This window comes from Helianthus annuus, chromosome 13 (genome assembly GCF_002127325.2).
Source record: "Helianthus annuus cultivar XRQ/B chromosome 13, HanXRQr2.0-SUNRISE, whole genome shotgun sequence".
Classification (NCBI taxonomy): domain Eukaryota; kingdom Viridiplantae; phylum Streptophyta; class Magnoliopsida; order Asterales; family Asteraceae; genus Helianthus; species Helianthus annuus.
In genome coordinates, this window is record NC_035445.2 from 130,254,656 (window position 1) to 130,326,744 (window position 72,089).

At 38.8% G+C, this 72,089-nt stretch overlaps 1 protein-coding gene, 1 long non-coding RNA gene and 1 other non-coding gene across 4 annotated transcripts; 1 reads left to right on the forward strand and 2 right to left on the reverse strand.

Moving 5' to 3' along the window:
* Window positions 1-763: 763 nt before the first annotated feature.
* Window positions 764-1,804, reverse strand: LOC110903263. Its single transcript, XR_002571795.1, has 3 exons — window positions 1,740-1,804; window positions 1,135-1,191; window positions 764-836 (listed from the first exon to the last, which is right to left on the reverse strand). It is a non-coding gene; the product is annotated as an uncharacterized LOC110903263 (long non-coding RNA).
* Window positions 1,805-22,228: 20,424 nt separating this feature from the next.
* Window positions 22,229-31,099, forward strand: LOC110899396 (cyclin-T1-3). Of its 2 annotated transcripts, none has more exons than XM_022146279.2 (7): window positions 22,229-22,408; window positions 25,458-25,742; window positions 26,455-26,536; window positions 27,498-27,632; window positions 28,468-28,643; window positions 29,995-30,146; window positions 30,221-31,099. In XM_022146279.2, the coding sequence occupies exons 2-7, from the start codon at window positions 25,510-25,512 to the stop codon at window positions 30,871-30,873; spliced, it is 1,431 nt and encodes a 476-aa protein (XP_022001971.1). In that variant the 5' UTR covers window positions 22,229-22,408; window positions 25,458-25,509; the 3' UTR covers window positions 30,874-31,099. The 2 variants fall into 2 exon arrangements, with proteins under 2 accessions (XP_022001971.1, XP_022001970.1); XM_022146278.2 differs by having other exon boundaries at window positions 22,230-22,408; window positions 25,421-25,742.
* A 12,528-nt stretch (window positions 31,100-43,627) lies between these two features.
* Window positions 43,628-43,733, reverse strand: LOC118486139. Its single transcript, XR_004877996.1, has one exon. It is a non-coding gene; the product is annotated as a small nucleolar RNA R71 (small nucleolar RNA).
* Between the last annotated feature and the right edge of the window lie 28,356 nt (window positions 43,734-72,089).

Below are 72,089 nucleotides of genomic sequence, written 5' to 3' on the forward strand. Positions count from 1 at the left end.
TATGAATAAAACAATAAACAGAACAATATACTTCAAAAAGGCTGAAAATGGCCTCCACCGTAAGCTACGGTGGCTACCGTAGCTTACGGTGGCCCCTTTTCCTTTACGGTCCTGGGCTACTGTCTTACGGTGGCCATTTTCTCCCAGGTGCTACCGTAAGCTACGGTACCACCGTAACTTACGGTAACGCCCAACGTACTATTATTGATTTTTCATGTTTTTCCACCCATTTTTGACCCGTATTACCCCCAAACTGACCCGATTCACCCCATATCTTCCCACAACATCTCGTAACCATTTCATAATGTTTCGTAGCTAATTATGTTGTAATGAAAATATTTCAACTTTTAAAACACTTACTTGCTTTGCGCCGCGGATCGAACACACACTTCTCACGAGCTTTTAGTTTGAGTTCAAGCACTTGATGCTTAAATCCCTCAAACCTAGGCTCTGATACCAACTTGTGAGGCCCATATTTTTCTCATTCGACCAACAACATAAATTCTTACAATTTTACAAAATTTTGACATGACCCGTTCGTAGTAAGTACTTTTCTCCCTGTTTTTAACAATACCATTACTATTAATACTACGACACTTTCCAACATAACATAGGTTAAGACCATATATGGTTCGCCATGAACGTTTTGTACAAACAACACAAAAGTTTAGTATCCAAACTTCTTACTAACGAACTAGACACTTACTAAATAACATTTACTAGACAAAATGGTAAGTTAACCCATCAAAACAAACAACTTGAACCGGAAGCGCATAAGGTCGACATTACGTGTGTGTGTTCGGTCCGGGTGCGCCGCAATCAAGCAAGGGATTTACCTAGCATTCATAACAAAAACATTATTAGTTCATAACACATAGTACTTTAAAATCCTTTAATTATCTATCATTGTTCGACCCGTTAACATGACTTGTTACCTTATTAGCATCCTTACTTCCATTCGGAAACATCCAACATATCACTTTCCGACTCATTCGCAATGAATCGTTACATACCATACTTTTCAATATACTTACATCATTTGACCCATTATGAACATTTACAACAAATCCATAGTACCAAATACTACTATTCATAAAACTACATTTAAAGTAAATAAAGCTCATATGAACTTACCGCGATCTTGAGATGCTTGTGCCTTCGAGTGACTTGCGCCTTCTTCCTTCTTTGTGCCTATATGTCATAATCTCATACTTTAGCTTTCTTAAACATTACTTTCACAATCCTTATAGTACGTTATGGCGTTTACTAATCACATACATCATTATCATAATAAAATTGCATCATTTTAACAAGTATACATGCAAAAGCCATAACTAAACTCACTTAGGCATTTTGTCAAACACATTGTGTGCGTATCACTAGTTTAGCATAATGTACAAGCATTTTAAGCACAACTTCCATAGTTCACTCTTTGAGTAACTAGAACATCCCTAACTTAGAAATTTATCATTCTAATCATGACCACATAATTCTAAATCAATTACATCTAGCCTTTTCACCAACATTCATCAAATTAACATATAGAGCTTCACAATTTCTTGATCATCTTTTATCATATGAATGGGTTTTACCCTAATCTATCATCATAGAGAAATTAAAGCATGATTTCAACTCTTACAAGTTCATATCATCTTGCATTCATGTTTGATTCCATAAAACATCACAAATTTCACATATCAAATTAATCAAACGTCACCAAATCATGAAATTAGACTTACTTGATGTTAATTTCACTTAGGGATGAACATTCCTAACTCATGCATTGATAAACCTTCAATTTTTTCCTTTCAATTTGAGAGATTTGTGATGTTAGGGTTTTGACTCCCTTGGCTCCCTCCTCTCTCTCGATCGAACACACTGCCAGACCAAACTGGCTTTCTTTTTTTATCTAATTTTATTCTACATTTACACATTTAGCCCCTAACTTTTATGGTATGTTCATATTAGTGATTTTTCACACTAACTTTGTTACTTTTCTTTAGTTAACTTTATTCACATACAAAGGGTTTTTAACTTACCATTATTTATAAGACTTTCATAATGGTAAAAATCTATATTTACCATTCTTTGTCATTAAATCATCACTATTAGTTTATTATATTACGACATACGAAAACTGGGGTGTTACAAATACAAAGTTAAAATACTTGAGAAGTATTAATACGAAATATTGATTAAACAATTATTCCAAAACTAAATATAATTCAAAGTTAAAATAATTATTATTTTAACGAATAATTATAACTTGGAATAACTCAAGAATGCAACTCAAGAACGTTAAACTCTAAGCAAAGGCACTAACCCATTCGTCTAATAGACGTTAGTACACTGCAGGTAGTCGTGATTAGCTGCGGAGATTTGAGTTGACGATACAGAAGACGCACTACAGTGAGTTCATGTCCCCCTTTCTTTAAACTATTTTGTTTATTAACTTCGGGGGTGAAATATATGTTACAAAAGGGATTACATACGAATACTATTGGTATGCTTAGCCTAGGAAAGAACCATAGATCATGTGATAGGGTAGGCGGATACTTGGGACCATTAATCCTCGTATCAGGACTGAGGGGCATGAGTGATAGATCTATTTGGGTGTAGTGAGCCCACACCCATGAGGCCGGGGCGGCCCGTAGTGGTGACTATGTCTTCCAGCCGGAAGCCCTGTACAACTTTGCTAGGTTTGAGTCTTCCTACAACGTCACGCATATCAGTGGCCTTGCAAACCATTGGTGATCTTTTCCTTGTTTGCAATCATACCGGGACATACATACATTCATTGTTTACAAAGGTTTATACATACTCACATACACATGAACTCGCTCAACTTTTGTTGATTTTTCAAACTACATCTATTTCAGGAAACTAGTGGATCTGGAAGGGTATGCATGTGTCGTCAAGCTGCGGTTGAATAAAAGATGTTATCCATGGTTGTCGAGTTTAGGGGGTGTATCTTAATCCTGGACGGGATACACGTCTCTAAACTCAGGTTTTATTTAAGTACTTTTGTTGAGTCTTTGTGAACTCGTTTGAACATGTCATGGTTTGTAACTTAATTTGGTATTGATGTTTTCAGACAAAGGTATTGTGGTATTTTCTAAACTTTATTAATGGATAAACATCTTGTGTTTTATCATATAGCATTGTTATGATTGTTGCTATGGTATTAAGAGGTCACACCAAACAACCACGCGTCCGCAAAAGTCAGGGTGTGACCGCTTGGTATCAGAGCCTCGATCATAGCGAACTAGGATTCTTTCTCGAGTCTAGACTATGATCATCAGGGCTCTCACGAAAACATTTTTACAGTGCATACACAAAATGTCTAGATCCAGGGAACAAAACTTTTTTTTACAAACAAAATGGCACAAATACACATTTCAAAAGGTTATATTTGGTTCAGTCTTAGAGAGTGAGGGAGGTTCAGTCTTAGAGACTGGGGAGGTTCAGAATTAGAGGCTGGGGAAATTGAGTCTTAGAGACCGGGGAATTCAGTCTTAGAGACTGGTGTAACAACCCGCACCTTCGTGCGTTGTTACTACACGATACACTCGTTACGCCTAGCACCAGGGATTCGGATCATAATGTGACTATATCAGATATATCTCTAAATTGAAGTATGATCGAATAATTACGCATATTCTACCGTTATTTCAAATCTATTTTCATGAATTATAACACTCACGATAATGTTGAGTGAGGACTCAATCTACCTTCCTATATATAAGTGTTTTAATCATATTAACAAACTTTCTTGGGAAAGTGCCACGTGGGGCTCGATGTAAATTATTTTTACGTACTGTTAAAGAAAACCCGTTTTTATAAAATTTTGTTAAAACCGTTGAACAAGTGAAATTTCCTTACAACATGGAGAAAACATCGAATCAGTTTAGCTCCGTGCCCAATGGAAGTTTCATAAGTCCAGTTTTCCTTAAAACTTTTTCAATATCAAAAAGAAATCTTTCCGAAAACGATGGTTCGGCAACCGAGTTTCAGCTCGAACCTACGTATAGGAGAGTTTCTTCTCCCAAAACTACTTTTACCACCAAATTCTCTTAAACTGTGTAACTCAAAATCTTTTATTAAACTAACAAAAAGCCTTTTTTACAACATTAAATGTGGACATCAACACCGTTAACGCTACGGTGCGAAGAGATTTTCATGAACATGTTCTCCTACTTCATCAACTTTTCAATGGTTTAAAACGTTATGGAATCGCTTTTGTGTGTGTCATCGCTTTTGGTTATTCGAATCGTATCTTCTCACCGCACTCGCTTGTTTAATCTTAATCGATCGCTCGCTTAATCTAGACGTTTTTAATCGTTACTCTCATTCGCATCAACTCTTACGACCCTACTAATGGATTAATTTCGGGACAAAATTTCCTAAAGCAGGGGAGACTGTAACAACCCGCACCTTCGTGCGTTGTTACTACACGATACACTCGTTACGCCTAGCACCAGGGATTCGGATCATAATGTGACTATATCAGATATATCGCTAAATCGAAGTATGATCGAATAATTACGCATATTCTATCGTTATTTCAAATCTATTTTCATGAATTATAACACTCACGATAATGTTGAGTGAGGACTCAATCTACCCTCCTCGATAACCGTGAGGAGTCGAAATATAAGCAAGCAACGCTAACAAAGACTATCGGGAGAGTACCATGTCTCCAGCCATCGTGACGATGACGGCAATACGGGCAAAGTAGTACCCCGATGATCATTGTGGCACATCACATCGAAGAACGCACTCGAAGGCACGCGTAACTCGATCATCGCACCGAATACTGGTTATATAGATACGTATATACGACCTTTTTGTGATTAATTATAATAAATAAATAAATAATAAAATAAATATATGAAAACACGGCCCAAACTATCGCAACGTACCAAAAACGAGGATCGAAGGGCTTCCGTACGGACGGGCCAGCCAAACGGCTGGGCCAGCCGATCGGCTGGGCCGGCCGATCGGACAGGCCAGCCGATCGGCTGGGCCGGCCGATCGGACAGGCCAGCCGATCGGCTGGGCCGGCCGATCGAACGGGCCAGCCGATCGGCTGGGCCGGCCGATCGGACAGGCCAGCCGATCGGCTGGGCCAGCCGATCGAGCGGGACAATCGATCCAGCCCACTTTTCCTCCTCCCTTGCCTATAAATACCCCTCCTTTACCCCAAACACTTGTTGTTACTGCTGCTGCTCGACCAAGATGTTCCAGCCCCTTAATCTCTCGATTTCTCGCGATTCTTGTAAGTTTTCAACTCAAATCTTGTACTTCCTTGATCTATATGCATTCCTTCACCTTTCTACCTTTCAAATCTCAACTTTTAACCGTGAAATTAACGGATTTGGGATGTTCTAGGGTGATGTCACCATGGAGTTCTTCAAAGGTGATGTCATCCCATGAAGAACAACACAGATCCGAATGGTTTCCATACGATTTTACATAAATCTCGTCTAAATCTATGTTTTCTAATCAAGAAACTATGGATTTGAGATGTTCTAGAGTGATGTCATCATGAAGTTCTTATGAACTTCAAGTGTTGGCCTCATTCCACCAAGAACAACTCAGATCCAAGGGATTTCACAAGAATAATCAAGGTTTTCACATCAGATCTATACATAAAAACGGTAGAACCAGAGCTTAGACCGACCTCCTATTCATTCTTAGTGTCGTGTTGGTCAAGGATCTGATCCCTACCGAAGAGACGACCAATTTCGGGTTAAACACGGAAAAACCGCCAAAAACGGCCAGTTCTGATGGAACGGGGTGATTCCCGGCCGTTAGAACTGGTCAGAATTGATGGGATTTCAGTTGTTCAAAACGTCACAACAGCGTCTCGACCAAAACCATCGAAAAACACGCGAAAATTGTCGAAAACAACAGAACGGGCCAGTCGATCGAACAGCCCCTTCGATCGAACAGGCCATTTGATCGAACAGCCCATTCGATCGAACAGCCCATTAGATCGAACAGACCATTCGATCGAACCGACCATTCGATCAAACAGCCCATTCAATCGAACAGTCCATTCGATCGAATAGCCCATTCGATCGAACAGTCCATTCGATCGAATAGCCCATTCGATCGAACCATCCATCCGACCAAACCTTGGGAACTTCATTGTCGTTTAACGCGTAGTCCAATACTCATGTAATCGGTCTGAAATCAGGGCGTACTCAGGCATCATTCCGCCAATCCAACCAAATACGCACTGTGAGTATACTTGACCCCTTTTTATCGAATTTTGGGTGTAACGTACGTTCCTTATAAATCGAACTTATTAAACGAATGATTCAATTTGTCAATTTATCACTTGCGAATAATTGTTTGCATAGATATACGTGATGCTAGTTGCATATATGCTAGGACTTATACTCATGACGTCCCACCACGACTAGTATAGTACTATTTCGCCAGACGGGGTCTAGTTATGCCATCGAAGAATTGAGCATCGAGGACTTAGCTGGTAGTATCAGTTTTGTGAGTATATATGTCGTGTACTACGTTTATGCATGTGGAAATTCGCAGCACTTTTTAATCTATTATGCTATTACATATCAAACCTGTATACTCGCCAATACTTTTGTATTGACATTATTTTAACGTATGTTGCAGGATTAGTTGAAGTCTACATCACATCAAGCTAGGAAGTCTAGAAAATCACCTAAAATCTAGGTTGTCGGATTTGAATTGTTCGAGAGGACAAGGAATCTGTGATGACTTATGTGATTGTATTATTTGTTAGTATGGGATAACGAATGTAATAAATATTATCGCAATATAGTTGTTATGGATTCTCTTGAGCAATCTGATTCGCCTTGTGCCGCGCCCCGATGATTCCGCCATCGGTTGGGGTGTGACAGATTGGTATCAGAGCCATAACTATAGGGAATTAGGCAAGACTTGACTTAGTCCGGGTCGACGTCTCAGAGGTCAACCTAGTCTATAGTCTAAGCACCCACAGGCTGCCTCGTACGAACCCAGTAGGGTTTGTATTGCACCTACCTAATGCTTTTGATCGAAATTGCAAAAACTACGACTTTGTGTGAACCCCGCATCCTACAACTTCACACGAAGAAGCCTTTCCTAAGGCGGGAATACTACTTAGCCTTTCCTAAGGCGGACATAATACACATGTTGTCGAAAATACTCGCATCCCACAACCGAGTGATCCGGTCGAGACCGGGTGTGAAAACCAATAACTCTCGAAAGGATTGCTCACTCAGCGCATTTTCCTAGCACGAGAATCTTTCATTGAGTTGGGAGTGACATCCATATCTCGACGAAAGCTTCCATTTCGAAATTCTGGTGGAGCGCTCGGATTCATTCGATGAGCACAACCACAACTGGGAACGAAACTGTTAAGTCAGGGGTGAAACCCGTACCTTAATAAACCGTTCCACTCCCTAAAATATTTTTCAAAAACTCTCACCAGGGACTCGACCATCACAATGACTCGAGCCATGCGATGACTAGGAGGAAGAATGCCATAAGCTGCATCCCAGTAGAAGCGTAAATCTACAGAGTCAACGCGTGTGCACGAACTTGTTGGGTGTGATTGGGTTACCTTGGGTAGTCGACGCCTAAACACCCGAGGCACTCTGAGTACTTTACTAAGCCTATGACTCGCCGGATTTTACGATTTAATGAACCCAGTTACGTTTTATATGTTTAAATGCGATCATCCATTTTCGCTCCCTCTTTTACAAAACGCACAACTCGCACAGCTGTCGCAATCCAAAACAAAGACCGAATATGCGCAACAAAACTAATGTCTAAATTGCCCGATTTCTCTCGCTTTCTCCCGCGCTCAACGCGTCCTCGCGCATTCTAAACCATAATGTATGTGTGTAAGTATGAACTACAGCTATCTATATCTAAGTACAATCAAAACATTGTGTGAGAATATAGGAAGTTTCGTGTCTCCTATGTGGCCCCTATGTGGAGTCTATTTATATTGCACGTTACAAGTTTCGATCGCGCTCCATCGCATCGTAAACTCAAAAATCATTATGATCGAATCTCATTCCAAATCTCTCTCTCTGTCTAGATGCCTTCCAACAACTCTATCTCGAAACGAATAGCTAGGAGAAGAGCCAAACGAAGCACCGATAAGAGGATTGCCTCGCTTGTGACCAAGGAAGTGGTCAAGCTCATTCCTCAAATTGTCGCTCAAGTGCACTCTCTCAGCAACACTCGAGCCTCGAAGGACTCTAAGACGGAAGTGCCGCAATCTACTTTCCTCTACAAACACTTCAAAGCCTGTGACCCGATGGAATTCACAGGTGAAGGAGGTGTGACCCAACTGCTCCAGTGGTTCGATTCTATAGAAGTCACCCTTCGACAGAGTAGGTGTGCCGATAGTTTCCGTACTACTTGTGCTACCGGGGTATTTCAATCACGAGCACTCGACTGGTGGACCGCCGAACGCAACAAACGTGGGATCTCCGCAGCTTACGCCCTCTCTTGGGACGAGCTGAAGGAACTCATGAAGGAAGAATATTGTCCTCCTCACGAAGTCCAGAAGCTAGAAAACGAATTTTGGGAAATCAAGCAAACCGAAGGTGACAATGCTAGCTATACAACAAGGTTCAAGCAGCTTAGTACTATCTGCCCAAGTCAAGTCAACATTTCAGAGAAAGCCATTCCAAAGTACATTCGCGGCTTACCTGAGTGTGTGGGTGATTTTGTCGAAGCTGCAAGACCTGCTACCATCGAAGAAGCCTACCGTTTAGCCGCAGAGATCAACAGCAAACGAGTCTTGGACGGGTTCTTCTCCAAGAAGCCTGTCAAACAAGCTCATCAAGCAATCATCATCAACTCATCCGACGATTCCTCTGGCGAATCGGTCGGTGGATCATCCTATAACTCCTCTGAAGGTTCTTCTAAGGATTGTTCCAACAATGTCTCCGTCAAATCCTCAGGCGAATCCGATAGCGACACTACATCATCTCAGGAAGCTCAACCTAGCCGCAAACGAAAGACCGTGAGCCCAGACTCTTCAACAACTGGACTGCCGCAACCAGAACCTCTCCGAGCAGTCCCAGTTCAACCAAAACGTGCTTACAATGGGCCTCATCCCTTGTGTTTCACGTGCACGTATCATCACCTGCCAGAAGCAAATTGTCGTTATTGCACAAATTGTCACTGGTATGGTCATCATACGCAATACTTCCGCACAGGACCGCAACTTTGAAGAATATCAACAACGAACGTAGTCTCCACAGAAGTCCTCCACAGCAACGTCGTTTCGTTTCTAATGCTGTTGTAATAATACGACTTATCGCTATCATTCTCTTTTATGTGTGGAGCTTATTTCATCAATCGTCGTATGTGGATTCTATTTCTCTTTTACTCAACCACCATCTAAATGCTAGCACTATGTACTATACAATGTATTTTACCCTTACAACACTCTTAGGACGAGGTACGATAGACGTGCAAGGAACGACTAATCGCGGGTGCACACGGGATTACTTTGGTCAGTGCACAGAGATCGTAGTGAAGTTCTAATGGTGCCATAACGTTTAAAAGCATGGTCAAGGGTCTTGGCCAAGTCAACAAAGCGTGACACCAAAGCACGAGGCATAAGTAGTAGGGGTAACGCAAGGTGTGCTTTACCATACTACCGAAGCTTCGTGAAGAAAGTGCCATGTGGAGTTGGACGTTATTAGACCTATTATATTATAATGGTTATTTTCGACACAATGCAAATCGATCGCAAGGCGTAACAAAACTAAATCGAATCACTACGGGACTTCTCGTAAGTCTGCGTACGCAACGCAATTGCCACATCGATGGACTTGGGTAAGTTCACCCCGAAGAGCAATTGGAGCAATGCAAGACTGGACGTGAGTATACTTCGCAACTCAATCGCAGTTTTGCTAGATCTATCTCGCAATGAAATCACTCGATATGTGGCTCGAAATCGCAATCGCATCATGTATTTATCCCGCAATCTCTAACGCTGGTTATTGACTATTGTGTGAACTTCTACCGCCTGGTGTGGATCGCTTATTGTGGATCGCTAGACAAGTATCGAAAATCACTCGCCGCTTTTCGCTTTAACGCATTTCGCACCTATTTCATCAACTCGATACTCTCACCGCACGTCTCTATCACTCATCGATACTCGTGTTATCTGTGTTATGTTAGCACGCACGACCTTGCTTCACGAGACAAAACTAATAGGGTCGAAACATGGTGGTGTTTTGACCATATTAGCAGACTTTCGTGGAGAAGGGCCATGTGGGCTAGCATTAGTTACTGTTCGTGGTGTATTCAACTCAACTGAATCTCATATCGTTCGCAACGCAACAATCGTCACCTATCAGAGTCTATTGCCTATCGATATTCGGTTATCGCTTGGAAGTCAGCGCAGTTGTGTAGAATTAGGGTACGTGACATCGCTTCACGGGACAAAACTAATATGGGAAACGTGGTGTTTTCTATATTAGCAACTCTCGTGGAAACATGCCATGTGGGTTTTATGTGGAATTGAATCGAAATCGCATCATCCGCAATCGAAATCGCATCTAGTAGAATCAAAATCGTGTCATTCGCCATCGCTCATTAATCGTCATCTAACCCAGCGTACCATATCAATGTTTCCTATGATCGAACTACTCGCACACGCTATCTATGCCTTGTAAGCATCCGACCCGCTTCTATTCAAGACTCGGTCTAGCATCCTATCGCTTTGACCGGGGGAAATCGAAATTCTATCAGTGTCTTATCAGCACGCGTGACACCGCCTCACGAAACAGAGGTAATATGGGTAAAACATGGTGGATACGCCACTGGTACTTCCTATATATAAGTGTTATAATCATATTAACAAACATTCTTGGGAAAGTGCCACGTGGGGCTCGAGGTAAATTATTTTTACGTACTGTTAAAGAAAACCCGTTTTTATAAAATTTTGTTAAAACCGTTAAACAAGTGAAATTTCCTTATAACATGGAGAAAACATCGAATCCGTTTAGCTCCGTGCCCAATGGAAGTTTCATAAGTCCAGTTTTCCTTAAAACTTTTTCAATATCAAAAAGAAATCTTCCCGAAAACGATGGTTCGGCAACCGAGTTTCAGCTCGAACCTACGTATAGGAGAGTTTCTTCTCCCAAAACTACTTTTACCACCAAATTCTCTTAAACTGTGTAACTCAAAATCTTTTATTAAACTAACAAAAAGCCTTTTTTACAACACTAAATGTGGACATCAACACCGTTAACGCTACGGTGCGAAGAGATTTTCATGAACATGTTCTCCTACTTCATCAACTTTTCAATGGTTTAAAACGTTATGGAATCGCTTTTGTGTGTGTCATCGCTTTTGGTTATTCGAATCGTATCTTCTCACCGCACTGGCTTGTTTAATCTTAATCGATCGCTCGGTTAATCTAGACGCTTTTAATCGTTACTCTCATTCGCATCAACACTAACGACCCTACTAATGGATTAATTTCGGGACGAAATTTCCTAAAGCAGGGGAGACTGTAACAACCCGCACCTTCGCGCGTTGTTACTACACGATACACTCGTTACGCCTAGCACCAGGGATTCGGATCATAATGTGACTATATCAGATATATCGCTAAATCGAAGTATGATCGAATAATTACGCATATTCTATCGTTATTTCAAATCTATTTTCATGAATTATAACACTCACGATAATGTTGAGTGAGGACTCAACCTACCCTCCTCGATAACCGTGAGGAGTCGAAATATAAGCAAGCAACGCTAACAAAGACTATCGGGAGAGTACCATGTCTCCAGCCATCGTGACGATGACGGCAATACGGGCAAAGTAGTACCCCAATGATCATTGTGGGACTTCACATTGAAGAACGCACTCGAAGGCACGTGTAACTCGATCATCGCACCGAATAATGGTTATATAGATACGTATATACGGCCTTTTTGTGATTAATTATAATAAATAAATAAATAATAAAATAAATATATGAAAACACGGCCCAAACTATCGCAACGCACCAAAAACGAGGATCGAAGGGCTTCCGTACGGACGGGCCAGCCAAACGGCCGAATGGGCCAGCCGATCGGCTGGGCCGGCCGATCGAGCGGGCCAATCGATCCAGCCCACTTTTCCTCCTTTTTCCTCCTCCCTTGCCTATAAATACCCCTCCTTCACCCCAAACACTTGTTGTTACTGCTGCTACTCGACCAAGACGTTCCAGCCCCTTAATCTCTCGATTTCTCACGATTCTTGTAAGTTTTCATCTTGTACTTCCTTGATCGATATGCATTCCTTCACCTTTCTACTTTTCAAATCTCAACTTTTAACCGTGAAATTAACGGATTTGGGATGTTTTAGGGTGATGTCACCATGGAGTTCTTCAAAGGTGATGTCATCCCATGAAGAACAACACAGATCCGAATGGTTTCCATACGATTTTACATAAATCTCGTCTAAATCTATGTTTTCTAATCAAGAAACTATGGATTTGAGATGTTCTAGAGTGATGTCATCATGAAGTTCTTATGAACTTCAAGTGTTGGCCTCATTCCACTAAGAACAACTCAGATCCAAGGGATTTCACAAGAATAATCAAGGTTTTCACATCAGATCTATACATAAAAACGGTAGAACCATTTCTTAGACCGACCTCCTACTCATTCTTAGTGTCGTGTTGGTCAAGGATCTGATCCCTACCGAAGAGACGACCAATTTCGGGTTAAACACGGAAAAACCGCCAAGAACGGCCAGTTCTGATGGAACGGGGTGATTCCCGGCCGTTAGAACTGGGCAGAATTGATGGGATTTCAATTGTTCAAAACGTCACAACAGCGTCTTGACCAAAACCATCGAAAAACACACGAAAATTGTCGAAAACAACAGAACGGGCCAGTCGATCGAACAGCCCATTCGATCGAACAGCCCCTTCGATCGAACAGACCGTTCGATCGAACAGACCATTTGATCGAACAGCCCATTCGATCGAACAGTCCATTCGATCGAATAGCCCATTCGATCGAACAGTCCATTCGATCGAATAGCCCATTCGATCGAACCATCCATCCGACCAAACCTTGGGAACTTCATTGTCGTTTAACGCGTAGTCCAATACTCATGTAATCGGTCTGAAATCAGGGCGTACTCAGGCATCATTCCGCCAATCCAACCAAATACGCACTGTGAGTATACTTGACCCCTTTTTATCGAATTTTGGGTGTAACATACGTTCCTTATAAATCGAACTTATTAAACGAATGATTCAATTTGTCAATTTATCACTTGCGAATAACTGTTTGCATAGATATACGTGATGCTAGTTGCATATATGCTAGGACTTATACTCGTGACGTCCCACTACGACTAGTATAGTACTATTTCGCCCGACGGGGTCTAGTTATGCCATCGAAGAATCGAGCATCGAGGACTTAGCTGGTAGTATCAGTTTTGTGAGTATATATGTCGTGTACTACGTTTATGCATGTGGAAATTCGCAGCACTTTTTAATCTATTATGCTATTACATATCAAACCTGTATACTCGCCAATACTTTTGTATTGACATTATTTTAACGTATGTTGCAGGATTAGTTGAAGTCTACATCACATCAAGCTAGGAAGTCTAGAAACTCACCTAAAATCTAGGTTGTTGGATTTGAATTGTTCGAGAGGACAAGGAATCTATGATGACTTATGTGATTGTATTATTTGTTAGTATGGGATAACGAATGTAATAAATATTATCGCAATATAGTTGTTATAGATTCTCTTGAGCAATCTGATTCACCTAGTGCCGCGCCCCGATGATTCCGCCATCGGTTGGGGTGTGACAGATTGGTATCAGAGCCATAACTATAGGGAATTAGGCAAGACTCGACCTAGTCCGGGTCGACGTCTCAGAGATTGACCTAGTCTATAGTCTAAGCACCTACAGGCTGCCTCGTACGAACCCAGTAGGGTTTGTATTGCGCCTACCTAATGCTTTTGATCGAAATTGCAAAAACTACGACTTTGTGTGAACCCCGCATCCTACAACTTCACACGAAGAAGCCTTTCCTAAGGCGGGAATACTACTTAGCCTTTCCTAAGGCGGACGTAATACACATGTTTTCGAAAATACTCGCATCCCACAACCGAGTGATCCGGTCGAGACCAGATGTGAAAACCAATAACTCTCGAAAGGATTGCTCACTCAGCGCATTTTTCTAGCACGAGAATCTTTCGTTGAGTTGGGAGTGACATCCATATCTCGACGAAAGCCTCCATTTCGAAATTCTAGTGGAGCTCTTGGATTCATTCGATGAGCACAACCACAACTAGGAACGAAACTATTAAGTCAGGGGTGAAACCCGTACCTCAATAAACCGTTCCACTCCCTAAAATATTTTTCAAAAGCTCTCACCAGGGACTCGACCATCACAATGACTCGAGCCACGCGATGACTAGGAGGACAAATACCATAAACTGCATCCCAGTGGAAGCATAAATCTCCAGAGTCAACGCGTGTGCACGAACTTGTTGGGTGTGATTGGGTTACCTTGGGTAGTCGACGCCTAAACACCCGAGGCACTCCGAGTACTTTACTAAGCCTATGACTCGCCGGATTTTACGATTTAATGGACCCAGTTACGTTTTATATGTTTAATTGCGATCATCCATTTTCGCTCCCTGTTTTACAAAACGCACAACTCGCACAACCGTCGCAATCCAAAACAAAGACCGAATATTCGCAACAAAACTAATGTCTAAATTGCCCGATTTCTCTCGCTTTCTCCCTCGCTCAACGCGTCCTCGCGCATTCTAAACCATAATGTATGTGTGTAAGAATGAACTACAACTATCTATATCTAAGTACAATCAAAACATTGTGTGAGAATCTAGGAAGTTTCGTGTCTCCTATGTGGCCCCTATGTGGAGTCTATTTATATTGCACGTTACAAGTTTCGATCGCGCTCCATCGCATCGTAAACTCAAAAATCATTATGATCGAATCTCATTCCAAATCTCTCTCTCTGTCTAGATGCTTTCCAACAACTCTATCTCGAAACGAATAGCTAGGAGAAGAGCCAAACGAAGAGCCGATAAGAGGATTGCCTCGCTTGTGACCAAGGAAGTGGTCAAGCTCATTCCTCAAATTGTCGCTCAAGTGCACTCTCTCAGCAACACTCGAGCCGCGAAGGACTCTAAGACGGAAGCGCCGCAATCTACTTTCCTCTACAAACACTTCAAAGCCTGTGACCCGATGGAATTCACAGGTGAAGGAGGTGTGACCCAACTGCTCCAGTGGTTCGGTTCTATCGAAGTCACCCTTCGACAGATTAAGTGTCCCGATAGTTTCCGTACTACTTGTGCTACCGGGGTATTTCAATCACGAGCACTCGACTGGTGGACCGCCGAACGCAACAAACGTGGGATCTCCGCAGCTTACGCCCTCTCTTGGGACGAGCTGAAGGAACTCATGAAGGAAGAATATTGTCCTCCTCACGAAGTCCAGAAGCTAGAAAACGAATTTTGGGAAATCAAGCAAACCGAAGGGGACAATGCTGGCTATACAGCAAGGTTCAAGCAGCTTAGTACTATCTGCCCAAGTCAAGTCAACACTTCAGAGAAAGCCATTCCAAAGTACATTCGCGGCTTACCTGAGTGTGTGGGTGATTTTGTCGAAGCTGCAAGACCTGCTACCATCGAAGAAGCCTACCGTTTAGCCGCAGAGATCAACAGCAAACGAGTCTTGGACGGGTTCTTCTCCAAGAAGCCTGTCAAACAAGCTCATCAAGCAATCATCATCAACTCATCCGACGATTCCTCTGGCAAATCGGTCGGTGGATCATCCTACAACTCCTCTGAAGGTTCTTCTAAGGATTGTTCCGACAATGTCTCCGTTAAATCCTCAGGCGAATCCGACAGCGACACTGCATCATCTCAGGAAGCTTAACTTAGCCGCAAACGAAAGACCGTGAGCCCAGACTCTTCAACAACTGGACTGCTGCAACCAGAACCTCTCCGAGCAGTCCCAGTTCAACCAAAACGTGCTTACAATGGGCCTCATCCCCTGTCGTTATTGCACAAATTGTCACTGGTATGGTCATTATACGCAATACTGCCGCACAGGATCGCAACTTTGAAGAATATCAACAACGACCGTAGTCTGCGAATAACTGTTTGCATAGATATACGTTATGCTAGTTGCATATATGCTAGGACTTATACTCGTGACGTCCCACCACGACTAGTATAGTACTATTTCGTCGACGGGGTCTAGTTATGCCATCGAAGAATCGAGCATCGAGGACTTAGCTGGTAGTATCAGTTTTGTGAGTATATATGTCGTGTACTACGTTTATGCATGTCGAAATTCGCAGCACTTTTTAATCTATTATGCTATTACATATCAAACCTGTATACTCGCCAATACTTTTGTATTGACATTATTTTAACGTATGTTGCAGGATTAGTTGAAGTCTACATCACATCAAGCTATGAAGTCTAGAAACTCACCTAAAATCTAGGTTGTCGGATTTGAATTGTTCGAGAGGACAAGGAATCTGTGATGACTTATGTGATTGTATTATTTGTTAGTATGGGATAACCCGAATGTAATAAATATTATCGCAATATAGTTGTTATGGATTCTCTTGAGCAATCTGATTCGCCTAGTGCCGCGCCCCGATGATTCAGCCATCGGTTGGGGTGTGACAACTGGGGAGGTTTAGTCGTAGAGACTGGGGAGGTTCAGTCTTTGAGACTGGGAGGTTTAGTTTTATAGACTGGGAAGTTTGGTCTTAGAGACCAGGGAGATAGTCTTAGAGACTGGGAGGTTTGGTCTTAGAGACCAGGGAGATAGTCTTAGAGACTGGGATGTTTGGTCTTAGAGACCAGGGAGTTAGTCTAAGAGACTGGGTAGTTCAGTTTGGGAAACTGGGGAGTTTTTAGTCTGAGAGACTAGGGAGTTCAGTCTGAGAGGCTGGGTGGGATAGTCTGGGGAAGACTAGGATGATTACTTGCTTACACTGTTATTACTTACATGCTTATTTGCCGATTGTTGATATATGTGCATATGTGTGATTGTTTTCTCACAGACACCATGTCATCATCCTCCGAGAGTGGAGTGTCAGACACCATAGACCCGATAGCTATAGTATCGGATGACGAGATCCTTCCAGGGGACGAGGTTTTCACTTCAGATATGACGAGCAGTGACGACGATGACTTTCATCCCTTGGCCTTACCGAATTTCGGAGATGGTTTACCTTTAGCTGATGGTTTTCTTGTCGGGGATCTACCTCTTGCTCAGATCCCTGCACCTATTCCTCTTGCTGCTTTTCCTGTTGAGGATTTGCCTCTCGACGATATGTCGGACGATGACGTCGATCTCTTCATCGAGGTTCCCCCTGAGGATGACCAGGATGGCGGGGCTCCGGTTGATGACGATGTTGCTATTCATCTTGATGAGATTCCTGTTGTCGATGTCATTCTACCTGTCGAGGTTCCTGTTGTGGAGATTTTATTTGACCAGTCTGGTCCCGAATCGTTTGAGTCCGTGTCATCTTCTACACTTCATGCAATGGGATTACAGCGGTATCCCTCAGACACTGATTCCGACACTACCATGTCTGCAGCGCCTGTTCCGCCGCAGGTGTCACACCCCGGCCACATAAAACAACAAAACGTGGCGGAATCGTCGGGAGTATTGTAACAAAATCATTGTTTCATAACACATGGAAAATTTAAATGTTGTTTTATTGATTAAAAGAGTTACAATGTCTTAACAAACAAAGAAGTATAACAAAATTAACTAATCTTGCATCTTTTATTGTCACTAGGCCCAAGTCCGCCTATGTGTATGTTGATCAATCCTATGCATCATCACCTGAAACACATGTGAAAATAGGTACGTCAGCATAAAAATGCCGGCGGGTACATAGGTTTTATTGATTTAGGATTCATGACTTATAAGTTTAGAAAAAGTTGTTTAACAAAAGTCAGTCATGATCCTTGTAAAATGTTTTGTTTTATAAATCATTTGAAAAGCGATGATAGATATGTATATTTAAATGAATAATGTAAGGTTAAATGAATAACCCAGTAAAATGAGTTTGTATAAAACAAACTGTTTTGTAAAACAAAGTCTTGTGAAAAATATGTTGTTTGTATAAAATGTATAAGTCCAAATTGAATGATTTAAATAACGCTACGACATGTAATATAATACAAGCACTTATATATAGGAAGTACCAGCGGCGTATCCACCATGCTTGTATCACATTACACACGTCTTGTTACTTAAATCACTTACCCAAACAAAGCACCAATGTAAAATGTCTATGTTTAAACCAATTGCCAAATGTATTGAAAAATGTTTATGTCAAAATGTAAATCATGTGATGTATAACCAATGTCAAAAATGTATATGTGTCAAATGTAAATCATGTAATGTGTAACCAAAACGATATGTATGGCTAGTGAAATGCATCAACTAAACCATAGGTAAAATGCACAAAACAAAGTATTGAAGTAAAACTTGGTTTAAATCAAAGTTATGTTTTGTGGAAATGCATGCTATACTGATACAAACATCTATGCGGTGTTGTGAAAATGCATACATTCAAGCCTTGCGACTGTGGCGATAAACCCCTAAACGAATTTAAAGGTCTATCTGTTATGTATATCGAATTCGGTCATTCCTTCCATCCAAACATACCTAGGATGTTAGGAACGGGAGTTGTCAATTCCTATGGTACCACTACCTACTAACGAACGGCGTGATCAATGTTAATGAATGTATATTGTCCCATTTAAACAAACCAAATGTTATACCAAAATGTAAGCATGTGATGTGATGTGAATGTACTAAGTATGAAATAAATGAACATACATAGCATGTGATGTGATGTAAAACAATGTACTAGTATGATGAACATACATAGCATGAAAAGGTAATGTAAATCAAATGTACTAAGTACGATGAACATACATAGCATGTGATGTAAAACAATGCGCTAGGTATGCACTAAATGGACATACATAGCGTGAAATGTAATGTAAATCAAATGCACTAAGTATGCAATAAAGGACATACATAGCAAAAACGTAATGAAATCATGTACTAATAGTGTACTAGTGAACATAGCAAGTATATGATATGAAAACATGAAAAGCATGAAAGTAACAAGTAGGCACATGTGTTTCACCCCAAAATGCTTGGAAAACAGTAAAGGAGGGGACTATGTACTCACTTGAGGGTGCTTAGAAGTCTTGAACAACAACCAAGCAAAGCTAGAGGGATCACGGAATTAAACGGCACCCTATATATACATAAATAACCGGACCTAAATCGGGAGATCGGATAGTATGTGGTTTCGTAAACCAAATGAGTATTGGAACTCATATGATATGGTTTAACAAAGCCTATATACTAAAATGAAACCTAACCTAAGTGCTTACGACCCATTATAGCCCGTTTAGGTAGCTTATGCTACTTTAACGCGTCGTTCGCGTAAAACGCGTCCGGAATGCCTAACTAGCCCTATGACAAGTTAGATATGCCTTAACATGTTTAATATTGTTACCAAATCAGTTTATGTGTCAAAAGTTATAAACTTTGCTAGGTTTGAGTCTTCCTACACCGTCACACATATCAGTGGCCTTGCAAACCATTGGTGATCTTTTCCTTGTTTGCAATCATACCGGGACATACATACATTCATTGTTTACAAAGGTTTATACATACTCACATACACATGAACTCGCTCAACTTTTGTTGATTTTTCAAACTACATGTATTTCAGGAAACTAGTGGATCTGGAAGGGTATGCATGTGTCTTCAAGTTGCGTTTGAATAAAAGATGTTATCCATGGTTGTCGAGTTTAGGGGGTATATCTTAATCCTGGACGGGATACACGTCTCTAAACTCAGGTTTTATTTAAGTACTTTTGTTGAGTCTTTGTGAACTCGTTTGAACATGTCATGGTTTGTAACTTAATTTGGTATTGATGTTTTCAGACAATGGTATTGTGGTATTTTCTAAACTTTATTAATGGATAAACATCTCGTGTTTTTATCATATAGCATTGTTATGATTGTTGCTATGATGTTAAGAAGTCACACCAAACAACCACGCTTCCGCAAAAGTCAGGGTGTGACATGGTGACTGCAGGTTATATGGGTCTTTCTCGTAAAACGCAGAGTGGTGGAAGATCGAGTCAAGGTGTAGATTGTACGGGAGTGGGTCACGTAATCGTATAGATATTCATATTATTAAACATAATAAGCAAGACTGGAAGAATGTAATATTTTTATTGAACTATCTGAATGATTGTCAAACGTTAAGAGCTTTTATAAAGAAAGAAAAGTTTTATGGTTCGTATTTTCCGCTACACCTTTTCGTTTAAAATGTGTTAGGGTCTTACAATGAATGAGCATCACCAGCGTGTGAAGGTGCTCCAAGGAAATTAACCAACGAGGGTGTGTATAGTAGAGCAAATGCTGAAAAAAAGATATAAAAAAATCAAGTTTACAACGTTTAAGATACTGCAAGACTTTGATGCCACAATTCCTCTAGCTAAAATTCAAACTTCTTGTGTTTAAATCATAAAGTTCCAGTTTATTTAAATATCGTGAGTTATCATGAAATAAACACATTTATATTTTTCTTCTATTATATACGCCGTTTTTAATATCCACACCTTATATTAACTAAACTTAAGTTCAACCGCTAATTTTAGGTTTAATAATGTGGTATAAACACATTAAACCCATACTTCCATAAATTTCAAGATCAATTTAGTTCACATTTAACTTTTTTTTCTTTCATAAAACAAACAATTTTAACAACCAACTTGTATAAAAGTATGAAACTATAAATATCTTCCCAAATAACACAAATTGCACATTCACAAACCCTAGGGACTATTTACACAACTCTACACTTTCTTGATCATAAACCCTTCGCTCCTATTGTATCAACCTCTTAGACAATCTCTTGATGTCTCTGCAAATCACAAACGGTATAGCTCCGATTGATTAGTGTAGATCACACCTATGCAAAATATCATCACATAGCGTGTACCAGAAATTGTAGAACATAACAATACAAAGGAATTTAACACTTTAACACATTCGTGCAAAATTTTATGGATGTTTTGAAGTTTGTAGAACATGAATATGTAGTGGATAGTCATGCCTATTCTATGAAATTATATAGTTCATAGAAGATGACAATATAGTACCATCTCACATAGTCATGCCATATTTGTGGGAAACTGAAGAATGAAAGACATGACTATGTGGGGCATTATCACATGGTCGTGTGAAGGAACTTTTATTGAAAAAATCGTTAGTTCATCTTATAGGTAAACGCATGTGCACTGACCTTGTTAAACAAGGCCGATTCGGAATGTTTATGACAACTTATGATAAAAGTTTTAAAGTTTGTAATGTTGTTGATGTCCTATTATAGTTACGTTTATGGCATGTTTACTTAACATTGCTTAAGTAGGTGTCATGTGTGATTTCTGGTGAGTCATCTAATGATAAGAACAAGGTCAAGACTATAGACTAGAGAACCAGGGAACTCATCAACACTTTTTTGTGTTTGTATATTTGACAAGTAAATGTCAGCCCATGTTTGTTATTAATTTATACACCCTAAGCACGTAGATGCCGGTAACAAGAGCTTGAATGAGCATCACTAGTGTGTGAAGGTGCTCCAAGAAAATAAACCAAAATGGCAGTGTGGAGTATAACATATGCAACTATAAGAAAATATATGCAATTAAAATCTGCTACAAATAACCAGATGGCGCTTACAACATTTTGACGTCACGATCCCCTCCTAACTAAACTTCAAATTTTTTGTGTTGTAACCACAAAGTTTCAATTTATCCGAATATGATGAGTTATTACAAAATCAATACATTTATACTTCTCTTTTGTTTAAGATTTATTCATACCTTATATTAACTAAACCTAATTTCAACTAATAAAAATTAAGGACTCATTGATGTTTCATTAAATCAATTTATATGGTATAAACACATTAAATCCATACTTCCTTTGACATTCAAAATCAATCTAGGTCATATTCAACTTTTCTTCTTCATAAAACAAAAAAATTTAACAACCAACTTATATAAAACTATACAATATCTTCCCAATAACATAACAACCAACTTGTATAAAACTATAAATATCTTCCCAAATGAACCCAAATTGCATATTTACAAACCCTAGGGACTATTTACCACTCTTTCTTCATCATCATAAACCCTCCGCTCCTATTGTATCCACCCTCTCTCCATACCGTGATCTCCTCGCCTCTGCGTCTACCACCGCCGATCAACGCCGGAATCGCTGATCACCGCCGGAGTCTAGCTGTGATAACTATCTGTTATCGAATCCGGTTAGTGTCAAATCATTGTTACCTTATCGTATACTTGTGCGCTTACGACTTGTGCCCTAATTTGTTTCTGTATGTATAGAATATATTTTTTCTTGGTTGATATGTAAATCTTGGGATAGAAGTGAGTGTAAAGAACTGAATAGTAGAAAAATTTACTAGATCTTGGTTCTTACTTCTAGTTTTACTCGATCTTGATGAGAATTCAGTTTTTAGTGGTTCTCTTGCATTGATTATAGGTTAGTAGATTGACTGTTTATTATAGTTTTATAGAATTTTAATATTTTGTAAAAGAAAAGAGATATTCTTATGCAGGTTATCTATATGTATAAACAATAAAATCTTTTTTTTAGTTGGTATGCAATTAGGAATTGTAGGTAGTGTAAAGAACAAAAAATTAGAAAATTTTACTCGATCTTGGTTCCTAGTTCTGGTTTTACTCGATTTAGGTTTCTAGTTACAGTTTTTCTTGATCTTGGTGAGAATCTAGTTTTATGTACGAAACCTTTTTATTGATGAGTTAAATATGGATTTATTTTTCATCCGTGGAAGTTTTTAGTGGTAATCTTTATGTTAGTAGATTGACTGTTTATCATAATTTTGTGGATTTTTTTTTCCTCAAAAGTTATGCAGGTAATCTCTATGTATAAATCTTTTTTCTTGGTTGCAAATAGGAATCGCCTGTAGCGTAAAGAACTGAAATGTGAAAAAGTTCTACTCGATCTTGGTTTCAATTTTACTCGATTTAGGTTTCTAGTTCCAGTTTTACTCAATCTTGATATCTAGTTCTAGTTTTACCCTATCTTGATTTTTAGTTCCATTTCACTCAATCTTGGTTCCTAGTTCTAGTTTAACTCGATTTAGGTTTCTAGTTCCAGTTTTACTCTATTTTGATTGTTAGTTCTAGTTTACTCGATCTTGGTTCCTTGTTCCATTTTTACTCGATCTGTTCTGGGTGAGAATTCAATTTTACATACGAGACTTTTTTTTATTGGTTTTCTTAAAGTGGTATTTTCCTTTTTGATTGCCTCAGTATGTTGTACTTATGATTTTTTTCGCCTGCTAGTTAGTTATGGAATTCTTCTTCTTATGTGGAAGTTTTTTGTTGTTCTCATGCATTGATTTTAGGTTAGTAGATTGACTGTTAATCATAGTTTTATAAAATTTTAGTTTTTCTTAAAAGTTATCATAAACGTAATTGCAAAAGAGATATTCTTATGCGGGCATTGCATCTTATCTTATAGGATAGGGAAAGTAGATGGTTCTCTTGATGCTCTGAAACTAATAGAAACGTTTTGTAGCTCTCTAAATTTAAAGTTTTAATGCAGCTAGACTGCTAATCTTGTTAATGTCTTTGCATTATTTATGAGAGTATTGGGCATGCACAAAGGGGATCTTGTTAACTAGACAGTGATGTATTACTATTATGGTTGTATCGTTGTAGTAAATTTTTGTTTGTAAAACAGCATTAATTGTACTTTAGTTGGAATCTTCTGGTCATGCGCTTTCTTTTTTATTTTGTATTTCAACTGGCTGTCAAGCATTAAGTGGTTGTACTATAGGATTTTGATGCATGTTATGAAAAAAAATTGTAGGTATCACTGGTAAAACAAATATGAGCTCTGCATGTTCCCGCCTGTCATTATCTTTTCTGATTTCAATAAAAATTTCACTTTTTTTTTCAACTAGATAGAAATAAGGTTTGTTAAACTAAACTGCAGATAAGATCTTATGAGTGGAAGATGTTTCTTCCTCTTTGATCGTTTTATGCTTTTGTGACAATGCTCAGGGATGTTTGGTCGTCGTCTGCTTTATAAATATATATATATATATATATGTGTGTGTGTGTGTGTGTGTGTGTGTGTGTGTGTGTATTTTATAACGTCTTATAAACATGAGAGGTTAATATAGTAATATATTGAAATTCTCTATTGACTCATAAGTCATAACTCATAAGTTGAATCAATGCCTGTTCTGCAATATCCTATTCGGATATTATGAAAAATTGCTGCAAGTAGCATGTTTGCATGATCTTGATCATACATAAGCGATTTACAAAGTATTTATGATCATCTACTCTCAGGCATGGTATTTCTAGTTATAAATTATGTCAAATCTCTTTTAACAACATGCAAAATGTGTTTCTAATTACAATTGGGACTCTTAATTGAATTGATTGGATAATGGTGAATGTTAAGTTATACTTGCCAGCAGCATTGCTTGTGTATTTCAAATCGAGTAGTTTGTAATTGTGATTTTTTCCTTCATCTGCGTTAATCTTAATTAAATGAATTATAAAAAATGGCATATAAAGATATCGTAAAGTTCCAGTATAGACCCTGACACCCTGTAGATTTTTGTTAAATACATATGTTTTTTTATAAAGATATAAGGTCATAGGAAGCATACACATCTAGTGTGAAGTTTATAATTATTATGCCAGCAGTTACAGAAGACTAGGTTTAGAATGCATATATAATATACATACACACACATATATACATGGGAAGTATAGGAAGAAAACCCACTTAAGTTGCAAAAACGATGAAAAGCCTTCGTAAAAACACTATGTCACAAACTTTTTTTTTCTTAAAAAATTAGGGCATGTAATATACATATTTTCGAACGTTATGAGCCAAAATAACCCAAAAAGCGCCGAGTAGTAAAAAAAAGTTTTAAATTTCATGTTACATGTAACATATCTGGGTAACCACTCTTTGTTACAGTGAAACATACAAAATGTAACCCTTTTTTAAAAAAAACTACTTAGCGCCTTTTGGGTTTTTTTTTTTGGCTCAAAACATTCGAAAGTATGTATATTACATGCCCTATTTTTTTTTTAGAAAAAAAGTTTGTTACATGAAAATTTTCAGAGTTTTTGCAACTTAAGTGGGTTTTCATTTTAGCCCTCTCCTACACACACCTAATTAGTTCTTTTGCAAGTTAATTTCTATTAACGAATAGCCATTTGTTTTGTGCTCCTCTTCTCTCTTAATAAATATTACAATTACACAGGCAGGTGATGGCGATTTTAACATATCCTGTTAACTAGGGGTGTTTCTAGCTTCATTCCTGGATAAACTGAAAGAGCGAAGTTGACACTAATGGCGGCTTTGTTATCCGGTGATCCAATGCATTCTGGAACGCATGCAAACGGTCCATGCAAACAGTCCGATAATAATAAGCATGAGGAAAATAGCGGACTTTGGTACTTTTCTAGGAAAGAAATAGAAGAAAACTCACCATCTAGAGCAGATGGCATTGATTTGAAGAAGGAGACTTACTTGCGTAAATCATACTGCACGTTCCTGCAGGACTTGGGTATGAGACTTAAAGTGTAAGTTCTGCTTTTGTTTTGTTTTGTTTTGTTACAAATTACGGTTATTGTTCCCAGTTCTTGTATATTTTTTGAATTCACGTGTTTTTCATTATTTTGATGCATCCGTATATGTTATTTTGTACAATGATCACATAAGAAAACTAGCCTGTTGGATTCATGTGTTACGGAAAATTTGTTATTTGATTTTAATCATAAAGAGGTGCCATCGGATTCACGCTTTTGCATTAGTTTTTCTCTCTCTTTTTTCTTTTGACTTTGGATTTACGTCTTTGCCATCCGATTTACGCTTTTGCAACTATAATGGGCGTGAGAAGTTTTAAGAGGATACTCCAACCATTCATTTTTTTATAAGCATCATATGTTTTATACATTGTCATTTCTCATAATAATTTGCACCCCTAATCTGTATAAGCTGCTTCATTTTTTTTTCTTTTATTCCGGAGTATTCGTTTCTCTTTACATTGTATATTATTTTTAAGGTCATACTGGAAGAACTGAATCAATTTCCATATTTGATTAATTGATTACAGTGCCTACTGAAACTCTTACAGAAAGTCTATAACTATGGCTCCATTTTTAGAAGTAAAAACCTTCAATGGAAATTGTGAAAAGTGTTTTGACTAATAAGAAGCTCTGAATGTATTTTGCCTATTGATATTTGCAAGCCCTAAAGCTTTTCTGAAATTGTTAAATGTATATATCCATGCAGGCCTCAAGTAACTATTGCTACAGCTATCATCTTTTGTCACCGTTTCTTTGTTCGCCAGTCACTTGCAAGGAACGACAGGAGGGTGAGTTATGCCCCGTTTCACTTCCAAATATTTTATTTAAGTTATGATTTGAACTCGCTTTGATCTGTTTTTTATTTTTATTTTGAAAAACATGTCCTTCCTAGCGAAAAATAATTATGTATTAATTTTGTAATTTTTTCACATATACATATTATGGGGAATGTTATATAATGTATATATGTGTGGGCGCTCAGGGGGCAAAAATGAAAGTGCACTAATTTTAACGTTATTTTACTAATTTCGTGAAAATAATTTTAAAAGAGGGGGATGGTTAATCATGCATCATGTGGTGGCGTTGATAGCCGAAAGACAAGGGAGTACATGCACTAAGTGGCCTTTGTCTTTAATTGCCGAGTGTTATGTGCCTTATGTCCAAGGTTTGATGCAAAACTACCATCGAGCCGGGGGTCTCACTGGAAGCAGCCTCTCTATTCCTACGGGGTAGAGGTAAGGCTGTCTACATCTTACCCTCCTCATACCCTACCTTAGCTTTGCTATTGGTGGGATTTACTGAGTATGATGATGATGATATTATGGGGAATGTTAACGTACAATAGCCCCTTAACGTGCGACGGTATGCGACCAAATTACGCATGTTCATTTTTAAAATACGCACGTTATAATAAATAATTACGCACATTATTTGCATAATTACGCGTGGGCTGGGTTAAACCCTAATTACGCACGTTATTTTCATAATTACGCATGGATTGCGTTAACCCTAATTACTCCCATTATTTGCATAATTACGGACGTTATTTGGTGGTCGCGTACCGTTGCACGTTAAGAGCCTTTTGTATTCTAAACTTTCACTACATATTATAGTTTGTATTATATAATCTTGGTGAATACAGTTTACATATCAGCGATTAGACTGAAAGCTGCCATTTTTGCTAACAGCATGATTAACAGAAATGAAGAATTACTCTGAAAATTATTAATTAACATTCTTGTATTGCAGGTGATTGCAACGGTCTGCATGTTTCTTGCTGGCAAGGTTGAAGAAACTCCTCGTCCATTGAAAGATGTTATTCTTGTTTCTTACGAAATCCATCACAAAAAGGACCCTGGGGCCGCACAGAGAATAAAACAGAAGGTACAGTCTATTGACTTTATTCTACTTAGGTTACTTTTTCATGCTAGTTTTTCCTTCTTAAAAAGGCATAGCTGAAAAAATGAGCGTGCTATTTAGAGCCGGCAATCTCATCCCACGCTCTTATGTATGGGTAGATATAGGTTATCTCCTATCACTAGTGGGCCATACAGGTCAAAAAAAATTAAATAACGGTTTAAAAGGAAACAGGTCATACGTCCCCAACGTGTTTTTAATGAATAAAACTTCCTAGATCATTTAATTTAGAGTAAAATGCCATTTTGTCCCTGAGGTTTGGCCAGTTTTGCAACTTTTGTCCAAAGATTTGTTTTTCCGCATCTGGATCCAAAAGGTTTGAAATCTTGCCATTTTCATCCGGCTCGTTAACTCCATCCATTTTTTCTCTGTTAAGTCAAGGTATTTCCGTCTTTTTTGCTAACTTAAAGGGCAATTCGGTCTTTTTCACTTCATTTAAAAAGACCGAATACCCCTGAAAAAGATCGAATTGCCATCTTAGTTAGCAAAAAAAGACGGAAATACCCCTGGCTTAACGAAGAAAAATAGACGGAGTTAACGAGCCGGATGAAAATGGCAAGATTTCAAACCTTTTGGATCCAGATGCGGAAAAACAAACCTTTAGATGAAAGTCACAAAACTTGCCAAATCTCAGGGACGAAATGGTATTTTACTCTCTAAAATTTAAAATACTAGTTTATTGTAGAAATATATTTGCTGTAATCTTATTTAATTAACACACTTTTGAGTCCTGTTTGCTTTATCATCATTTATGAATAATCTAGACAATTCTGAATCTTTCTGTTTTTGTTTTGTTACACAGGAAGTGTATGAACAACAAAAAGAACTAATTTTGATCGGAGAACGTGTTGTTTTGGCAACTCTTGCTTTTGATTTCAATGTGCATCATCCGTATAAACCACTTGTTGAAGCAATAAAGAAGTTTAAAGTTGCTCAAAATGCACTAGCTCAGGTTGCTTGGAACTTCGTGAACGACGGGTATGATGAATTCATTTAATACTCCCTCTCTCCCAAAATAAATGTCCACTAGCCAAAAAGAGTAGTATTATGTACTTAATGCACTTTATACCAACTAAATGACAATTTTATTTTTATAAAGTGTATACAGTTCTAGATAGGGCTGCAAATGAACCGAACGGACACGAACAAGACCTTGTTTGTGTTTGTTTGTTTGTTAAGGAGATATACGTGTTCACGAAGTGTCCAGGAGCACTTAACGAACAAGAATTTATGTTCGTGTTTGTTAAGGAAATGAACGTGTTCGTTTGTTAATTTTAGGCAATGAAAATAAACAGACGTAAATGAACACAAATGGAAACAAATGAACACAAACAAGCGTTCATGAACAAAATATATAACACGATGATCCTTATTAAATAAAATATAAAACTAAAATCACTAAGAGGGTGTTTGGAATTACCTTTTGAAGTGATTATTTGATTATTGCGTTTGTAAAACATAAATAATCTAAAAAAGGTGTTTGGATGAAAAAGTGATTATCTGCCTCCAAAATGTAGTGTTGGAGAAGCATGTACCTACATGCTTTTTCAAAACGCAGTTTTGAAAACGCAACAGCAAACACCCCCTAAGAAACTATCGAACGCAAACGTACATAAACGAACACGTTATCGAACGCTCATGGACATAAATGAATGAACGCCGCCTCTGTTCATGTTCGTTCATTCAACCAAGTGAACAAAATTTGTTGTTCGTGTTCATTCATGTATTAAACGAATGGACACAAACGAACTTCCCGCCGAACAGTTCATGAACTGTTTGCCAAGCGTTCGGTTCGTTTGCAGTCCTAGTTCTAGAAGATGTATAATTAATCCAGTTTACTGCTTAAGGGTAGAATATGTATGACTTGATAAATAATTTTTGAAGTGAACATTCTTTTTGCGACAAAGAATGAAAAATTTAAAATTTTTTATTATTTTTAAAATTTTTTATTATCTTTAGAATTTTTATTATTTGTGAAGCCAACATGTATGAACACTCGAATAGGATGAAAAATCTGCCTCTGATGCTCTTTTTGAGTTATCCATGTACCGTGCGTAATACCCATCATAACCCACAAATTATTTTAAATAGATATCATATAACCCATCCTTAGTTATTTGTTAACCCATCCTAACCCATTCTCATTTTTAAAATGACCCAAAATAACCCAAAAAACCCCAAATGGGTTTTATTTGCCAGGCCTACGACAAACCAAAATAGGAAGGTGGATATCTATTTTGGGATGGAGCCCACAGCGAGTAATATGTAACATTGACCTCTGGTCAACATTTTTGTGTTTGACTTTGACTTGTGAAAATGACATATGCAGGCTTCGGACATCACTCTGCTTGCAATTCAAGCCCCACCACATAGCAGCAGGTGCCATTTTTCTTGCCGCCAAGTTTCTTAAAGTAAAGCTACCGTCCGAAGGTGAAAAGGTTTGGTGGCAGGAGTTCAACGTTACCCCACGCCAGCTGGAGGGTTGGTTTCTTGCAATTATAGCTAATATTTTTGATCCGGGTCGACCTATTTGACCCGTTTCTTTTTCGTTGCAGAGGTGAGTAACCAAATGTTGGAACTGTACGAACAAAACCGCGTGCCACCTGCACAAACTAGTGAGGTTCTTGATGGAAGTACAGGTGGCGCGGGTGCTCAGAAGGCACAAGAACATGGTCCGAACGACAGTGATTCGCATGTCGGTGCGGCAACTTCAAGACCCGCTTCTGAGCATCTGAAAACGTCTCAAGCTCAAAGTAACGATGACGGAAGTACAGATAGAAATAAGGATGTAAATTCAGACGTTGAGAACAATGATGATCAAAACTATGAATCAGAAAAGGGTGGTGGTCAAAGTTTGGAGCACAGAAGTCAAACACCGAAAGACGCTATGAAAAAGATCGATAAAGATAAGGTTAGGGCAGCACTAGAGAAAAGAAGAAAGGAACGTGGTGGTGATGTGGCACGAAGAACGGATTTCATGAACGATGATGATCTGATCGAACAAGAGTTGGAAGACGGTATTGAATTGGCTGCTGAATCGGAGAAAAACAAACAAGAAAGAAAATATAATGAGGTTAAAGATGGTCAAGGTTTTGAGCCGGTGGAAGAAGGTGAGGTGGGTGTGTTGTTGGATGATGGTGATATGGGACATAGCTTGAAAAGGAAGAATGGTGGGTCCCCACCACCCGACAAACGAAGAAGGAACTAGAAGGGTGTTTGAATCGGGTTGGAGATAGGTAATGGTGTTCATGTTCCTTGTCTTTTGATGAGAAAATACGGTATTGTTCATTGGCAGCCATGGATGCGCGATCTGTTCATACTTGTTCAAATTTTGGTTGTGTATGCTTTCTGGTCATGAAATGGCACCATTTATTTATGAAAATGAAGTGTTATTTCCTAACTTCATTTATCTCACATATATGTTCATCGGTTTAGTCATAATGGTTTTGATGTACCTAGAGAGTGTAAAACGTCTGATTTCGATTATGACTGCTTAGGGGACGATATATAGAATCAATGTCGGTCATACATGCTTCTTTCAAATCCTGTTGTAAGTTGGTAGGTTGGAGAAATGATTAGGGTGTTGTGTATGATAGATCTAGTTTCAGAAACAAGCTTGAAACTCGTTGCGTAAACGAATGTGTAAAGTGTTTCAAGTGTGGAATACTGTCATTGATTGAGTGTAGTATCGAGTGACCACCGGGACACCACTAGGAAGGTTAATATGACGACTGAAGACGGTAAATTTAGTGAAGATGGAGAAAAATTGAGAGTAATAATGAAGTTTGATGTTGAAGTCTTGTTACCCAACATGGATTATTAAAGTAGAAATTTGAATCTAGTCATTTGTCACTGAATGTATCATGCTTGCTTCTAAATCATCTCAAGAGCATTGATAATGGGAAGTTTCAAAAAACGCAGCCATGTCACCCCTACTCACCCTTGCCGGGCTTCATTGGCGCAGCTTTGAAGTGGCGGGGCGTCCGACCCCTCGAACTTTTCGCTCAGTAGTGTTCTATATGTAGTTTTCATATAGAAATTTTTGGGTATATACGTTTTCGACCCCCGGTTCTTTAGAATTTTTTGGGTATATGTTTTCGACCCCCCGTAGAAAACGTCAAGCTTCGCCACTGCCGGGCTTTGCCCCTCTCAACCAAAAACGTCTCCTCTACATAATCTGTTTCTGGACGCTCTTTTTAGCAATAATGTCTCCCCCCTCTCCTCCACAAGAGCTAAAAATGTCCAAAAAACGTGCATGGGCGTTTTCAAGCAAAAACGTCCCTTCTTCATCTCTCTCCTCCACGTTAGTTGCCTTTATTCACTCTCCTCTACATGCAATGTCGGATTCAGGAATTTTTTCCAAGGGGTTCACTTTTTTAAATGTTCCAATTTCATACAATAATGAAAAAAACATCATCATGATAAATTTAAAACACGTAATATATAAGACCCTTTACGAATAAAAAAAAAACATACCTATAGTTGTTCCCTACGAGGTATCATCTTTTGAAAATGTTACATACTAGTCTCGCGAAGGACGGCTTGTGTCCTTAACTTCGACAAAGTAGAATCACAAAACAACTCCCAAGAATGTACAAATGGCTCCTCAGATGGGTCGTCTTGTTCTGGTGCCAAAACAGCGGACCTTTCATATGCGGTTTGCAGCTCCAACAGTAGTGCATGAGCAGCCTCTTGTGATTCAAGAAACTGGTCACTCAACAGGGTTGCCGCTATTTGGAACAACTTGTCAATCTCCCATATGCTTTGATTTCATCCACATCTTGTTCACTTTTAATCACGAACGAAACATTTTATCGTCAAGTGATGAAAATAGATCAGAATAAACATGATCATACTATTGGGTTTAAACCACTAGTTCACATTTTTTTATAGGAGGTAGATTTTGAGATATCATTCATTGGTGTTATAGATGTGAGGTTGTTAGCTGGAGTTAGCAGTGAGCTTTTTAGAATCCTTATGCAAATTATTTAAGGTTCCTTTAGGGTCTGTTTGGTATGACGTAATGGAATGGATGATGGAATGGAATGGACGAGGTAATGGAATGAACGGGGTAATGGAATGTATCATTACCATTCCATGTCTTGTTTGGTTACCATGTGAGAATGAAATGAATCATTACTTTGTGTTGTTTGGTAGAAAGAATAGACGGGGGAATAAATTGGTGGTGAGTGACGGCAGTCGGTGGTGGTGGATGGTGATTGGTGGCGTTTGGAGCGGTGGTCAGGGGTGGTGGCAACGGCGGTGGGGTGGTGGTTGGGGCGGAGGTAGGTGGCGGCGACGACAATGGTGGTGGGTGACGTCGATGGTGGTGGTTGGTGGTTGAGGTGGGTGGCGGGTGACGGCGGAGGTAGGGGTGGGTGGCGGCTGTGGCGGGGGTGGTGGCAGGTGATAGCGGGGGCGGAGGTGTCGACGGTGGGAGACAGCAAGGGCAGAGGTGGGTGGTGGCGGGTGGCGGTGATGGGTGGTGGCGGGTGACGACTGGGGTGGTGGTGGTGGCGGCGAAAGTGGGTGACGGTGGCGGTGGGTGGCGGTGATAATAGTCACGAAGACGGTTGTGTCGGTAGTGGTGTCGCCCGTAGGTGGCGACGGAGGTGGTGTCGTGTGACGGCGGAGGTGAATGACGGTGGTGGTTTATTAGAAATGATGATGATAATAATAATAATAATGATAATAATAATAATAATAATAATAATAATAATAATAATAATAATAATAATAATAATAATAATAATAATAATAATAATAATAATAATAATAATAATAATAATAATATATTTATTCCATTCCTTGAAGGAATGGAAAAAAAACACCACATTACAAAGGAATGAAAATTTTTATATTTGGAAGGTTTATATTCCTTGTGGAATGCCCCATTCCATTACCACATGATTACCAAACATCTTTTTTTTCATTCTATCGGAATGATCCATTCCATTCCGCCTTCTATTCATTCATACCAAACGCTACCTTAGTATTTTCTTTATGACTTTACACTATAAATTACAAATCGAACAGGTTCCTGGGAACCTCCTCGGTGGCTGTAGATCAGCCCCTGTCTACATGAGCGCAAAACGTGAAAAAAATGCATTAAGATGCTCTATTGATGGCATCTACTTAGAACTCAATACCGTGTTATCCATGAGATCTTTGTTAAATCATGGAAACACTAAGAACACTGTCTACAAGGATATTTCTTAACCTACATGCATGCGTTTGTGAAATCAAGTCACAAGGTGATCCTTACAGTTGGAAAGAACAAAGACCATACTTGTTCCATGAAAAAAAAACCCTTTATAAAATGATACTATCGCGAAAATTTATTAATTTAGAGATTTATTAATTTAGAGAGGTATTAACTAATCAAAAGTTACGTAATATCTATTATGTGATACACTTTTATGTTGTGAGGCAGGACTATTTCTTGGAGGATCGCTAAACAACTCCTCATGACTAACTCAACAACTATGACATACTATGTTGTATTTTATTATGCGACGTTGCATAAAAGAGTTAACTTCCGTTTTGCTCCCTGTGGTTTGGTCACTTTAACGGTTTTGCCCCATTCATTTAAAAATGGCCATTTATCTCGTTGATGTTTCGATCTTGTCTCAAGTTTGCTCCCTGGCTCTAACTTCATCCATATTGTATGTTAACTGGAAGGGTATTTTGGTAATTTCAAGTATAATGTAAGGGTACTTGGATCTTGTATGTTAACTTTAAATTACAAGAATACGCCCTTTCAGTTAACATACAATATGAATGGAGTTAGAGCCGGGGAGCAAACTGACGACAAGATCGAAACATTAAGGAGGAAAATGGCCGTTTTTAAATGATTGGGGCAAAAACGTTAAAGTGACCAAACCACAGGGAGCAAAACGGAAGTTAACTCTTTCATGCAATGTTGAAAATTTTGTGGTTGGACTCAAAATAGTCCAACTTTGTTTCAAGGCCGATATAGATTTATGGTAATGTCCTACAAGTCATGTTGTACTCTTTCTTTCCTTAGAGATGTCATAAAATTTTCTTGGCTGCTTTCCAATGATGTAGTCATGTAGGCAAGGATAAGGATTCTATTATAACAACCTAGCATGCATTGGCGTATAATTTTAGATGAAGGCTCATGTTGGGAAAAGCTAACAAGCACCCCAGGGTATTGGCATTCGGCTACATCAGTTTTGGGTAACAGCGACGCCATGCATTCGGGTAGTGGATTTGGCTATGGATTTCGAGTTATAGTACCTGATTGTGACGTTGGAAAATTCAGGTAGTAACTAGGTAAACTAATCAATACAAAGATTATATGAATAATACAAAAACAATAGGGGTTAATACTCCTTAGTTTGAGCAGTAGACGGATGGTCGAATGCTTAGAGTGTGTTTGAATATGGTAAAGAGTTGTTTAGGTAACCCTTTAGTGAAAATATCAGCGAACTGGTAGTCGGCTGGTACACGTAACACCCAAACAATCCTGACTTGGACTTTTTCTCTGACAAAGTGAATATCAAATTCCACATGTTCGGTTCGCTGGTATCGAACAGGGTTCTGCGTAAGGTAAACAATTGGTGTTGTTACAACGAGAATGAGACCTGACGTAGTGATCAGACGGGTTAGGCAAAAGGCTTCAAGGGTTGAAGTTTGCCTAACGCAGGTCGTGGGGTCCCCTCACATTTGCAAGACGTGGAGAGAGGTTCACTAGTTATGTTTATTATTTACTTAAGATCCTCGGCTGAAGGATGTTCAACCTTGGATGCAAGGGCAAGTAAATTGTGTGTGTTAGAACAAAGAAGAGAGACTTGTGTGAAACAAGTTCTCGAGAGACAAGAAGAAAGATCAGAGATCCAAGGAGATCTGAGCTGATCTAGAATGTCCGAAATGCCTTCAATGAAGTGTCATTTATAAGGAAAGAGGTTTCTCAAAGGAGAAACCTTTGACTAGTGAATCTGGCTTGCAGTGGGGGACTTACCCTTTTAAGGGTTGAAGCGTTTGGACCTGCAGATAAAAGAGGACTCCCTGTGCACATGTTTGCTTTTGCGGCTGTGGGAAAGTTGTTCAAGCAATCAGTGAAGTGACTGTGATTACTGTTCACGTTCTTTTTGCTGTTCACCTTAGTTCCCAGGTTTTAAACCCTTTAACGTTTTAACCATTCAAGCTGTTATGTATCGTTAGTCATTTTATTGGTAACATTTAACCAGGACCGGCTACTCAAGGAGGAGATTGCACATGCAGTTGCGTAAGTCTGATTGCACATGCAGTTATGTATCAGTGAAGTGACTGTGATTATTGTTTTTGGCGTTTTTCAGGTATTGTTCCGTAAGTCTGATTGCACATGCAGTTGCTCATGCAGACGTTTTGAACAGTTTGTGTAACACCTCGTAAAATCATGTCCAATGATGTGTTGACACGTGTAATAAACCCTAATAAAGTCAAACGTTGACTATGAGGGACTATTTTCGTCAAAATCGAAAACCTTGATTATAGAAGGACTAAAAGTGTCAACATGCCTAAACTAGGCCTCTGAGTGACCTTATACAGTGTCCGTATTCTCAAATGAGCCACTTGTTGGACAAGAGGAGCCGTTCGCGTAATTATGTGAAAGTTTGCGCGTCGAAGGGTTAAACGTGTCAACATGTTAATTCTTACATCTAAGTGACCTTTTAACAAACCAAGAGCTCCATAATGTTTGATTATATTCTCGGGAATGCCTAATATTGGCTATTAAAGGCTTTTATGCCAAAAAGTGAAGTTGCGCGCAAATTAGTAAGTTAGAGGGGTTAAAAGCGACAACATGTTTAATCATACCTCTGAATGACCTTTTAACGAACCCGAAGCATTATAATGTACAATCATACTTTCAAGAATGCTCGACATGAGCTACATAGGGCTTTGATGCTATTAAACGATGATACGCGCAAGTTTTCGTGTTAAAGGGACCAAACGCGTCAATATTCAAAACTACACCTTTGAGCGACCGCTTAAGCAAACTGGAGCATCATAATATTTGAGCATGCGCTCAGGAATGCCTAGTATGGGCCATGGAGGGCTTTGATATCGATAAATGATATTACGCATTACTTTATGCGTTAAAAGGACTAAAAACGTCAACTGGCAAAACTACAACATAAAGTGACTTTTTAATGAGCCCGGGGCTTCGTATTGTTCGATTATACTCTCAAGGATAAGTGATATAAAATTCACAAGGTTTCGATATCGTTATGCGTTGTTTACGCAAATTCCCTAGAATAAGGGTAAAAAGTGTCAACGAGACGAAACTAGTATTTGGGGATCGTTTAACGAAACCGGACCTAACGGTAATTGGTTATACTCTCAAGATCATCTATATACTGATAAGAGGGGTTAAAAGTGCCTAGAATAAAAGTTAAAGTACGTTTAAAAGGTACAGGGACTGAACTTGCCATGTTTGAAAATTTAAATGCTGAATTTGTGAGTTTAGGCGGGCCGCGTAAGAGACCTCTTACTCTTACGCGGGGCACGTAAAAGCCCCCAGTTACGAAAACAGCTTTCAGCTGCTGTTTTGTTACTTGCAGCCCAAATAATTCTCTATACCACTCCTAAATCGACACTAGGGGCTCTCTAATGGTATTGTAACATGGTTTTGCACATGTAAACATCTGATAAACCCTCCCAAACACATGGCATGATCCAAGAACTTCCCAAAACCTATAAATAGTTGAAGCTTTCATTCATTTTTGGCTCACATTTCATTCTATCATCACATCTCGCAAACCTGGAGCTTTCTAATCTGATTGGAACTTATTCTCTTGTAAAAAAGATAGCTAGGACCCTTTGTAAGTGTCTTAGCCCTCTCTATAGTTCAATTTTATGATTTAAAAACCGAAAAGTCAAGTTATTGTAAATTAACTTGACTTTCGGTTTAAACTCAAATGGTCCAACCACTGTTCGAAATGAATGTGGTTATGTGATCATAGTTAGATAGGTGATTAACCCTTAAAAGGGCACCTCCTAATTCCTTCGTTTGCTTGGTTAATTGTCAGGTCAAACCATTTAGGTAAAAAGTCAAACTTGGCAGATTTATGAATAATAATTAAAACCAATGATGCAGAGGTTATAAATTATATTTTAACACTCTAATAACTTGGTAATTATTATTAAAACATGTTTAAGCATGTTCAACCCGACAATTCTGAATTTAGGGTCGGTTCGCAACCGAAAGTCACAAAAGCTTGACTTTTGCTTTGACTTTCAGTTCTGACCCAATCTAGCTTAAATCCTTTATGTTTTAAGCTTCCATTAGGACCATATTATGTTGTAGTATAACCCCCTAAGGTTATATTACCTGTTCCTTAGTAGTTTGAATTATATGCTAGTTTCCGTTATTATGCTAATAAATGCCCGTTTTGCCCTTTTGACATATGAATGGGATTTTTAGAAATGTGAGAGGACAAAAAACCTTTGTTACTGATACATTAGTATGTCCCAGAAATTTCACATCAGTTCTTGGTCTCAAACAGGAGTTATGCTCGATATCGTAAATAGAAACTTTTTATTAATTAAATTGCGATATCTTGCATAAGGCATGTTTAAACTTGGATTTTGACCTAAAACTCATTACCTACTGTTAAGATATTATTTTTAGGTATTTTTGGAATTTTTGATCAGATTATAAACTGATCGTATCATAAAGTTCTTGTATGATTCGGTAAATGACGATAATACCCTTTTCATGCATAAAATTAGATTTACAAATGATTTGCATGCCAAACCTTTTCCTACTGATTTCATATATCAAATAAATTATTTTGAGCATTTAAGACTGATCAAAATCTCAGATTTACATAAACATTCGTGATTATCGTCAATTAGCGACTTTACGCTAATTAACGTGCACAGTATGGTATAAAACCATATTTAACACCTAAGACTTATTACCTACTGAACTTTTAAGTAAATTTTAATATTATTACAGTAGGTATAAGCCATGAACTTATACTTCCAAAAATGTCCCTAAAAGCATATGTGAAATGACCAAAATACCCTTTCGGGGCATAGTTTGGTCATAGATGGTAAACCTCACATATGTATGATATCTTACTGATGTAGTGTGATAAAATAAATATTTTCAATGAATGTTTTAGACCAGAACCTCAATGTGCTTTAAAACCTCTTTTATAAAGGGTAAAATAACCAAAATGCCCCTACAGGACTTAATCTGGTTTTAAATACTTTTTGGGCATATATGTTAACATCCTACTGATGTATTAACATATTTTAAGCATAATAACATAAGGGACTTGTATATGATTCATTTGGTTACTTGTTACGCATTTACGCGTTCAGATCGGTTTATGTAACTAGTTTACGTAAGTTTGCCGAAACGGGTTTAACCTTATCGAGTTTACTTCAAAATCCAGAATGTACTTAGTTTACCCATGTTATACAAGTCTTCGTACTTGTTGGGTCCAAATTACATTCTATTCCGGTCATCGCTTAATCTAGCGTATCGTACCGTTTTAGATACTTTAAGCTAGCCGGTCTAAGTCTACGACTTGAATAAGACCGTTAGCATTCTGAATTGGTTATATATTACCATCACTCCAGACTAGAGCCACCCGGTAAAAGCTACCTGCATTTAGATAGATTGGATACGACTGAGTTAGTTTGTTGTGAATCAAGTATTAGCTCAGGTAAATACTTTTAACTTATTTTCCCTTATACGGGCTTGGGATACGGTATTATAATTATACCACTTGGTCGAGTATGAAATCATTTAATCGGATTGTGATTAATAAATTTACATAACCCGTTTTAATCTGTCTTTTTTGATAACATAAACATTGGGGGTTAATTCGACCGTGTCCTGGATATCCTCGGCTCATTTCATTTGAAAATGCCCACGACCTATGCACGGGGTGTAGGCATACACCTGACAGATGCAAATGCTAAAGTATAAACCCAGATGTTGGGGATAACTCCTTTGTGGGTTCTATAAGTGGTGAGTCGGTTAATCATGACCGGCTTCCAAACCGGCCCCATATGTATGATAAACATGTAAATCTGTATACAAGATTATCTTTAAATAATTGTCCCAAGTTATAAATGATTTGTGCCATGTGCACTTAAATCAATTTTCATAAATGTTTTCAAAAGAGTCAGTTAATTGTATTTACCAGTGAAAACTGACATATTTTCAAAAGATTAAGTGGCAGGTACTACTCGTAATAGGCTGGGAGTTGCTCGGTGTCGAAAAAGAGGATCTTGCAAATCCTTAAAGATGCCATAAATTCTGTTAAGCTTCATTTTATACATTCTATAATGATCCTCCTGTGGATTTGATATTACAGGCTCGTCTATGATAAATACTTTGATATTTTCAGACAATTGAGTTTGTAATAATATTTTATATTCCAAGACTTCCGCTGTGCTATTCTGTATATATTGACCATGATGATATCAACTACGTCACGGTACTCCCCACCGGGCCCACCTGTTATATGTGGAAATATCGGGGTGTGACAGGTTGGTATCAGAGGCAACATTGAGTGAATTAAACACTAGTCTTTTGTGTTTAATCTCAATGACACAGTAGCATATTCCCTAGACCTTTTGAGTCTAGACTTAACATAGGAATGCTCTCATCCCTATTAAGTAAACATTGTTTTCGATTTTATGTATTTTGAATAAGTCGCCAAGCAAGGAAGCCGTTGATGGAAATTCTCTTCATCCGAAGCCAAGAAATGCCAAGCTTCACAATACGGCTAGAATAAGCGTGCGACCAGTTTGGAGGAAGACCTTTATGGATTCATTCCCAAAACCAAACCCATTTGAATTGTAATCAGACTTCAGAGTCCATACCGGAGGTCCCTGAGGCTCAAATATTAAAGTCTGCGCCAGTGGAGTCCATACTTGGTGGTCCCTGAGGCTCCCATATTGAAAATAATACCAGTGGATCCTAATGATCCCTATTTCTTGCTTTCAAATTTTGAAATCCCAGATTTGAATTACATCAGTCAAAACCCAATCCGTGATCCATATCATTCCTTAACCATTGAATCCTTGGATTCTACTTCTAAAACGGATCCTGATTGGAATACTTACCTTATTCATTAAGATCTTCAGTATCTCTACCATGTACGGTAAACAAAGAAGAGAAACAATTGAAATGGAACAAGGAAGGCGTTAGAGAATCCTTCTTTCATAATATTCTTTGTCTTTTAAGTCCTTATAAGGACCTATCTCTTCTATTTAGTCCCTGTGTGGACATACCTTTTCGAGTTAAGACCCCATATGGGAATTTGCTATTTAGTCCTTTTGTGGACATTATATTTCAATATAGTCCCTTGTGGACATTATATTTCAATAAAGTCCCTTGGTGGACATACTATTGTAATACAGCCCTTTCATGGACGTATGATTTTATTAAAATCCCTTTTGTGGATACGCTTGACGGGTGGTCCTTTGGACAACCCTTAAGCATGTTAAAAGATGAAATAATCCTCCAATTAGCCGTGTAATTATCTTGAATTAGATAACTACGATGCTTATGTTTCAGGTACGATTTAGGAGCTAAAAGATGGATAAAAGGCAGTGTTGGAGGCTTGGGTGGAGAACGGGTCGAGAGAAGAACAAAAGAAATAACAAAGGAGACAAAGTTGCTGAGTACCGTAAATTACGGTTCTACCGTAATTTACGGTAGACCTGGAATTGGCTATTCTCTGCACCGTAATACAGGCTCTTCAAGCCGTAACAAGATTTTGACCACCGTAAATTACGGTGGAGCCGTAATTTACGGTGGAGCTGCAATCCCAAAAACGTAACTGCCATTTTATATTCGGTTTTGGAGTGTCTTTTGGTATTATCTCATCATTGGATGGTTCTTGGACACCTTGGGGACGAATTTTGGCTGGTGGCTTGTTTTGTGAACAATTTCAATCATTCGGTTTGTTATTTTGATTTGTATGAACACTAGTTTGATGTTGATGATGATTCACCGAGCCATGTCCGGCTAAACTCTTCGGTGATCATCCTAGGTGAATGTTTCTGAAACTTTTGTGTGTTTAATTTCTGCATTTCTAGAATGATATCTTGTGTTGCTTGAATGTCATGGTGTATGTTTGATTGTTTGTAGTGTGTTAATCCATATTGCAATTCCTAGTCTTAATCATACGTTCTTGGTGCCGTTGGTAACCGAGATATCACGGGAAGGGTTAGGGTTGGTTATTGGTTAATAGGTCATCGGGAAACAACCTCGCGTTATCTAATCCGAGTACTTTGTTCCCTTTTATCACTTCAATCACGTATACACGAGTTATGTCTATGTAACTCTTTCTAGTGAAATTGCACACAACTGTTTAAAGAAACTGAAACCTAGGGTGATCATTGTTCTCTCCTAATTGTTTACAACCAACTTTGATTTGAATTAGTTCTTAATTTAGTTTTCTAAAACAACAATCCACAATCTTGAATTTTAATTTTCTGCAAGTTAGTCTAATATTAGTTTAAATACAAAGCTATACAATCGACACATTTTCCACATACTCCCTGAGTTCGATACCCTACTACCATTAACTACAGTTGTTTAGGGATTAAATTTGCGTGACCCACGACATCACGTCAAATTTTGGCGCCGCTGCCGGGGAGTAGTGCGCAACGTGTGTTAGTTTAATAGTTTTGTTTGTTATTTTCGGGTTTATGCTGGTTGTGTTTAGTGTGCAGGTACTTCAGGTGTATGCATACTAGAGGCTCTCACAGGTCATCACCGCTATCGTTTGATCCGGAAATTGAAGGAACGCTACGACAAAACCGAGTTTTAGTGCGAGAAAACAAAATCATTGGTTCACCCACTTCACCCATTACACCGAGAAACATCATGGCTGATTCTCAGATTCCACCTACAACCAGTCAAACAACCTCATCCTTTATACCTACTTTCACCCAACCATCACCAAACACTACATTACCTAATACCACCGCTGAATTTACACCATCCAATGTCACCCAACCAATCACCACTCAAACTGAGCCTACCATCACCTACGATCCATCCACCACAATCCCACCATTATCTCACTTCTTTCCCCCAACTACAGGTCAATCATCATCCACCTTCACAATTGCACCCAATTCAACTATCGTGCATACTACTTCATCTTTTAGATCACAACAACAACAGTCGGGCTTCCAGTATTCGACCATCCCATTTGGGCAGACCTCGGGAATTCAAGGAGATGGTTATGATGAGGGATTTGAAGACTATGAGGGTTATGAAGATGATGGGTACGGTTATGGAGGTTATGGTGATCAAGGGGAGTTTGGGTATTTGCAAAGTCAATCTCAAGGAATGGCAAGTGTTGGTGGAATGCCACAACAACAAATTATACCACAACACATTCGGCCAAGACCACAAGGGCCAACAATCCAACAACCCATTCCATTGCAACAAGTTAGGCCACAACATGTACACCCACAATTTCAAAGGCCAAATCAATACCCACCGATGCCCCAACAACCAATTGCACCACAAGGGCCTATACCAAGACCAATGGGTCATATTCGTCCAAGGGGCCGATTGGGTGTTCCAAGAAGGCATCTTAGGGAACAAGCAAGGGGAATAGAGGCACATTTCAGGCCAATCATTACTCAAAACCCTTCACCGGTGGTTATCCCTCACAACAACCAAGGGAGAACTTTTGAAGTAAGAACAAACTCGTTGCAAAGTTTACCGAAGTACAAAGGGTTAGCAACGGAGGAGCCGTATTTCCATTTAGAGGCCTATGACTCAATTTGCAACACTTTTGGGAGTCAAGGTTTTTCGGCCGATGAAGTCAAGTTGGTCTTATTTCAGTTTTCTTTGGAGGATAAGGCAAAGAAGTGGTTCTACACTTTGCCTTCGGCATCAATATATACATGGGGGGAGATGCAACAAACCTTTTTGGATGAATTCTACACCGCCCAAAAGACCAATGATGCGCGGAAGGGATTGAGAAGCTTTCAACAACAACACGGTGAGATGTTTCATGAGGCGTTTGAGCGTTTTAACATGATGATTAAAAACTGCCCTCATCATGGAATTGAGTTATGGGAGTTGATGAATGCTTTTCATGAGGGGTTGAGTGCCGAAGACGCACGTGATCTAATGTCTATCACCGGAGGGACGTTTGGAACGAACTATGAGAATGAAGATTGGGAGTTTTTGGAAAGCATGGCAACTACATCAAAAAGGAAGGCCCAAGCTTCAAGAAGAGCCCGACCAACCACTAACCGACCACAAGTGCACGCCATAGATGATGGTAATGTTCAAACCACTAACCAAATATATAATGTTTGTGCTTTGTGTAATGAAATAGGTCATGCGGCTGAAAACTGCCAAGGGATGTTGGAAGGGCAATATGAGGAAGTCCATGCGGTTCAAGGTCAAGGTCAAGGAGGAGGTGGTAGGAACTACAACAACATGAATTCTAATACCTACCACCCCGGATTGAGGAATCACCCGAACTTTAGATATGGGAACCCGTCAAATCAAGCGAACCCAAATTTTCACGGTAGCCAAGGTAATTTTGGTTCACGGCCATCTTACAATAACCAAGGTGGGTACCGAGGTGGGAATAACCAAGGGTATCAAAAACAATACCAAACGGGTCAAGAACAAGGGGGACTTTCGGGTGGAAACGAGGTGATGGAGATGCTAAAGAGCATGCAAATGGAGATGCAAAAACGGAACCAACTAGACGAAGTGCGAATGCAAAAAGACGAGGTTCGTGATAAAAGCATCCAATCACTAACAACCCAAATGGGTCAATTAGCAACCGATGTGGCGGAATTAAAGAAAGGTAAGGGTCAACTTCCAAGCGACACTAAGGTAAACCCTTCACATGGTTCGTCACGAGGTAATGTTAATATTAACCATGTTAGTGTTCTAAGAAGTGGGAAAGAGTTTAAGGCTAATTTGTCACCCGAATTGGTCGAGGGGGTGGTTGAGGACATCACGGGAATGGAAAGTGACGATGAACTTTCACCGGTTAAACCAAAAGAACCAATTATTAAAAAACTGGGTTTGGGTGAAAGTGAAAAGAATGAAAAAGTTGAGGGTGAACCGAGTCAAGTTCCATTTCCATCGGCCCTATTTGACCCTGGAAAGAAAAATTTTATTGTGTCAAGAGGTCCTCAAAAGGAGGAGATGTGGGATATGTTCAAACAAGTTAAAATAAATCTTCCACTCCTTGATGCAATAAAACAAGTCCCCGCTTATGCAAAATTCTTAAAAGAATTATGTACACAAAAAAGGCAAAACAAGAAAAAAGTGCCTAAGCGGGTGGATTTAACCGGGCAAGTGAGTGCGGTGTTGAATGGGGAGCTTCCTCCTAAGCTCCAAGATCCGGGCACGCCATTGATTAATGTACAAGTGGGTAATTTTCAAATGGCTAAGGCGTTGCTAGATCTCGGAGCCGGAGTTAGCATTTTACTGGGGGGCTTATACGACCAATATGACTTTGGTCCATTAGCAAGGGTGGAGACGACGGTTGTTTTGGACGTATGATTTTATTAAAATCCCTTTTGTGGATACGCTATTTTAAAATAGTCCTCTCATGGACTTGATATTTCAATATAGTCCTCTCATGGACATTATATTTCGTCATAGTCCTTTCATGGGCATAGTATTTCATTAAAAGTCTTTCATAGACATATTATTTTATCAAAGTCCCCTAGCGGACATAATAATTCATTATAGTCCTTTCACGAACATATTATTTCATCGTAGTCCCTTTGTGGACATGCTGATTTATGAAATCCCTTATTGGACATATTATTCCGTTAAGATCTCTTATGGACATGTTATTTCATTAAAATCCCTTTGGGAATGAGCTATTTCGAAATAGTCCCTTTGAGGACATTGATATTTCATTATAACCATTATATAGATTTATAATTCTTTATAGTCCTTATACGGACTTATATTTTTCCTCTTAGTCCTCTGTGGATAATTATATTACTAAAAATCCTGATTAAGGCACTAATGTAAATTCCTAATAACTTAGGAAAGTTTCGAAAATTTTATGTAGGTATTCATTTCATCCTTTATCGAACGATAGTTCTGAATTTTACTCGAATTTTATCGATCAACCGAAAATTTTCAAAAAGATCCTCTGATTGGTATAACCTAGCCTATATGTCTATGAACATGGCTATGATGGTAAAACCCTCTTAAGATAATTAATCTTTATTAACATCTGAGAACATGTTAACACTCCTGGCAGTGTGGCGTGAGAAACCACATCAGCCGTCAATGTATTAGATTACGTCCAAGCCTTAAAGCCTATATGATCTGAATAGATCATGGAAAGTATCATCAATGTGATGATCATATCATAAACATCCATTAGTGATGAAGTGCCTACGGGCTATACTTGTTGCCTAATAAGACAATGACAGTTGTGGTCTATGACCCCTGTCCACAAATGTTGGACTATGTCCAAACATAACAGTCTATATGATCAATGCGATCATGACTAATATCATCTAATACAATGATCATGTTGTTTAACATCCTTTAGTGATGTTTTGCCTACTGGCTATAATATATTGTCCATTTGAGACATTGGCATTGTGATCGTTATGATTCCCTGTCAAAGGTGGTGAGCTATGCTCAAGCCAAATAGTCAATATGATTAATGCAATCATGACTTATATCATTTAATATGATGAACCTATTATGAACATCCATTAGTGATGTTCCGCCTATGGCCATATTATATTGTCCATTTGTGACAAAGACATTGTGATCTTTACGATCCCTTATCAAGGTAGTGAGCTGTGCTCAGGCCTAATAGTCTATATGATCAGTGCGATCATGACTAAAATCACCAGTACGATGATTAAATTTAACATCCTTAATGATGTTTTGCCTAAGGGCTATATTTTATTGTCCAATTGAGACAAGGCAACTGTAATCTTTTGTGATTCTTTGCCCAAGGGGGTGAGCTACGCTCAAATCCCATAGTCTATATGATCATTGCGATCCTGACTAGTATCATCAGTATGATGATCATAATATTAACATCCCTAGTGATGAAATACCTACAGGCTATACCTTACTCTATTGTCGATAAGTCAAAGTTAGTTGTCACACCCCCAAATTCCACCTGCGGAGTATCATCCGCTTGAGGGCGTGACTGACCAGGATCCAGCCACCAATTATACTGAGCATTGATTAATAGTAAAAATATTCACCAACCAAAGTAGTTAGTAAACATCACAGTTTAAGTTCGATAATCAGTTTAGATAAACAGCGGAAGCATAATCCAAATAGTTTTAAAGACAGGTTCATAGTTCAAGATGATTAAAACCCAACACACGGGTTTTGACGACCACTACACGTTCCCAAGCTGCGAGCTCCTGAGTCACTGGTTACCTGCAAAGCATGCAGTAAGGTGTCAACAATAATGTTGAGCGAGTTCACGAGTTTTCCAGTTTTTTAATTACCAAAAACTTGTTTCACCAGTTAATTTACCCGTTTATACATGCCAAGGGGAGCTACCCCAAAAGTAAGCGACTAAACTGTTTTTCCAATACCGAATACTAGGTAACCGTACGTTTCCGTAGAATGCCCCGATGTCAATGTTCTATCATCATTGACGGATGCCAGAGTCCATTAGTTCACTCCCGATCCCATACACGGGCACGGTGTGAGGTTGGTAAGACCTAAATAGCGCTATCAACTAATAACCCGTTCGCCTGGCCCCGGCGACTAATCGGTATTAAGTAGTAGGGACTTAAGTGATAGAGTTTCGTTTAGTGCTGTTTGTTGCATTCCGTATAAACAGTAATTAACTAAAGGTTCCCAATAACAAGGGAAGAAAAGTAAGTTGTATCCCTCACAAGGGGATAGTGTTGTTTTTAGTTCCGTTTCCCAAACCACCGGGAACGCATGCTTTAAGTTGTGAACTCACCTTGGGTTGCTCGGCAGATTAGCTTACTTGGTCAAGCTTGCTGGTCACCACGTCCTAACATGGTTACCAGTATAGGTCAGGTTTGGGGGTACAAGTAATCACGTATATTCTACACATAACTATCACATAGCATGCATGATATACAATTATCCTTTAAGTTTTTGGGCCAGATCCAATCGCCTAAACAGTTAAACAGTTAATCGGCATTTCCGAGCCCAAACAAACAGTATGCACCACAACACACATTTGGCCCAATAACGGAGACAAGCAGCCCAGTCGAGACAAGGTGGTCTCGACTCAAGAACACGCGGTCTCGAGTCGCAACCAAGAGATCTCGAGTGATCACGTTTTGGTCTCGAGTGGTGCTGGTCAGGAGTCGCAACCTCAGAGGCCTCGAGTCCAGTCTCGAGTCGAGATCATGGAGTCTCAAGTCGAGACCTTGCCGGTCTCGAGTCCCTGAAGTCCGTCTCGAGTTGTCATGAGGTGATCTCGAGTCGCAACCGAGGGTCTCGACTCGCAACCCCGGATACGTGCACAAGAATACTTCTAGAACCTGTTCCAAATGTACTATCCAATAGAATTGCAATTTCATGATATTGTGTACTAACCAATAAGAATTTACAAACATGTTCCCTTGTCTAATTCACAACAAAAACAGATCAAACATGGTAATTTGAAATATTCATATTACATTCATCACACATTCATCTAGTTCATCATTGTACATCCAAATTGTTCATCATGCATAAACTTTCATAACAACAAGCTTATATGAACTCATGGCATAAATCATCTTTGGCTCCTAATTTAGCATACACCATCAATTTCACAACATGCTTGCATAGTGTTAAACATCAACATTTATCCATTCTAAGAACAAGATTCATGCTAACATTCGGTTAAAACATTATCAATAGCAACAACACATGGTTCGATTTCTAACTAGCTAAAACATGCTCATCATCATCATTAGTGACATTTCTAGCTAAAAACATGGTAAACACTTATCATCAATACCCAAGAATCATAGCAAACACTTAAATATACTAACCGGTTGATGTTTAGGGTATGAAGGATCAAAGAATCAACTTCCAAGTGACGATTTCGAGCTTGATCCGAGAGCCTTGGTGTTTCCGGTTGAGTCCAAGAGAGAAAGGGGAGGAGGATGATTTTGTTAGGGTTTAGGGTTTTAGTGAGAGAGGGAATGAGTGAGAGGAAGGAGAGTGTTTGAAAATGGTAAAAAGTTGCAAAGGTTGGTCACCCTCAAGGGTTTTATACCCGTCTGAATGGGCTTCTCGGTGGTATGGCCCAACCGGCCCATCTGTTTCACTGCTCACTCGAGACCGGGTGGTCTCGAGTCGGGTTCGCGGTCTCGGCTCACTTCTTACATATACACACACATATATACTACATATATTATACGTACACGTTATCGACAGATAGCACGTCAAGAGGAATCACAACTTTCATTTAATATTATATACAGGCCGATTCAATACAAGGTGGTTGCTCGGGAAACCCAGAGTGTCACATTATCCCCAAGTTTTAAGAACTTTCGTCCCGAAAGTTGAGGCAGCCACTGACAAGCTAGTGTGAGCGAGAGCGTTTCAACGGGGTGTCACATCATTCCCCCGTTAGTTTGGAATTTCGTCCCGAAATTCGGTTGTTGCTTCAGTGCTGGAAGTTTCGTTAGGGAACAACTGGGGATATTTGTGCTTCATCTGGTCCTCCCGCTCCCAGGTAAACTTTGGGCCACGTCGCAAGTTCCAACGAACTCGTACGAGAGGTATCTGGCTACGTTTGAGGGTTTTGATCTCTCGATCCGTGATCTCAATCGGTTCCTTAGTAAAGTGTAGCTGTTCATCAATAGTGAGTTCCTTGAAAGGAATTACGAGTGTTTCATCTGACAGACACTTCTTCAGATTAGACACGTGGAATACATTGTGCACCGCACTCAGCTCTTCAGGCAGATTCAATCTATAAGCAACCTTACCGATTTTCTCGGTAATTTCGAATGGTCCGACATATTGCGGATTAAGCTTGCCCCGTTTACCAAAGCGAACCACACCCTTCCAGGGTGAGACTTTAAGTAGAAGCCGGTCACCGACCTGGAATTCTAGTGGTTTCCTACGCTTATCAGCGTAACTTTTCTGACGGTCACGAGCTGCCGCCATGCGTTGTCTGATCTGGGCAATCTTTTTCGTTGTGTCTACCACCAGTTCTGGGCCTGTGATTTGGCTGTCGCCAACTTCCACCCAGCAGAGAGGTGATCGGCATTTACGACCGTACAATGCCTCAAAAGGTGCTGCCTGAATGCTAGTGTGATAGCTGTTATTATACGAGAATTCTACTAGCGGTAGGTGCTTTTCCCAATTCTTGCCAAAGTCGATAACACATGCCCTGAGCATGTCTTCTAGGGTTTGGATGGTGCGTTCGGACTGTCCATCCGTTTGCGGGTGATAAGCGGTGCTCATGTCCAAGCGTGAGCCAAAGGATTTGTGCATAGCTTACCACAATTCCGAAGTAAAACGAGCGTCTCGGTCGGAGATAATGGAAGTTGGCACTCCGTGCCTTGAAACCACTTCCTTTAAGTACACGTCTGCCAAGGTAGAAAACTTATCTGTTTCCTTAATAGCCAAAAAGTGTGCAGACTTGGTCAATCGGTCTACTATCACCCAAATAGTGTCATTCCCGCGTTGGGACCTAGGTAAACCAGTGACGAAGTCCATGGAAATTTGCTCCCATTTCCACTTCGGGATTTCTGGTTGTTGGAGTAGGCCTGCTGGTTTCTGGTACTCTGTCTTGACTCTTGCGCAAGTCAAACATTTGCTGACATATGTTGCTATGCGGGCCTTCATGCCAGGCCACCAATATGTAGTCCTCAAGTCATGGTACATCTTATCTGAACCAGGATGAACTGAGTAACGGGACTTATGGGCTTCGTCCATCACTAGTTCACGTAGATCCCCGTAGAGTGGAACCCAAATGCGCCCTGACACATAGCATGCGCCATCTTCCTTTTGTTCTAATCGCTGTCTCGATCCTCGCAGAGACTCGGCTCTGATGTTCTCTGGCTTCAATGCTTCAACCTGAGCATTTCGAATCTGGGTAGGGAGGTTAGACTGGATGGTAAGTTGTAATGCTCGCACGTGCTTGGGCGTAGTGTCTTTTCGGCTAAGGGCGCCACGACATTGGCTTTGCCCGGATGGTACCTGATGGCGCATTCGTAATCATTCAAGAGTTCGACCCACCGACGTTGTCGCATGTTTAATTCCTTTTGCTCGAAGATATGCTCGAGACTCCTGTGATCGGTGTAGATAGTGCACTTGGTACCGTACAGGTAATGTCTCCATATCTTAAGAGCAAAAACCACTGCTCCCAGTTCCAAGTCATGCGTTATGTAGTTTCTTTCGTGTGTCTTAAGCTGTCGAGAAATGTAGGCAATAACTTTCTCGCGTTGCATCAACACGCAACCGAGCCCATGAATAGACGCATCGCAGTAAACTACGAAGTCGTCGGTACCCTCAGGTAACAAGAGAATAGGAGCACTACAGAGGTTATCCTTTAGCTTCTGGAAGGCAGACTCCTGCGTCTCGTTCCACTTGTAAGCAATGCCTTTTTGGGTGAGTGCCGTTAGGGGCTGTGCAATCTTCGAGAATCCCTGGATGAATCTGCGATAGTATCCTGCCAATCCCAAGAATTGGCGAACTTCGGTTGGAGTTTTGGGCGTAGGCCAGTTCTTTATCGAGTCGATCTTAGCTGGGTCGACATGAATTCCGTCCTTATTGACCACGTGCCCAAGGAAATGGACTTCTCGAAGCCAGAAGTCACATTTCGAGAATTTGGCGTACAATTGCTCATTGCGAAGGAGTTCAAGAATAAGGCGCAGGTGTTGCTCGTGCTCCTCCTGACTTTTTGAGTAGATTAGGATGTCGTCGATGAACACAATCACGAATTTGTCGAGGTACGGCTTGCACACTCGGTTCATGAGATCCATGAAAACCGCAGGTGCGTTAGTTATCCCAAAGGGCATAACGAGAAATTCATAATGACCATAACGAGTCCTGAAGGCAGTTTTGGAGATGTCTTCATCACGGACTCTCAGCTGATGATAACCTGATCACAGGTCAATCTTGGAGTAGTAGCTCGATCCTTGCAACTGATCGAACAGATCGTCGATTCCCGGGAGAGGGTAGCGATTCTTGATGGTAACCTTGTTAAACTCACGATAGTCGATGCACATTCGGAATGTGCCATCCTTCTTCTTAACAAAGAGTACTGGTGCTCCCCAGGGTGATGAACTAGGGCGGATAAATCCCTTATCCTATAGTTCCTGTAATTGCGTAGAGAGTTCTTTCAGCTCTGCGGGGGCTAGTCGATAGGGTGCTCGAGCTATGGGCGCTGCTCCAGGAGTTAGCTCGATTTGGAATTCGACCTGACGAAGAGGAGGGAGCCCAGGTAGTTCTTCAGGAAATACCTCGGGATAGTCGCGTACCACTGGAAAATCTTCAATCCTCTTTTCCTTTTCTTGTGTGTCGGTGACAAGTGCTAAGATAGCGATGTGCCGTTTTCATAAACACTTCTGGGCTTTTAGGAACGAGATGATGCCCGAGACTTCTCCGCCTTTGTTACCTTGAATAATGAGGGGTTTGCTAAAACGGCGTGGAATACGGACTGCTTTCTCTTGACAGAGAATTTCAGCGCGATGTTTGGATAACCAATCCATACCGATGACGACGTCGAAACTTCCAAGAACGACAGGGAAAAGATCGATACTAAACGTCTGACCAGACAATTCTAGCTTGCAGTCGTGGATCACGTGCGAGGCCTCGATGTTTCTACCATTGGCTAACTCGACGATGTGCTTAGAACTTAATAATGCAGGTGGGTGCTTAAGCTTCTTACTAATACGTAGGGATACATAACTAGCATCGGCTCCAGAATCAAATAACACAGAAACATAGCGATCATCAAGTAGGAACTTACCCGCCACAACGTTGGGGTCATTCCTTGCTTCCCCAGCTCCAATCACGAAAGCTCTTCCCCTTGCACCGTTCCCAGCATTGTTGTTTTGATCGTGGTTCCCAGCTCCCTGGTTGTTGTTGCGATTCTGGTTTAGCTCCGGGCAGTCCTTTCACAAGTGTCCCACTGCCCCACATTTGTAACATCCACGGTTGTTTCCTTGTTGCTGCTGCTGTTGGGGTTGTTGCTGATTCTGTCTTGCTGGGAACTGACTTCTATAATCCTTAGCTTCATGCCCCATTTTGTTGCATCGCTGACACTGACCTTTGTTACATGCCCCATTGTGGTGTCTGTTACACTTGTTGCACTTAGGGTAGCTTCCCCGATAGCCACCCTGTTGCTGAGGGCCTTTGTTGCTTTCAGTTCTCCTTTGCTGGGCTGTAGCCTGAGTAGAGCTAGCATCCTTGCCCTGATTTCCATCCCACTTTCGTTTGCCGTCACTAGAAGTTCCTTCCGTAGCACTGATCCTCTTGGGCAACTTGCCCTCCTCCATAGCCTGGTTGGTGAGTTTGTGGGCAAGACGAACCACGGGCTGTATGGTATCGAGGTTGGCCGAGGTCACATGGCTCCAGATTTCTGGGACCAAGCCTTTGATGTACAATTCGATCCTTCGATACATAGGTCGGGACATGTTTGGGCAAAGTGCAGCATAGTCGTTGGACAGCTTGGTGTAGGTCTCAATCTCTAACCCAACCATATTGAGACCATAGTACTCGTCCTCGAGTTTGTGGATGTCATCCCTGTGACAATACTCTTCCTTGATCATATCCTTGAAATCTTCCCATGCAGTAGCATTAGCAGTCTCCAAACCAAGCATTTGAATTTGCGCCTTCCACCACGAAAGCGCGCTTCCCTCAAGGGTACCAGTAGCAAACTTCACCCAATTTGCAGGGGGACATTCGCAGACAGCAAAGACAGCTTCGACCTTCTCGATCCAATGTAGTAGACCTATGGCACCCTCAGTGCCATTGAAAGGGAGGGGCTTGCAATCCATGAAGGTCTTGAAAGTACAAACACGTGGTTGCACAGGCGCATGCTGACCTGTTGTGAGAAGTGAAGCGAAATAGGTTTAGGGGTGAAAAGACGATGCGGCGGTAGGATCTAAACATCCTAAAACAACGAGCTTACCTCCAGGGTGAGCTGCGAAAGCTGCAGCCACCGTGTTGATCAGGATAGTGAACTGAGCCTGAGTCATGTTGACGTCTCCTCGTCCGCGTCCACTCATTGTCTTCATAACCAGAAAACATAGTGTGAGTGTGATGTCATAATATACCGAGAATAAGATAGAAGAGGGGAGGCGTGTCTATCTAATTAGGCAAACTAGTACGTATAGCAGAGTAGAAAGCATAAAACAAACAAGCAAGTAAACACGGGTCCGAGCTATGAGGTCAGATAAGTCGAGTCTTGCACTTGGAGTGTAGTGTCGTCACGAGTCATGGGTTATAGTCTGGTTTTTCTCAAAAAGATTTTCCCCTTTTTTAAAACCAAGTTCACTATAACCAATGGCTCTGATACCAATCTGTCACACCCCCAAATTCCACCTGCGGAGTATCATCCGCTTGAGGGCGTGACTGACCAGGATCCAGCCACCAATTATACTGAGCATTGATTAATAGTAAAAATATTCACCAACCAAAGTAGTTAGTAAACATCACAGTTTAAGTTCGATAATCAGTTTAGATAAACAGCGGAAGCATAATCCAAATAGTTTTAAAGACAGGTTCATAGTTCAAGATGATTAAAACCCAACACACGGGTTTTGACGACCACTACACGTTCCCAAGCTGCGAGCTCCTGAGTCACTGGTTACCTGCAAAGCATGCAGTAAGGTGTCAACAATAATGTTGAGCGAGTTCACGAGTTGTCCAGTTTTTTAATTACCAAAAACTTGTTTCACCAGTTAATTTACCCGTTTATACATGCCAAGGGGAGCTACCCCAAAAGTAAGCGACTAAACTGTTTTTCCAATACCGAATACTAGGTAACCGTACGTTTCCGTAGAATGCCCCGATGTCAATGTTCTATCATCATTGACGGATGCCAGAGTCCATTAGTTCACTCCCGATCCCATACACGGGCACGGTGTGAGGTTGGTAAGACCTAAATAGCGCTATCAACTAATAACCCGTTCGCCTGGCCCCGGCGACTAATCGGTATTAAGTAGTAGGGACTTAAGTGATAGAGTTTCGTTTAGTGCTGTTTGTTGCATTCCGTATAAACAGTAATTAACTAAAGGTTCCCAATAACAAGGGAAGAAAAGTAAGTTGTATCCCTCACAAGGGGATAGTGTTGTTTTTAGTTCCGTTTCCCAAACCACCGGGAACGCATGCTTTAAGTTGTGAACTCACCTTGGGTTGCTCGGCAGATTAGCTTACTTGGTCAAGCTTGCTGGTCACCACGTCCTAACATGGTTACCAGTATAGGTCAGGTTTGGGGGTACAAGTAATCACGTATATTCTACACATAACTATCACATAGCATGCATGATATACAATTATCCTTTAAGTTTTTGGGCCAGATCCAATCGCCTAAACAGTTAAACAGTTAATCGGCATTTCCGAGCCCAAACAAACAGTATGCACCACAACACACATTTGGCCCAATAACGGAGACAAGCAGCCCAGTCGAGACAAGGTGGTCTCGACTCAAGAACACGCGGTCTCGAGTCGCAACCAAGAGATCTCGAGTGATCACGTTTTGGTCTCGAGTGGTGCTGGTCAGGAGTCGCAACCTCAGAGGCCTCGAGTCCAGTCTCGAGTCGAGATCATGGAGTCTCAAGTCGAGACCTTGCCGGTCTCGAGTCCCTGAAGTCCGTCTCGAGTTGTCATGAGGTGATCTCGAGTCGCAACCGAGGGTCTCGACTCGCAACCCCGGATACGTGCACAAGAATACTTCTAGAACCTGTTCCAAATGTACTATCCAATAGAATTGCAATTTCATGATATTGTGTACTAACCAATAAGAATTTACAAACATGTTCCCTTGTCTAATTCACAACAAAAACAGATCAAACATGGTAATTTGAAATATTCATATTACATTCATCACACATTCATCTAGTTCATCATTGTACATCCAAATTGTTCATCATGCATAAACTTTCATAACAACAAGCTTATATGAACTCATGGCATAAATCATCTTTGGCTCCTAATTTAGCATACACCATCAATTTCACAACATGCTTGCATAGTGTTAAACATCAACATTTATCCATTCTAAGAACAAGATTCATGCTAACATTCGGTTAAAACATTATCAATAGCAACAACACATGGTTCGATTTCTAACTAGCTAAAACATGCTCATCATCATCATTAGTGACATTTCTAGCTAAAAACATGGTAAACACTTATCATCAATACCCAAGAATCATAGCAAACACTTAAATATACTAACCGGTTGATGTTTAGGGTATGAAGGATCAAAGAATCAACTTCCAAGTGACGATTTCGAGCTTGATCCGAGAGCCTTGGTGTTTCCGGTTGAGTCCAAGAGAGAAAGGGGAGGAGGATGATTTTGTTAGGGTTTAGGGTTTTAGTGAGAGAGGGAATGAGTGAGAGGAAGGAGAGTGTTTGAAAATGGTAAAAAGTTGCAAAGGTTGGTCACCCTCAAGGGTTTTATACCCGTCTGAATGGGCTTCTCGGTGGTATGGCCCAACCGGCCCATCTGTTTCACTGCTCACTCGAGACCGGGTGGTCTCGAGTCGGGTTCGCGGTCTCGGCTCACTTCTTACATATACACACACATATATACTACATATATTATACGTACACGTTATCGACAGATAGCACGTCAAGAGGAATCACAACTTTCATTTAATATTATATACAGGCCGATTCAATACAAGGTGGTTGCTCGGGAAACCCAGAGTGTCACATTATCCCCAAGTTTTAAGAACTTTCGTCCCGAAAGTTGAGGCAGCCACTGACAAGCTAGTGTGAGCGAGAGCGTTTCAACGGGGTGTCACATTAGTGGTGGGTTATACCCAACCCTAATAGTCTATATGATCAGTGTGATCATGACTAATATCATCAAGTACGATGATGAGATATGAACATCCATTAGCGATGTCAATTGGTTTACCTTTGTGCCAAATAAGTCGTCTTTAGAGACAATGACAGTTGTAGTCTATGACTCCCTGTCCAAAGGTGAGGAACTATGTTCAAACCTGGAAGCCCCTAATCCAATAAGATTACGGCTTATAAACTAATGTCTTTGGTGATAAATCAATGAGTTATGTTTTAAAGTCATCCATGACAAGCCAATGTGCTATAATTTGTCATTCAAGTTAACATATTAAATGTTAACATTCCTAGTGATAGGCCTTTTGTGCCAGAATTGATAAACGTCCTCCGTGACAGGCCTTAGTGCCATATCTAAATGTCCTTTGCGATGAAGCCTTCGTGCCGTATAATCATTAATGTCCTTCATGACTAGGCTTTATGCCGTATCTTTTACGTCCCTTGCGACAGGCTTTTATGCCATATATGTATATATATAATAAAAGTCATGAAAGGCTAGCCTTTGAGCTATTCATAATCGTCCTTGTGACAAAGACAATTGTGAAATTATGATCCCCTGTCAAGCAGGTATTGGACTCACTCCAAACCCTAAATGCCATTGATGGTCCTTTCGTGACCTAGGCTAAATGTAATGGATATACATTCAAATAACATTCATTAGGAATGTTTGGAACATAATAGCCTATACGGTTTATGGATGCTGTGGCTGATCTATGTCAAGTCATCAGGAGGATGACTAACAATTGTTTAATTTGGTGGTTAGTACCAAGTTTCGAGAATGGTAAACTCGAATGCGGTAGACAACAGTCGCGATGCTATTAATGCGACAGAATCTAATAATGCTACAAACGTAAACCTCAATATTAATGGAGTTAATCTCCAAGCTGTGGTTGACGCAACAGTTGGAAAGGCCATGGAAAAGGTCATGAAACAGTTCAAAGAGCCGAATGCTTCTCGCTCTAAATTTCATTCAATTGCTCATGAAAAGAACTTTGTTCGCACTTCGAATATGAAGGATGAAGCAAAGGAGGAGGATAACTCCCAGAAATCTAAGAAAAAGAGCAATTACGGGCTTAATTAGAACCAAGATAAGTTTGATAAGAAGTCTGTAAGTAAGACCTGTTATAAAAGACACTGGGGACAATGTCGAATAGATCGAAGACCAAAACAGTGTGGCATCTGCAAAGGAATTGGTCATCAGTCCCATGAATGTAGGGACATAAAGAATGCAGTTTGTTATGGCTGTGGTGAGAAAGCCCACATCAGAACTAAATGCCATAAAGCTGCCAAAGAAAGTGTAGCTAAGTCTGGAAAGGCTAAGAAAGGAAATGCCTGAACTCACCTGATAAATGCCAAGAGGCAGTACATGATGTCATCAAGTACATTCCTTATCGTTTATTAATGATAAATTCTGCTAAGTGTCCTATTTTTAATACAGGAAATAATAAGTCTTTCATAGACCATAAGCTTGGCAAACTTATGATGATACTCATAAGAGCGTCAGAGGCTAAGTATAAGATATGACTTACCAAGGAAACCATAGTAACCGATTCTTCTATTATCGGCGATGAATCCTTCTGTAAAATCTAAGAGTACTCTTTCTTTGAATAGAGTACAATATATATTATTATTTTAATTATTTTCCTCATTGATTTTATCAACTGCGAGTGCCAACTATGTTTGATAAAAGCGCCATATGAGGATTGGCGTAACCTAGTGTGTCCCATAGATTGCTCCCATGCCTGATTAGTATGGAGGTTTAATGCATGGAACCACTAAGATATACCAATGGTCATATTGTACTAAAGTCAGCTAGTGGTATTCAAAGAAGATATCCATAATAGAAATGCCTAAGTAGGCATCTCTACTTAAGGCATCCGTGCACTCGTAAATCAGATGTGTCATTTGCATGGCACGAGCGACGGTAAGTGGACCAAGGTCGAAGATTAAGCTACCTCTATCATATTTGGATAACTTAATTCCTTCTCAGTAGAATTACCCTGTTTTACCTCCTGAAAGGCAAAATGGAATTTGGATTGACATCCTATTATGAGTGGTATCTGTTACAGAAGCTCTATATCGGTTGGCATCAATGGAAATGGAAGAACTGAGAACTAACCAGATGAGTTTTTGGAGAAAGGCTTGTACAGCCTAGCTCATCATCTTAGGAGCTCCGATTATTGTTAATAAAGGAAAGCACGATGCAATGAGCTTGTGCCTTGATTACTACAACCTAACCAGGAGACGATTAATGTAACAACTCTCACTAAAATCAATACTTAATATGATAATTATCCCATAAGGAACCCCTAATTAAGAAACCCAAGTAATTCTACATAAACCCTAAAATTTTCAGAACAATCAGAATCAGGATCATGGCCCCTAAAACTCAGGGGGGGGGGGTAAAACCTAGCTGACGATTATCTAAATAATTTGCTGTCGAATTCGAATTTTACGAAACTGTCAACTCAGCAAGGCTACACACGCAAAGGGCTACCCTATGGAGTAGGGTGACCCCTCGCGCCACGCGACGCCTAAGGGGGTACCCCTCGCGTCACGCGAGGGGGGTCAAATTTGTGTATAAATAGGGGACTTTGGGACTTGATTTCTGGAATTAAAATGACGTAAAAAGTCGACTTATACACTGAGTTACAGTCACAACACACACGATTCACGAAGTGCTGCCGCAAACAGGGTAATAACTCGATCGCTATTACGATACAACGTCCGATCGATTGAAACTATCCAACAGATGTTAAGTGCTGCCCACATTAGGGTTATACTTTGTCATTCGTCGTGATTTCGACTTGAACGTTTGAGTGCTGTTCAAAATCGGGCTATACTCTGTCATTCGTTGTGAATCCGCTGGATGTTTAAGTATCGCACTTTGTAATTAGTTGGGAGGGTTTTAATCTCGTGAATTGTCGTAAATGCTGTATTAGTTACTAACCCAGTTTGTGTGCATTGTTAATTAAATTAGGTTAAACAAGGCTAATCAGTAGGCTTATACACTGCTCGTTAACACTGCAATGTGAGTCATTCTCTTTTTATCAACTGTTTTACAAAACTGCAAATTATTTTCAAAGTTATAATTACAGGGATTAAGTCTTTGTAATCACCAAATTATAGCCGGTATGTGGGGTTTTGTATACATTACTTGATAACCGTCACCATTGGACAACGGGTTAGCCAAGGGGTGATATGACCATAGTCACAGACACCATCGGGTAATGAGGCTACCGATGGCTAGTCGAGTGACAAATACTGTGGGTAGTTGGTTGATAATCAGAAACATTGTAATCGCTCTTAATACTGTAAATTATAACAAAATGTGTCTATTTCAGTAAACTGAATGATTCACTCAGTATTTCTCCGCTGACAAAACCTTTTTCAAACATGTTTCAGGTGATCTGTTGTAAACCAGGAAAAAGTGCCGTAAAGTACTACAAGCTTAAAGGAGTGGCTCAATATAAATAAATAAAGAAACATGTTTTGTAAAATAAAGATTTCCCAGTAAAATCACTTTATTGTAAATTATGGGGTTTTATCCCTAAATTATGTAAATAAAATAAACGAGCGTTTTTAGTATTAAAAGATCCTGTATTTAAAGACTTCCGCTGTCGCCTAAATTAAATACCACGGGATTTCCTGCGTCGCGACTCTGGACCGGGTCAAACCGGGGCTGAGGGCCGTGACAATTAAGAATCGTTATTAGCTGCCCAGGATCGTCGACTTGTTCGACCAACCATAATGGTAGTTAATTCCATAAGATTGATTCGGGTATTAGTTGGAATAACTATCTTACCCTAATTAAGTTCTTCTATAACCAATAGCATTATATAAGCATCAAGGCTATTCCTTTGGAGACCTTGTTTAGGAGAAAGTGTCAACGCCCGCTTGATTGGACAAGAGTTTGGAAAATCCCAATTGTTAGGATCTGAGATTTGTCCTAAAAGACGACGAGTAAGATATTATAAATCCGTAATCATCTGAAAACTGCCAGTAATCGGCAGAAGAGCAATGCGAACAAGAGGCGCAAATCTCTTAAAGTTCCAAATAGGGAACAAGATTCTATTGAAAATATCAATGTGGAAGAGTACGATACGTTTCGGTATAAAGGGCAAGTTATGCCTTGGATATATAAATCATTCGAGATCATCGAATGTGACGGCAGTATAGCTCATAAGCTAAACTTGCCTAAGGAGCTCGGTGGAATTCACGATGTGTTCCACATTTCTAACTTAAAGAAATGCCTAGCTGATAAATCGCTAGCAATGTCTTGTAAGGACATATAGATTGATGAAAGCCTGAGGTTTATTGAAAGACCTATATCGATCAAGGATCGACAGGTTAAGAAGCTCTGAAAAGAAGCATGTACCTATTGTATAGGTCAATTGGAATGCCCGTAGAGGTCCCTAAATTATTGTGGAAATTAAGTTCATTATACGACAGAAAGTACTTCCATCTTTTTTGAGCAAATCTCGGGGTCGATATTTCTTTTAAGGGGGTGAGGATGTAACACCTCGTAAAACCGTGTCCAATGATGTGTTGACACGTGTAATAAACCCTAATAAAATCAAATGTTGACTACGAGGGACTATTTTCGTCAAAATCGAAAACCTTGATTATAGAAGGACTAAAAGTGTCAACATGCCTAAACTAGGCCTCTGAGTGACCTTATACGGTGTCCGTATTCTCAAATGAGCCACTTGTTGGACGAGAGGAGCCGTTCGCGTAATTATGTGAAAGTTTACGCGTCGAAGGGTTAAAAGTGTCAACATGTTAATTCTTACCTCTGAGTGACCTTTTAACAAACCGAGAGCTCCATAATGTTTGATTATATTCTAGGGAATGCCTAATATTGGCTATTCAAGGCTTTTATGCCAAAAAGTGAAGTTGCCCGTAAATTAGTAAGTTAGAGGGGTTAAAAGCGTCAACATGTTTAATCATACCTCTGAATGACCTTTTAACGAACCCGAAGCATTATGATGTACAATCATACTTTCAAGAATGCTCGACAAGAGCTACATAGGGCTTTGATGCTATTAAACCATGATACGCGCAAGTTTTTGCGTTAAAGGGACTAAAAGCGTCAATATTCAAAACTACACCTTTGAGCGACCGTTTAAGCAAACTGGAGCATATAATATTTGAGCATGCGCTCAGGAATGCCTAGTATGGGCCATGGAGGGCTTTGATATCGATAAATGATATTACGCATTACTTTATGCGTTAAAAGGACTAAAAACGTCAACTGGAAAAACTACATCATAAAGTGACTTTTTAACGAACCCGGGGCTTCGTAATGTTCGATTATACTCTCAAGGATAAGTGATATAAATTTCACAAGGTTTTGATATCGTTATGCGTTGTTTATGCAAATTCCCCAGAATAAGGGTAAAAAGCGTCAACGAGACGAAACTAGTATTTCGGGGATCGTTTAACGAAACCGGACCTAACGGTGATTGGTTATACACTCAAGATCATCTATATACTGATAAGAGGGGTTAAAAGTGCCTAGAATAAAAGTTAAAGTACGTTTAAAAGGTACAGGGACTGAACTTGCCATGTTTGAAAGTTCAAATGCTGAAGTTGTGAGTTTAGGCGGGCCGCGTAAGAGACCTCTTACTCTTACGTGGGGGCGCATAAAAGCCCCCAGCTACGAAAACAGCTTTCAGCTGTTGTTTTGTTACTTGCAGCCCAAATAATTCTCTATACCACTCCTAAATCGACACTAGGGGTTCTCTAATGGTATTGTGACTTGGTTTTACACATGTAAACATCTGATAAACCCTCCCAAACACATGGCATGATCCAAGAACTTCCCAAAACCTATAAATAGTTGAAGCTTTCATTCATTTTTGGCTCACATTTAATTCTATCATCACATCTCTCAAACCCGGAGCTTTCTAATCTGATTGGAACTTATTCTCTTGTAAAAAAGATAGCTAGGACCCTTTGTAAGTGTCTTAGCCCTCTCTATAGTTCAGTTTTATGATTTAAAAACCGAAAAGTCAAGTTATCGTAAATTAACTTTGACTTTCGGTTTAACCTCAAATGGTCCAGCCGCTGTTCGAAATGAATGTGGTTATGTGATCATAGTTAGATAGGTGATTAACCCTTAATTAAAACCAATGATGCAGAGGTTATATATTATATTTTAACACTCTAATAAGTTGGTAATTATTATTAGAACATGTCTAAGCATGTTCAACCCGACAATTCTGAGTTTAGGGTCGGTTCGCAACCGAAAGTCGCAAAAGCTTGACTTTTGCTTTGACTTTCAGTTCTGACCCAATCTAGCTTAAATCCTTTATGTTTTAAGCTTCCATTAGGACCATACTATGTTGTAGTATAACCCCCTAAGGTTATATTACATGGTCCTTAGTAGTTTGAATTATATGCTAGTTTCCGTTATTATGCTAATGAATGCCCATTTTGCCCTTTTGACATATGAATGGGATTTTTAGAAATGTGAGAGAACAAAAAGCCTTTGTTACTAATATATAAGTATGTCCCGGAAATTTCACATCAGTTCTTGGTCTCAAACAGGAGTTATGCTCGATATCGTAAATAGAAACTTTTTATTAATTAAATTGCGATATCTTGCATAAGGCATGTTTAAACTTGGATTTTGACCTAAAACTCATTACCTACTGTTAAGATATTATTTTTAGGGATTTTTGGAATTTTTTATCAGATTATAAACTGATCGTATCATAGAGTTCTTGTATGATTCGGTAAATGACGATAATGCCCTTTTCATGCATAAAATGAGATTTACAAATGATTTGAATGCCAAACCTTTTCCTACTGATTTCATATATTAAATAAATTATTTGAGCACTTAAGACTGATCAAAATCTCAGATTTACATAAACATTCGTGATTATCGTCAATTAGCGACTTTACGCTAATTAAGGTGAATAGTATGGTTTAAAACCGTATTTAACACCTAATACTTATTACCTACTCAACTTTTAAGAAAATTTTAATATTATTACAGTAGGCATAAGCCATGAACTCAGACTTCCAAAAATGTCCCTAAAAGCATATGTGAAATGACCAAAATACCCTTTCAGGGCATAGTTTGGCCATAAATGGTAAACCTCACATATGTATGATATCTTACTGATGTAATGTGATAAAATAAATATTTTTACTGAATGTTTTAGACCAGAACCTCAGTGTGCTTTAAAACCTCTTTTATAAAGGGTAAAATGATCAAAATGCCCCTACGGGACTTAATCTGGTTTTAAAAACTTTTTGGCCATATATGTTAACATCCTATCGATGTATTAACATATTTTAAGCATAATAACATAAGGGACTTGTATATGATTCATTTGGTTACCTGTTACGCATTTACGCGTTCGGATCGGTTTATGTAACTAGTTTACGTAAGTTTGCCGAAACAGGTTTAACCTTATCGTTTTTACTTCAAAATCCAGAATGTACTTAGTTTACCCATGTTATACAAGTCTTCGTACTTGTTGGGTCCAAAGTACATTCTATTCCGGTCATCTCTTAATCTAGCGTATCGTACCGTTTTAGATACTTTAAGCTAGCCGGTCTAAGTCTACGACTTGAATAAGACCGTTAGCATTCTGAATTGGTTATATATTACCATCACTCCAGACTAGAGCCACCCAGTAAAAGCTACCTGCATTTAGATAGATTGGATACGACTGAGTTAGTTTGCTGTGAATCAAGTATTAGCTCAGGTAAATACTTTTAACTTATTTTCCCATATACGGGCTTGGGATACGGTATTATAATAATACCACTTGGTCAGGTATGAAATCATTTAATCGGATTGTGATTAATAAATTTACATAACCCGTTTTAATCTGTCTTGTTTGATAATATAAACATTGGGGGTTAATTCGACCGTGTCCTGGATATCCTCGGCTCATTTCATTTGAAAATGGCCACGACCTATGCACGGGGTGTAGGCATACACCTGACAGATGCAAATGCTAAAGTATAAACCCACATGTTGGGGATAACTCCTTTGTAGGTTCTATAAGTGGTGAGTCGGTTAATCATGACCGGCTTCCAAGCCGGCCCCATATGTATGACAAACATGTAAATCTGTATACAAGATTATCATTAAATAATTATCCCAAGTTATAAATGATTTGTGCCATGTGCACTTAAATCAATTTTCATAAATGTTTTCAAAAGAGTCAGTTAATTGTATTTACCAGTGAAAACTGACGTATTTTCAAAACACTAAGTGGCAGGTACTACTCGTAATAGGCTGGGAGTTGCTCAGTGTCGAAAAAGAGGATCTTGCAATTCCTTAAAGATGCCATAAAGTCTGCTAAGCTTCATTTTAGACATTCTATAATGATCCTCCTGTGGATTTGATATTACAGGCTCGTCTATGATAAATACTTTGATATTTTCAGACAATTAAGTTTGTAATAATATTTTATATTCCAAGACTTCCGCTGTGCTATTCTGTGTATGTTTGACCATGATGATATCAACTACGTCACGGTACTCCCCACCGGTTATATGTGGAAATATCGGGGTGTGACACTTTGGTTTGCTATGTAGACATATATTCTATGTTTTGACACTTATGGACATTAGGGAATTTCCAAAACAATACATTCTGAATAGATGGCGCAAAGAGGCCTCCCCAAACTGCTCTCCTGAATTCTCGATTACTCGTGAATATATGACCGAGCTTGATCCTGATGTGCAAAGTATGATGCGAGATGTTATTTATTCAACCGAATACACTTTGAACCGTTTATCTGGTAATAAAGAGGAGTTATCCTTATTCAAGGATCATGTTCAATCTTATATGAAGAAGGTTCAAGATATGCAGATTGTTGCTCCTCCCGCTAGTTCTAGGGATAGATTTTCCGAGATAACTGGTCAACATAAAAATGACAAGAATCCAATAAGAGTCCCTGTAGGTTATAAATCCAAAGGTTCTGGTTCTCGGAAGCGCCTGAAATCTAAACAGGAGATAGCAATTGACAAAAAGAAATCAAAGTCGAAACCCGGGGCCAAAGAAAGTGTAGGAACGGTTTTGACGCCGTTCGATTGCGTAACGAACGTTTCACGTGCGGAATCCGTGAACGTGCGTGACCGAACACACAATAACGTACTACTAACGTGATCTTATTGAAAATATGACAAATCCGGTACAAGATTCACGATTACAACACTTTCTCTCTCTAGACTTTCTCTCTCTAGAAGTCTTCTCCTCTCCTAACTCTCCCAAAATCTTCTATTTCACCAAAATCTTTAAAATGGAGAAAAGTCTTCCAAAAGCCCTAAAATTATAACATCACAATCCTATTTATAGGCCTTGGAATTAATGAGAACTCTTATTAATTACCAAAACGCCACCTTGCTATTTCTAACTAATTGTGACATTATGCTCTTGATTTCTTCCGGCTTTTCACTACGACTCGAATTGACGAAGGCGATAGACATTCGTGCATCAACAATCTCCCCCTTGGATATTGCCGTAGTCAATCCGTGGTGAAACTCGTAGCGACTTGTCTTTCTCTCTCTCTAAAACTCGAACACAGATGTAGTCGACAGACAACTGCACTAACAAACTCCCCCTTGGATGTTGACGGAATCTTTAGTGAGAGTCTTCAAATACTCTTGCTCGAACAGAATCCCGGTGGATCTGTCTTCAGCTTCCGTTGCTCTCTTTCTTCAGACTCTTCAGGCTCCCCCTTTCGTCAAGCTTCCGTGCTTTTGGGATCGACGCCTTGCTTTCCGAATACAAGTTCCTTTTGCATTGAGCTCGTCTTCAGACTCCCCCTTAGACTCAGCTGTCGGGATCGTAGTCTGGCTTTTCGTAGCAACAAAAATTCGAAACCTGTACATCTCAACCTCTCTATTACAAACCAATAAAGTTGTGATTCAACTTAATGAATCAACTAAACATTTGAGACTATTCACATTAAAAACTTTTCAAAATTTGAAACATTCCAAATTCTGATTCAAATTAATGAATCATCTTAAACATTTCAAACTATTTAACCAAACCATCTGTTCATCATGTTTAGCCTTTGAGATTTTGAATGTCAGCTTTTCAACATCAGATGTCGAAAATCTTTTTGGATTTTTCAAAATTACGAAACATAAATGCAAAGATAGAAATTAAATGCAGAAATGAAATATGTACAAACATATTTTTGTGAGTTTGTGTAAGAGGATCATATCAGTTTTTGAGACACATCACACGCACCGTTAAGCTTTTAGACATTTTAAGTTCTAAGCGGTCTCACTGATGATGTGACGATAGGTTTTGACGCCGTTCGATTGCGTAACGAACGTTTCACGTGCGGAATCCGTGAACACACAATAACGTACTACTAACGTGATCTTATTGAGAAATATGACAAATCCGGTACAAGATTCACGATTACAACACTTTCTCTCTCTAGACTTTCTCTCTCTAGAAGTCTTCTCCTCTCCTAACTCTCCCAAAATCTTCTATTTCACCAAAATCTTTAAAATGGAGAAAAGTCTTCCAAAAGCCCTAAAATTATAACATCACAATCCTATTTATAGGCCTTGGAATTAATGAGAATTCTCATTAATTACCAAAACGCCACCTTGCTATTTCTAACTAATTGTGACATTATGCTCTTGATTTCTTCCGGCTTTCACTACGACTCGAATTGACGAAGGCGATAGACATTCGTGCATCAACAATCTCCCCCTTGGATATTGCCGTAGTCAATCCGTGGTGAAACTCGTAGCGACTTGTCTTTCTCTCTCTCTAAAACTCGAACACAGATGTAGTCGACAGACAACTGCACTAACAGAAAGACAGTGTCAGAACTGCAAAGCCTATGGACACTACACATCAACATGCAAACAGGCCGTAACTAAAAGAAGATCGACAAGGTCTTCGAGAGCCAGTGAAGAGTAGTTTGGCATTTTGTATTTGTCATTCCTACAGAACACATACAGATGGTCTTTTGAGAGACAGTGTAGAGTAGTTTGGCCTTTTTTTTATTTCAATGCTATAGAACACAGACATTTCTCAGTTTGGCCTTTTTTTGCATCTTTTTCTTTTTTCTATCTCTTTGTTCATAACATGCTACTTCGAAGTTAAATAACAAACAATATAAGATCGGGCAAGGAAATCAAACGCCAAAAAAAAAAAAAAAACAATAACGCTACTAAATAAAACTTCCATAAACTTCTATTTTTGGTCGTGGTAAACTCAATAATGTTTTGCTGAACGAAATGGATAACATTGTTAATCCTCAGTAAAGAAAGATGTGTAACAATGTTATCCATCCCGTTTAGCTAAACTTTATAGAGAACAAAAACAGAATCTCCATGAAATGGCTTTTTTGTAGTTTAGTGGTTTTGTATATTTTGGCGTTTATATTGAGGATCTTGCTCATTGCATAGAGTGAAAGTTTATTGAGAAAATTGTGTATATCAAAGAAACATGGATTTGAATCTTTGATATTTTGGTTTTTTGACGTTTATAAGATGAATGGTGTAGAGGAAAATATGGGTTTTTGTGGTTTTAGTTTTGATTTTAGTAATTCTTAGAGTTTGTTTATATAGGAAGTTTTTGGCGCGTATTTTAGGCGCGGTTTTTATTGCGGTAAATGCTAGTAATAAAGTTTCGTCGTTTTAGTACTGTTTGTTCAGCTTTATCGGTTAAAAACAAAGTTTGGCGTTTTATATCTATAGCGTTATATTATGATGAAGTGTGCTATGTGTGTTGAGGCGGATTTTAATAGCGTGAGTTTGGCGTTTTATGTTAAGTCAAAAGACACTTTTACCCTTAATAAAGCACGCCAGATTAATTAAAGTGATTTTATTTACGAACATGCCACCGCGTCATCTAGTCCATAGATTGTTTTGATCTGACATAAGCGTTCTCTCCATTCTCACACTTTTGAGCGTTTTCTCTAAATCTAGACCCTATATATATATAACATATCATAACGTACGTAATGTGATATAATACAATAGACTGTAACATAATGTGATATAATATGACATAATATGATGTAAAATGGTATAAAATAATCTTTAATATATTATATAAGATGTGATATAATATAATTATTTATACTACTAAATAAACAATGATTTAGTATCTATATCTATAGTGATTAATCTAATCTAATACTAATAAAAGAATACTTCTAATGCCGCATGTCATTTTCTCCTCTAACATCCTTCTAATTAATGCCACATGACATTTTCATCTTTAAATCATTTATAATATATAATATATAATAATTAATATCTAATTCTAATTTATGATAATTCACTAATAACATATGATAATTAATATCTATTTCTAATTTATGATTAAAAAATATACATAAGGGATCTATATATTTAAAACTATGATTTTAGTACTTCTTAAAATAAAATAGTTTAAATTACAAAAGAAAAATAAAATAAAAACTGTAATCCATATATGAGACTATCTATAAAATCAATATATGAGTTTTTCTAACATATAAATAAAAGCTAAAAAAAGAGTAACTAACCAGAGGAGAGGACGATCTCGCAACAAGACTAAAATTTTATTGAACTCGGTTTTAAAATGGTAGACAGAGAGAACTTAACGTTTTGAAGTTTTATAGATGAGATAATATTAAGATTTGTAGCTATATTGATTTATGATGTGTTTTCAATTTAATAAAGCTAAGAAATATATTAATTTCATTTTATACTCATTTGTGAGATAGTCAATTAACCTTTAACAATGAAAAGATTTATTCATCATATATAAACATTTAACTTATATCATAACTTTACAAATACTATTTATTAATTAAATTCGCATAACAATTATTAGGAAGGAAAACAAATTGAATTTATGTCAAACCAGAAAAATTGGCTTTTTACCAATAAAGAGATTTATTTTAAATAAAAGTTATATTTAAAATATACACAATGATAAAAATCATTATTATTTATACATTGTTATATGTAACGTAATACATATTTTCATTAATATATAAATTTGTTTATTACTTGTTTTTAAGTATTCAACTTTTGTAATACACGACTATTATGATATTTTCAGTATTACCAATTAAGATGAGTCGGTTTTTGTGATAAAATTGAGTTAGTTGTATGAAACATAGGCTGTTAGTAATATAAAGGTTTTTAAAGAATATATAACTATATCTTTTATATTGTACAAATTCGTGTAATATGCGGGTCTATAAACTAGTAAATAATAATCTTTATGTGGCATGCCAAATAGTTTGGATCTTATTTCTTATATACCAACCACTTTTGCAAACAATTGTTCATTTTTCTAACGTACTAAACTCCATAGATAATCATGGTTATTTTCGATAAAAAAAGTATTTATTGTTTTTTTAGTTTCAAATATTTTTGTGAAAAATTTTTTGAAATAAATATTTTATTTGTGTAAATTGTTTTTATAGTTCATTGCGTTTATTTCCATTTAAAGTTTCAGGAAATTTTATTTTTCCTTGTTTGTTATATTATTAGCTTATGAAAGTCTAAATTAGTTAAAAACATGAAAAGTATATTTTTTACAACAAACTGATCTATATAGAAGTTTAACTGGTATTAAACAATACAATACAAACTAAGTTCACATAAATTTTAAAAATTAGTCATTAATGGGTTATAATTTCATTTAAATAATTGATTACCTAATAAAAAGTATTGTAAAAATTATTGATGATTAAAATTTTGATAAACTATATTTTGGTTATAAATCTTCTATACCTAATAAATAAGTAACTCACAGAGCCACGTGTCATAATTTTGTGAGCACAATGAAATGTTTTACCACTTTTTCGTATTTCACTCAAAATGATTAATTTTGTGAGCACAATGAAAGGTTTTAAAATTATTTCTGAACTCAAAATGGTTTTTGATTTCATTTACTTTGTTACAACTATTATTCAACAACATCAAATAAGAATTCATTTTATTTCAAACATAAATCATATATATTAATTACTACATATTTAACATTCATACTATATTCAACTCGTAAATATATATTACGGGTTTCTAACCTAGAATTTAGTATATCGTAACATAGCCTAGCCTATCATAACACACATATCTCAACACAAAACATCACAACGCCACAATTCACATCGCATCACAACATAACACATCATGACACAACACAAACATCACGACACGACACGACACGACATAACAAATTACAGCACAATACATCACAACACAGCACAACATAACACAACACAACATACCACAACAATCTTGTCACAACATGGGACATTACAACACAATACATCACAACACAATACAACACAATATTCCACAAGAATCACGTCACAACACGACATAACTCAACACATCATAGCGTAGTATAGTAATCTAATTATAAAACTATTAGTGCCTTAGTAAAGTTAATCAAAGTATTTTAACAATAACCAAGGTTTGTTTTTCTCACTTGTTTAAATAAAATTCTGTTTTGTTTTTCTAATTGGGTTTGTTTAGTGAATAGTTAATGCTTGAAATAGTAAATGTGTACTATCAATAGTAATGATGGTAATTTAGGTTATATATATATATATATATATATATATTTATATATATAGGGTAATGCTAGACAAAAAACCCTAAAATTCTTAGAAAACTCTAGAAACCAAATCTCCCCCCATTTTTACCCAACCTCCCGACATTTTTTTTTGAAAAAAATTACACATGTAATATACATGTTTTAGAGTGTTTTGGGCCAAAAAAAACAAAAAAGCGCCGAAGGGATTTAAAAAAAAAAAATAAACAAAATTCAGTGCCTAACATGTGTTAGACAAAAATGCTGAAAGTTGCTGAATTTTTTTTTTTTTTTTTAAAATTATCCCTTCGGCGCTTTTTTGATTTTTTTGGCCCAAAACTCTTAAAAACATGTATATTACATGTGTTATTTTTTAAAAAAAAAATGTCGGGATGTTGGGTTTTCTAGGGTTTTTTATATAGATAGGGTTTTCTATCTAGCCCTACCCTATATATATATATATGATGTTATTGTCATTCCAAATTTGTTTTGGTCCTTAAATGTCATTATTAGAATGTTATACATGTTCTATAGTGAAGCGTGTTTATATTGGATAGGTCTAAACATATGTATAACTTGTTTAGTTGTGTTGCAATCTTGGTGGCTTTTATATACCTTTGTGCTTGTTTTATGTTGTTATAATCTTTTATCTATTTTCTTGTGGTGTTGATAAGTTTTTAAGAGATTTTGGTAATTTTAGATAAGCTGTTTGATCTTTCAATCTAGTAGAGAGTTTACTTTCCAAGTTTTTTTTGACTTTATAACAACTTAATTTGTTTTCTCTTGGTATAATATGAGATGGTGCTTTCTAATTGCGAAACCATGTGATTCTTTATAATAAGAACCTGAGGTTTACCCGCCGCAGTGCATCAGGGTATTTCATTTCTAT

What these genes read in the sequence shown, in the direction of transcription:
- LOC110899396 (XM_022146279.2), top strand. Translation starts at nt 25,510, where the DNA reads ATGGCGGCTTTGTTATCCGGTGATCCAATGCATTCTGGAACGCATGCA. An exon ending in TTGGGTATGAGACTTAAAGT is followed by an intron (nt 25,743 to 26,454) that starts GTAAGTTCTGCT and finishes ATATCCATGCAG; the next exon opens with GCCTCAAGTAACTATTGCTA. An exon ending in TACCCCACGCCAGCTGGAGG is followed by an intron (nt 30,147 to 30,220) that starts GTTGGTTTCTTG and finishes TTTTCGTTGCAG; the next exon opens with AGGTGAGTAACCAAATGTTG.